This window comes from Enoplosus armatus, chromosome 19, assembly GCF_043641665.1.
Source record: "Enoplosus armatus isolate fEnoArm2 chromosome 19, fEnoArm2.hap1, whole genome shotgun sequence".
Lineage (NCBI taxonomy): Eukaryota > Metazoa > Chordata > Actinopteri > Centrarchiformes > Enoplosidae > Enoplosus > Enoplosus armatus.
The window spans coordinates 3,908,512-3,980,600 of NC_092198.1; positions in this window are offsets into that span (position 1 = coordinate 3,908,512).

A 72,089-nucleotide genomic window follows, 5' to 3' on the forward strand; every position below is an offset into this window, starting at 1 on the left:
TTTGCACTCAACCCCAAGCCTATTCTTCTTTCTCCTTCTGAAGACGTAAATCTTTAAAAAAACACTTCAAAAATATAGTTTGATTTAAATAAAATGCTCAGTAATTTCTTAAAACAGCTGGTCACTGTAGTTTTTAAACAAACAAACAAACAAACGGGAGGAAATAGTACATATGTTGGGAACTATTTTCAGCAGCAGATTAATCCACATTTGGGGCTCTAGTGAGTATTTGAGGCAGCAGGATGATGTATGTGGGGTTGAGTCAAAAAAAAGTACAGTGTGTGTTCATGGCAATATCACAAGCTTCATCATTCAAAACCTTTAAAGGTCCTTTTATTTTGTACGTTATATATCGGGACTATTGAATCTTGGGTAACATTTATTAAGTCTAATACTATTCTTTCCTTCCCTTTGCATCCAATCAAATGAGAAATAATGAGTTGTTAATAAGTAGTAGCTAATAAATCAATAGTTAATATTAATTAGCTTTTAGTTTAATCATATTAAACCCCAGTTTTGATACTACTCGTGGCCAGTGTTGTATCTGCAATCATAATATGTGTTGACATGCAACAATAGTTCCCAGCCAATGTTGAAGCAGAGGAGTTGTGGTCATATGATTCCATTCTGTTAGAATTTGGGTACAGATATGAGGTCAACCCTTGGAAAAGGCATATAATAATCACTGACAACCAGCTCATGCTTACTGAAGATAAAATATAGCAAGCTGGCTTCCACTGGTACCCAAGAGGAGACAAAACTAAACAGACAAAATGAAAAATAACACAGTTCCATTTTGCTGACATTTCTCTTTTCATACTATCACAGGTGTTTGGAATAGGATGGTCACTGCCGGATGTCATACTGCTCCAGATGTGACCTCTCCAGACCTCCTGGCATCCCCAGACTACCAGCCTCCCAGCAGGTGCATGTTTCACTTTGTAGCATCATCGCTGCCTCTGACCACCCTCCACTATAAATTACAGCCCTGGAACCTCAGACCAAAGTGCCATGGTAACCGGAGCGTGTGATCCTTGTTGTTATTTCCCATTCCTGTGAGCTGTTCACCCCCATTCCAGGCTATAAAGCAAGGCAGAGCTGAGGACGCTATGCAAAAGGTCTTTATTAATATGAAAATTAAATCTGGGATGACATTGCTCCTGACTTTAAATTCAACTCACAGTGCCTAGAGGAAGGACAATGTTTTGCAGACTCAGGGAGATGAACATTTTAGAAAAAAGAGGTCATATAAATAATGATACAATCACACAATGAAATAGGTATTATGCAAAACTGTCATGATTCGTAGAACACATTGGAGCTAGAACACGGAAGCCTCCGAGTCACTTTTTTGTTTTCAACTCCCGATAAGACAAAACACCCTCTGAGCCAACTTAAAGCACCCATGCATTTGCTCTTGGGGTGTTTACTTACTTCCCTATTTGAAGCCCATCCCTCATTGTTGGGAGACAAATGTCAACTCCCTCCCTCCCTCCTCGTCCACAACGCTGTCTAGTAGTTGACAGATGTCTCGTATTCATGAATATTCTGTGCACCGCCAGGCCCCGGCGCTGCAGACGCAGCTTTGATCTTCATTTCAAAAGAAAGTTCTGTCTGTGCTACTGCCAGAGACTTTGTGTGACTCACAGTGCATTTGCTGTTGTAACCTGTTTGTTTGAGTGCAATAGTAGAACAGTGACTGGGAGCTCGTCAGGGTTGACAGTCTGAGGCATGAGGGCCACTCTTCAAATCAGGATAAGAAGTGAGGACTTACTTGACGATTATGATTCACTGAATATGGCCGACAGTGTCCCCTGAAAAAACGATGTCTTGTTCGAGCTCTAAAGGGGTCATTGTTAAATTTAGGATTCTCCTCGTGTATAATCACTGTTCCTGTTATATAATAAACCTACAGACCAACAGAGATTCAAGGTTCAAGGTCTTTTTCAACAATTACAGCATTGGTAGTCATTGATGAAATGCTTGGGCTTCAAGCTCCCTCCACAAAAGATATTTCTAGAGTCAAGTTCATGCCAACTCCTGCAAACATTCTGTGCTTCCTGCAGAAATATCATGGCCGGATCAACTTGTTTAGGGGCTTGGGTCAAAAGTTTGTTGCCGGGCCCCTTACACATCAAATGAAATATGCTGATCTAAGAGTTATTTCTGTAGGTTAACTTGTAAAAACCTATACAGCTGTCGATCTGATTTACTGTTGTGGCCATTTTGTGTCTATTCTTATGTTGCTATCTTGTGCTATGTAGGAAGATGACGTCTTAATTTAGTCCTACCTACAAAGCTGTGATTGGTTGATGTTGCTCCATCCATAGAAAACAGCTCTCACTGATCACAACACCAGACCTTTTGAATTGCTGAACAAATCCGAGATGTGGGTTGTGATTCACAACTAGATGACGCTGGTTAGCTCTGGAAGGAGACTGACCATCTGGAGGTTATGGTCATTAGTTCCAGGACATAATCCACCGGCTGCTCCACACTGCTAACCCTACAGTCAAGCAGCCATTGTCATTTGAGTCACATAAGCATAACAGTCAAGAACAGAATGTGCTAATGCAACCATTTTTTTTGCAACAGCCAAAAGGTTAAAGGTCAAAGTCACTAAAAGTAAAAATTGATTCACAAAGGAATGCTTATGCAACACTTTAACTGGCAAAAGTCCCTAAACTTGACATTGAAATAAAAACTCTCTTAAGGATGACATTAGCTAATATGCATTTGAAATATAATCACATATGGCTAGGCAATTAGTCCTTCATGTGCTCTGATTAAATCAAACTCCTTTCATTCCAATTATATCCGTCTACATCATATCTATGTATATGCATTTTTTGCCTGGGCCCAGACCTTTGAATCTGCCCACTCCACTGAGTTGACTGCTTCTGGTCTGGCATCATGACATAAAACAGCGGTTTCGTGGTTGAAAAGCAATCAATCCAATGAGCGCTGGGGGGGGCTACCGATTAGCCAATCGGTGCCACGGACGGGATTAATGCCGCTGTCAAGTGTTGTCAGGATTCAGGCAGATACGTAGGTCTCTAGTGAGTGATTGGTTAAGGAAAATCTAACCCTCCCTCCTGCATGGAAATGTCACGTCATCGAACCCTGATGTAAACTTCCATATTAAGAAAGACACATTTTATTGTTTATAATCCAACATTTATCCACTGTCTCTCTTTGACACATTGTTAACTAGCATCCAGAGTTGTGATACACTTCATGTGGGAATATGAGCACTGTAAGTAGGCGGCTTTCAAACAAGCCTATTCCCAGCCAGGTATTCATGTGGGTGAACAGCTTTGTAGAAAGAACCCTCATTCACACAATGTTATAAGAGTCTGGCTAAAACAAAGAGACGCCACCATCTGCAGTCTGCCAGCGTAGTTACAGCGCTGCCCCCCTTGACCTCAGTGAAAACCCACCGGGCTCCATTCACTGGCTGGCCTTTTCAGCGCACATACTCTTGCATTGCCAGTAATGATATTGGTTTCTCTCAACACGCCTTTAGAGTGGTGGCCGGGTCTCAGGACTCTTTTGTTGCATGGCCTGGATGGAGAAGTATCTTTTTTCCAGTCTCCAGCCACATACACAGAGCACAGAGAGAGAGCAGAGCCCCCTGTAGACTCCAGCATTCTCTTTATAGACCACTGCAGCTCCACTTCCTCAAGAGACAGGCGCAGTGGGCTTGCTCTTTCTAGCAGATGATTAATCTTCTCATTATCTGATATCAGACTTAAAGCTGCACTCTACTTCCAAACAGTTTGCTGCTCCTGCTGCTGCTGGTGTGTTAAAAATCAGGGATATTTGAACGTACGGAGCATCTGGGAATTTGTGAGCATAAAAGTATTTTGCTTAGAGAGCATTGGATTTCAAGCATGACCATATAATGTGAAGAAAATCTATGCAGCATTTCAAGAGTAACCTACATTGAAATAACATCTCTCTGTGTGACAAACTAATCAAGATTCAAGGTTTCAACTGCATCACATGCATCAACTGTGTCTTCTCAGGTGTCATCACATGACCAGTCATGTTTGGGGTGGGGGTGGTGTCAGGGTCAAACTGAAGTTATTTTAAAATGGAATAAAAAAAAATGTGCGCCATTTACCCATTTAAGAACAAATCCCAAATAAAAAAACATTGGTGAATGTCAGAATCTTCGTGAAAACTGCGCGAGTGGGTTTTAAGAAGAATTTTCCTCTTAAGGAGGGTTGGTGAATGAGACCCATACGCGCAATGGTACCAAACTTGGCAACCTCACTGTGATGACAAGTCTCCAGGAAGTCACTGCACCCAGCTGATGTTCACCAAGAAATAGCTGCAGTACGTAGCTCCCCCACAAATTGTCTGTCAAGTTGTATTATTGGGACTGGCTTCTGTGACCCCAAAAACAAACAGATACAGAAAATAAATGGGTCCAATTTATAGCAGACTATGTCAACACAGAGAACTGACCTTCAATGAAATTTCAACTAGACAGATAAAAATCAAGCTGTGCAACTGCCATTTTCATGTTTTCCTATTAATTTCTATGGAGCGTCTGAATGAAGGAAGAACTGGGCCAAACTCCTCCCCCTCGTTACTGGCAAGGAGAGACAATGTCAGCAAATACAGGCCAACTCTCCTGGAGCAACATAACATATCCACATTTTGTAACTCAGAGTACATTTAATAAAATGCATACATGCTGGTGATGTATATGTACAAAGACAATACATTGTATTAATATATAGAGCAGAGAGTGGAGGGGGAAGTGAATGTGAGAGCCTACAGCCATCCTACTGAGTCTGAGCAAGGAAGATGTTCTTGCAACGCCCAAGTGCTCTTACCTTACCGACCTTAGCTCTTTCATTTTAAAAACAGATCAATTCTAAATATTTTTTCACCTTTCATATTGTGCATTTTTTATATGTATGTTTCTTGACTCTTGCAGTATGTGAAAACTTACTTGCAAGAAAACTTGATTCTGATTCTGATACAAGTTCAACATGAAAGTTCAAAAGAGGATATGCTATAATTCTTTGAACCTACTTACTTTAACAACTTTAATGCGGAGCACTTCAAAAGCCATTTTAGGCTCCACAGCAGGAATGTTGATCAAATCCACTTATCCAATCGCTGAGCTTCCTGTTCGGGTACATCACCAGCTGAGCACCTCACCGTCTCTGTTTGCTCACTTTTCTCGGCCTGCCACCTCCCCATTCCCCTCCCAAGTCAAATCAATATCACTCTCTCTGTCTTCTCCTGGAATATCAACTGTGGTGGGAACGCTTCAGCACAACCTTGAAACATGCTGCGCTGTGTCAGCATTACATTTCACAATATCTCACTGTCAGGGGTGGAAGGATCCCAAATATCCCACTTAAACAGGAGAACCTTTACTTTACTGCAATTCTGTGTACAGTTGAAATTATATTAAGGAAAAACTACAACTCATTTTCAATCAAAAAGTTTGCTTTTCGTTACCTTTAATACTAATGGTAAATTCTGAACACAGGCAAGAAGGTGCTCTTTAGATGCTGTGTTGGCACGCTTAGAGCCCCATATGTTCTTGCAGTTCGATTTGCAGTCACCCATGTCAATCATTCATACTTGATGTACTGTGTTGCCAATAGTCACTCTGCTCAAAAGTGATTTCAGGCGCGTCAAGCTGTGAAAAACACATGCAGCATCACTTTGGCAGAGAAGTAAGCAGCTATACCCTGAGCGTGTACCTCCATGGAACATATTGACACTTAAACCAAGCCGCAACCACCACGGCTGACTGCATATGCACACACACACACACACTGCGGCTGAAGGGCATCCCAAACGACAAGTCAAACCACCACCTTGAATGTTAAAAGCAAAATTCTTGTTACAAAGTGTTGCCTTGTGAAGCTCCGCTGCTTTGAGTTGTATTGGCGTCTGAAAATGGAAAAGAGATCCACATCCTATTTTTTTTGTGTGCCGAACAGCATTTTGTACATAAAGTTATGTCAGTGAAACAGTGATACCTTCACTGGCAGTTTGCAGTGTATGTCAGCCACAAATATCAGCACGAATGCTGAGTGCAACACAAAAGTGCCCTACAATATATGGTCACTATACTGGTGCCAAAAACTCCACCTACTTTATATTGTGGGAAAGAGCCTGAACTTCCCCCTAGAAACCCACTGTTTACAGTTATTTTTATAAGAATTCAGGCTCTAAGTTTCACTTCTTCTAATGTGTGTCATGGTTATAATCCACGTCAAGATGACATTTAATTAATAGGTCAACATTTTTGGAAACACGCTTAATCGCATCCTAGTCAAGAGTTAGATGAGAGGATTGATACCAATGTAACTATTCATTTAAGGTTTAAACAGAAGCATCTTTTGGGATATGTTTGCCTTCACTGAAAGGTTTCACAGACTTCAGTGAAAGATAGCATTCAGTTATCGGTAAACCTAGACTCCATGTTTTTTTTGTACTGGACTGATTACTTCCAAAAAGTAAAACTTCACAGAGCAATGTTTCGATATAACAGTGATCTTTGTCAGGAATTGTCGAGCAAAGCATTGCTTGATGTTGAATTCAGGGGATCGCCAACTTGAATATGGTCTATGCCAAATTTCATAGCAATCCAGCAGTTGAGAGATGTCACGCAACACCACAAATGTGTGTCTAAAATGTGTGCTTTGTTACAGACACTTTTAAAATGTAAAGGAAAGCACACATGTAGTCTACTTTTCATTAATGTTCACTGCATGCTCTTGAACTAGATCCTGAACTAGAAGTGTTTGCTGCAGCATAACTTTGCAATGTGTCCCGTTTCGTAAAAGGTCTTCCAGTGTGATAGACAGCTATGTCATTCAGTGATGAAGCCAAAATCATAAGTGTGCTCTTGTATCTGACACATCTTTTAACAGACCTCTTAAACCGTTACATAACTGTGATCCATAAGCTGTCCGTAGGAGGGTGAGCCATTTAAATTTGGAGTCTGTGCATTTAGCCACACAAGCTCTTATTCAGTGTGACCTAGAATGAATGCAGATGCAAATAAAATTGAAATACACCAACATACAAACAACTAACACTACATACTGCCGAATCTGCCATCACCTAGGAAGAAACCAGTGCATTGGTTTGTTCTTGTCCTTTTCATCTTTATATTAGTCTAGCAATAGTTGGATATTCACAGGATGTCCTCCCTGAATGCATGATGAAATTGTTCCCCAAGCAAAGTGCAAAAAATGACAAGCTCTTTGACATAAGCCACAAAAATGAAGCTTATATAATTAGGCTTGGCAGAGCCCCTGCCATCAAAGCGAAGGATGGTGCTGACTAATTGAGCAGACAGATTAGTGGTGGTTTGACACGGCCAAAGAGTACTAAAAGAGGAACGAGGTAACAGTGGTTGGAGGACAGCTGCCTGGCACAGACCTTCAAGGGAAAATCCATTCTCACATATTATTGCATGTTATATATCATCAAGTTATGCTGTGTCATACATTCCAGGAGTTATTTTCCAGGGAAACCTTCCTTGTTACATAAATATTCTTGTACATATCATTTTATTTTTTACTTGTACATTTCTTGTATATTGATTGCATTCCTTACTAATGAGCATACTGCTGTATTAGATATTACAAATGTTGGTGGTATTATGAAGCTCTTGACACCAACTCCTGATTCTTACAGATGATTAGTGAGATCACAAAAAAAGCGCATGCAATTAATTTCCACTGTATTGCTGTTTTACTAGACTAGAAATCTAACATGAATAAGAGAAATGGACAATAATAAAACAATAAAATGGGCCCAGAAATGTGCATCCAAATGGATCTCACTGGTGCAAGAAAACTTTTTGTGTGCACCAGAAACTCCTTCTGGTAGAAACTGGTGAAACAGCATTACGCTTTTCTAAAATGGCAGCAGACCTGGATATACTCCATGTGAGAGTGAAAAACACCTCAGTAAAAAACCTCAACCAACTCAAATTTGATGATACCACTGTTAACTCAGCAGTGCAGGGTAATTGCGGGTTGGGGATTTGATCCCCGGCTCCCCCGTCCACAAGTGTCCTCAAGAAACTGAACCCAATGTTGCTCCCGATGGAGGCCACCACCTCACATGGCAGCCTGGTTGCCATCGGTGTATGAATGTGTGTGTGTGAATGAGTGAATGATACCTGATCGATAAAGCGCTTTGGGAACCGTTAAGGTTGAAAAGAGCTGTCATTTTTCTGACTTTTGGCACCCTGAAGGCCATGTCTAAGTATGGTAAGATTGGCTGGTTGGACAACATTAAGGCTTGAATTATGGCTCCAAAGGGGGTAACTGTACTGCAGGTGACTGAGGCTTGCAGAGGAGCAGATACGCAAATCTGAGGGAGTGACTGGTTGGACATGTGGACATGTAAATGTTGCCCTCCCTCAAAATCCATACAAATATGAAAAAAGAGCCACTTGAATGTCTACGAAAGCACTCTCCCTTTTGTACAGCCTGGACAAGCATTTTCCAGCCTTAACAGGGCAAGATACCTACCACTAACCAAATAACACTGAAATTTGATATGGATATTAATGGTCCCAAGAGGATGAATCATAATGTGTTGTCATCTGGCCTTGGCACCACCATCAGGTCAAAATTTCCCCTTGAACTGTGGTTCATGAAAAGGTATTTCAAAAACCAATAGCTGGATGATATTTGCTGTGGATATTCATGGTCCACAGAAGATGAATCACAACTATTTTGGTGACCCCATGACGTTTTACCGGTCAAGCCAAAAATGGCTGACTTACACACAAGACATATAAACAATTATGATGATAAGCATATTTATGTTCCCCAGAGGATGAACCACATTCATTTGTACACTATGAGTCTTCCTCTTGCACCACCGACAGGATAAAATGTCTCAAGATATTTGGTAATGTAGTAGTCAATTTGCCATCAATAGCTGCCAGGGGCCGCTAGTGTGGTTGTAAACCTTTAGTCTTGTACTTTTAAGATCTTCTCTCACTTCAAAATAGTCTTGCCATCTTCTTTTTTAACCGAGTAATATAACACACAGATTTGTACACACACACACACACACACACACACACACATATACATGCAAGCATGTTTTCACATGTATGCAAACTCATGTATAGGAAGCTGCAGAGTCTACAGTATATTCTATAGGGATCCATTGATTCCTGTATAGGCAGAGTTTCCTTCATCGTCCCATTTGAAGACAGGTACTTTGCATATCACAAGAACAGATTTGGTTCTTATAAGTATATTCCTTGTTTTCAATCCATTTTTCCCATTAAAACCTCTGTACATGAAACAATCCAATGTTTCCCCCAGAACAAGGAAAATATTTTATTCAGCGAGTTCACGTACCTGCACAGGACACATCCCTTCCCTAAAACAATTTAAAAGGGGCAATTTCTGAACCAGGGACTGCATGAATAATAGAGGATATGCTAATATGATGGTAGGGAACGAGGGGTTATCTTGTTTTATCCACACTGTTGAAGTGCCTCCGCTACTGCTGCTGGCTGTTTGTGCTTTGCCAGAGGGGCCCGCCTTTAAACTCTTAATGAAGATCTTCTACTGACAGAGGGGCTGAAAGAGTGACATCTGTTGCACTGCAAACATGGCCGCATTCACAGATGTGTTAAAGGGAATACATTATGCATCATCTGTGTCTAGGTTAGAGTCCTTTTTACGAAATCCACCGTGCCTCCCACTCGCTGTCTAGCAAGCAGCTACAATCAATGGTGTTGTCGTTAGGGATGAGCAGAACAGGCACACTGTGATACATCAACACTGAGACCTGATTGACAGCAGCACAGACATCGATATCACAGCTAATAATGATCATCAGCTCTCAATGAAGATGTACTGAGCAGGTACATTGCACAATGCAGTGCAGCAGGGAATCTTTTCATGCCGGATTACTAATATCAGAACAACCAGAGGATTTATGATCTTTGTTCCTGGATAAATAATTTGTCATGTAGACCTATACTGTATGCGCTGATAAGTCTCAAAATCACATCGGTCACGCTCCGTGCGTTTTCCATTTTCGCCATATATTATTAACCGTTTCTCTGAATTGCTTTTCAGGTCTTGATTTACAGGCAGACAGTGTGAAAATAAATATCTGTGGCGATACATATCTTAAGCATTTTCGTTTTCTTTGCTTTCTTTCACCCAAATGCTGCCATAATGGTTTCAGTACAATACATGAGGTAGTGAACGGTAGATCAACCCACTTAGGGGCCACATCACGTTTTGAATCATTTATAGATGAGCTGTTTGTCTCACTGATTCAGTATGCCAGGAACTGCAGAGAAGAAAAATATCTCCAAAAGAAAAGAGAGGCCCTCACGCTGCTGGAATATCTGAACACTTCTGATATAAAAGGATTGAAAAAGACCTTTTCTCTAACATCACCAAATGGTCCAACTTTCACCAAGACATATCAAAATGTACAAACAGCTATGAAATCGAGAGACCCTTCACATATATAAATGCAGAAGGTTATCCCGCACCTTACATACACTTAGAAAATTATGTGCAGATGAAACCATTTCTTTATCGTATTAGAGTTGTCGACATCATTCAAATTCAACATCCGTCCTGCATTACTTCATCAGGAATGTGAAACCCCTGCTGAACCTGAGTGAGGAAGAAGAACGGCAGCGGTTAGTCTTGAATAGAGCAATTGTGATGATTTTAATGGCTGTCACGGTTTGTGCAACTCGACAGGGGTGAGGGAGAGGTCAGAGCCACTGAGTTGCCCAGGTGATCCCAAAATCTGTGCAGTTCAGTCACACCGTCATGGGGTAATTATGAAGTTAGATGGCAAAAATTTGGAAACTCTTTCTCCAGTATTTTATCTTTGTAGGTTTTATTATTTTTTTTTTAGCGTTTCTTTCTTGTGGCATGTTCCACCACAACAAGCGCACAGATAGTGTGGTTATCCAAAAGCAGCTTGCCGGGCAGTCACTGGGACGGTGGAAAGACAGGAGCGAGCTCTTATCCTACTCCTCTGCAGTCTGAGCTACCAGAGAGCTTAATAATATCCCAGAGGCACAGATGAAACACTTTCTCCACAGTGGCTGTTTACTGAGGAGTGTGTTTGAAGTTGAGCTCAAGATGTCTTCATTTCTGTACCAGAAGAATGTTCCAAGGGGAAAAATTGTAATTCAGATAGGGAGCTAGGGGAGAAAAAATAGGAAAGAGGGGGGTGGGAGCAGACAGGCAGAATCCAAGCAGTGCTTTTTGCTCCTGTGCTACATATAATTCAAGACAGGATATTGCAAGTAGACGCATCTGCCACTTTCATATTTTCATGGTGTGATATCTTTAAAATCTACTGAACTGCATTGAAAAGGGGGCTTAGAAACCCCTTCAAATTAAGAAATGCCTGCTGTTGGCACCAGCAGGACCATTATTTATTCATATCACTCAGCCTGCTTTTGCAGAACTGCACTACAGAAATCCTACAGTTTGAAAGTGGAGCTCTGTCCACTCCTTTTTCTACCAATCTCTCTAGATGTTTGCTTTTGATGCCAAAACAACACAAAGGATTATCGATCCGTCTTTGCACAGAAAGATAACATTTCAGTTTCCTGGTTTGAAAAAAAAATGAACAAAAAGTGACACGTGTCTGCTAATCCCCTGATCATCTCCTGAAAATACACACCAAATGGAAAGTTGCAACAACAACAGCAATGATTTTCTGAAGGTTTTTTATAGAATGCATCACATGCAGTACCAGGTGAAAATATATACATATATATATATTTGAAGCCATATTATGTACTTTGATTTAAAAAATGGACTCAACAACTACCTAAATTAATTTTTCCCAGAGCTTAACTTAAAATGTGACTACTTTTAGGTCAACAAAAATAAAAAATGATGAAGACTAGTGAACACACTCATTAAATTGGTCTGCCATCAAGTTTCTACATTACAGTCTACATTAGTGTACATGAATTATTATGATATGATGACCTTTTGTTTGTGAAACTGTGAAGGCGTCAGTCACCGCTGGCTAAAAATGAGAAGCTGCAACTGGAATGGACACTGCTCTTTACTAATAGGAAAGAAAGAGAAGAGATAACAGATTCGTTAGCATCGGAGTTTAGCAAACTCGTGTATTTTGCAGAGCTGTCTGTCTAAATCATTCACACCCCTGCATCCCAAATAATTTTTCCCATCCACACACTTTAATTTTCACTTGGATATGCATGTTAATATGCAATATGCCTGGATAAGAAGGTAACCCCTCAGCTTTGAAACAGCATTTAGTCTTTCGTGTTGTGAAATAAAATGTACAGAAAATATAACTGAACAGTTCACATGAAATTTGAGATATGAAAAATCTAACGAAATATAAAATTTTGATAGGAAGCGGCATTGGTGGGAACTTGGACTCATGACCTGAGTACATGTAAAATCCTGGCTATGGAGATGATCTAAACCCCTTTGTTTTAAAATAAAACCAAATGTGAGCTCACTTCTAATGCCAGTAATAATTGCACAGAGTTCATTAAGTATGCTTTTAAAGGCTGTCTGATCATCTGCATGTTCATGCTTCTGCTTACAAGTAAACATGGATGTAAACAATATATCATTGTGTCCCAAAGCAATACAATTCTCTACATGTTGGACCAGGTTTCTATTGTAGTGGTGCACGTTTGGAAGTTTTGGAAGCAAGTGGATTGATTTGGAGTAAATCCAGTAACACAGGTCATCAGCAAATTGTGAGATATGTCCTATGGTAGGTCGAGGGTCGTAGAGGTGAGATGTAGAGGAGAAAAAGGAGAGGACTGGGGACTACACCTTGTGGAACACCGGCTTTGGGAGGGAAAGGGGTGTAGAGGGAAGTGGAAACCTTAACCTTGATTTGTCGATTGTGGAGAAAGCTTGAAATTATATTGTAGATGAGTTTTTTGTCTTATAGTCTGTAGAGTAATCTGTTGTGCCACATTTTGTCGAAAGCCTTTTCAACATTGAAACTTTTTGGTGAAACTGCCAGTGAGGGTGTTATCGGTGGTAGATCGTATTTTGCAGAAACCTGCCTGATGAATACCCAGGAGTCCCATGTTTTCTGTGTGTTGTGTGAGGCGTGAAGTGATGGTGCGTTCAGTCAGTTACTGATGTGGCTGATGGGTGTGTAGCTGATGGGATGTTTTGGATATTTGCCCGGTTTATGGATCATTGTAACTATGGCTGTCTTCCAAGGCAAGGGGAAGTGACCGTGGTGAGGCAGGTGGTGAAGAGGAGGGAGAGCAGGTTAAAGTGGGTTTCTGGAGCTTGCTTGATCAGGATGGTGTCAATGTTGTCTTCTCCAGGCGCTTTATTTTTCTTTTTTTTCTGGTGAGATTTAATTTCTTGGGAGATGATTGGTTGTGCCAGTGGGTGGTCCTCTGCTGAGGTGAGTGATGGGGAGGGATTTGTTGTGGCCTTGTCAACAGTTTACTTCCATTCCAAGTGTGTATCTAAGGACAGTAGTGGATGTTGATGTCTAAATAGAGTTGCTTTTTCTTGAATATTTTCAATGGTTTGGCCTTGGTGTACTAGTCAAGTCATGTCAATTTTATTTATATGGCAGACAACAAAATCATAGTGTATATAGTTGGTACATCAGTCGTGGTTTGACAAAATTAATTGATCAATCCGTGGCATTTGGTCTCTTCTGCCCTGAGGCCTGTTTTCAATTAGTTCATCAGCCTCATTTGTTTTGCTCACCTGCATTTCCGCATTAATTTGTTAGGTCAGTTCAGCTGCAGTTAATGCCCAACACAGCCACTATCTGCCTGTTAACGGCTCAGCATATTAAGTAAAGCTAGACTCATGAGATGTAATAAACTTCTGATCCCCCACACACGCATACCTCTGTGAAGCCGGCTGGCCAGCCCACTGCAAACAGCATGGGACTCTGTTTTTATCTCATTGGTGCTGCTGGACTCATAGCTGGCCCACAGGTCGACCGGCCCACAGGGAAAACTCCCACTACTCCAGATGGCCAGTTTGCCACCGGGTCTGACTAATTACAGTATCTACTGTGTGCAGATAGTTAAAAGAGGACATTGATCTGGCATAGTAATTTGCTGGATCAGAATGAGATGTTTAGCATGGCAACACAGGAAGGATTATGCTTATAAAATGACCAGTGGAGAATTTCTAATCAAATCCAAGTCCAGATAATAATTTAAAGGGTTGGTCAACTAAATTAAAAATTTAAAAAATCACATATTTTCTCACTTCCTCTCTAGTGTTTCGGTTTTATGTGCTGAGTTACCTGTCTCTGAAATTACTGCCTTCACCCCAATACAAGGGAAGTGAATGAAATTTTGTTTGTGCTTTACTCTGCATTATAATCCCAAAAAACACACTTTTAATAGTTTTCATAGGGACTATTTCCAGAGGTGGGATAAGGTTTTGCCAGTAACAGGTGAGTCTCAAGTCTTGGTTATGAAGTCCTGAAGTCCCAAGTCAAGCCCTACAAGTCCCAGGTCATGTCAGAGTCAGGCGCAACAAGTCCAAAGTCAAGTCCCAGTCATGTCCAACAAGTCCCAAGTCAAGACCTATAAGTCCCAGGTCAACTCCATTCAAGCCTAATAAGTTTATAGTCAACAAAAAAATAAGTTTAGTAAAAAGTATGGCCTAAAATAGTAAAATTTGTAAGAATATAAATAAATAATAAATAGCAACACAACATAAAATAGATGAAATACACTTTTAGTAAGATTCACCAACATAAACATTATGTTTCTGTAATCTTTTCTCAAAAACAAGCGTCTGATTCAGTTTGTTTCACCTGCTCTGTGGACTGGTTATCAGGACTGCTCCAGCAACAGCCCCAAAAAAGCACTAATTAAGATGACCATCAAAGCGAAAAACATGATGCGCTTGCTATCTCTGGAGGTATTGAATGTGATCAGCATTGTGTTTCAGAGAAGGGTGTTTTGTCATCACGTTGCGCATTGTTAGCCATGTGGTGCTAACAAGCTGTGGGGCTTCCGAGAGCAGAATGAAAGGCTGTGATTTTTAGTGAGTGGACGAGGAGGTCATTGCCAACAGTGGCCTCTGCTCAGAGCGTGAGGCGTCCTGGCAGCCTGTCCAACAGGACCGGGGGCCTGCTGATTAAAACAACAAGAAAGGCTAGATACAGCGGGGGATGAGAGAAGCAGTCAAGCTGTCAGTTGGTCGTAAAATAGGTACTGCAGAGACAAAGGACAACATTCACTCGCTGACAGTGCTTTTCTCCCCTCGAGGTGAGCTGAAGATGGACGGTGGCCTCCGTGCGCTGATGTCATGTCGATGCTGTCATGCCGAATATTCTCAGTTTGCATTTCTTTCAACTCATGGCCAACAAGCTCTTCACTTGCCAATTCACACTCCTGAAACAAAGCGAGTGCCTCCTTTCTCATCCACAGCATTATTCGTGTCTATCTGCAGTCATAAAGGTCAGTGATGGAGCCATAAAACTTCTCTTCATGCTGCTTGTTGTAAAAGCCTTTGATGTATGCTGGTGGAACACAGATGATTAAATGATAAAATCAAAGTTGATAAAATAATAATTAAACTGATAAGTTTGCCCTAAAACTTTTAACTTCTTTTCATATCATCATTATCACTGTTCATCACTAATCTGTTCAAAAATGAACAAACAATGCATTATTTAACGTAGTCTATGTTTTCATTCATAAATTGATAATAAAATAAAAGTTAACATTATTTGAGCATAGAGATTCTTCCGACCTTGGGGACACATATCTGTGGTAAGTATTCTAAATGCAAGGTCCATTTAAGACAGTAAATGGAGCTTGAGTTTAGATTATTTTGTCATTCACACTGATCACAAGGTCAAGAACGAGCTTTCACGCTCATACACACACATATATATACAGTATATACACTATATATGTTCCCTTTTAGATGTAACACTATATTTATTACGATTTATAATATATATATATATATATATATATATATATTATATGCTTCCGTGAAGAAACGACCACCACCACATTGGGAATAAGGTCCTGAATTATTTGTTCATTTTGTGTCTTGTATTTTAGTTCATATCGTGCTCACATGATGTCTATTCCTAATGAAGTTGTGTTGTCAAATTACCACAAAAACAAATGAAGTATTGTTCCAGCATGGAAGTACTGTATACACTGGCCTTAATGGGGACTCAGAGACGACATACATAATGCACAAAGCCTGGTAGTATTAATAAGTAGGCAGGTTTTGTGACTGTTGGTTTGACGGGTAGTTTCCACAGTTACTCCGTTGTTCAACTGTCCGCAATTTCTGTTAGCTACCAGTAGCTACCGGGGAAAACATAGGTGCTTTAATGAAATAATTATACAACAGGTTTACAACACCTTATGTAAAAGCCATGGACGTATATAGAGAACAGTAAAAGAGTTATCCTCTTCGAACCAATCTAAACCCTGATGGTGTCATTATTCTACAGCCATTACATTGTGCATTTACTTCATATTGATAAGTTAAAGCAAATAAAAAAACGTGTCTATTGCCACTTTAAGTCCTGTAGAGCAGAACGGTGTAACATTAGTATTTGTATCTACAGACAAGTATTCCAATTCTGATAAAACTCGAGATGGATGCATTTTTATGTTTGTTTATTGTCATTTGATCTTCCTGCTCCTGAGATGTTGATGCATTCAATTCTTTTTCTATAATCGACTATAATAATAACTAAGTGTAAAAACAGTATAACAGTAGCTACCACAATTTCAATGCAAGCAGCTGTCAGATTCAAATTGTGCTTTTCACCACGTCCAGGTTTTCTTATTGTGTGTCCTGTTCAGCACCCATCTGTGGTGTGTAGACTTTTTAAATGAATCTATGCAATAATATAACTGAAAAGAATAACAGCAGATCTGTTTACTGTAATGTATTGCCACATTTCAAGGCTCTGGGTTTTCGGGGAAACTTGTCTGGAAGGCAGAAAAAAAACACACTAACAATCTAAATCACTGCTGTATTCTTTGGGAGATGTTAGACAGTAATGTAAAAAATAAAATCTGTAGGGACATACATGCAAACAACTGGTTTGTGTACTTCGTGGTCTCAGGTCTGGCGTTTGTTTCTTCTTCTGTGTCCATCTCTGAGCTGCACTGAGGGGGTATCCTCCGTCCTCCCTCCCTTTCCCTCTGTGTCCCTTGTCCTGGAGCTCCCTCTGTAAGTCCTCTGTCATGAAAGCCAAAGACCCCCCTATTTCCCAAAGGGAGCGGGAATCAAAACCTGCTATTCGTATTCCCAGCACAGACCTGCATCCATCAGTCATCTCATCTAACACTGGCTGAGGCTCAAAAGGAGCCATTCTCTTTCTGGAGTCCCTCTACATGTATTGAAGGGACGTGTCTTAGAACAAAAGGCGAGGAGTGCCGATAAATCCCCAAAGATTGAATGACATTAAGCTGTTAAAAGAAAATGGATCCAGCGACAGGGACACTTTGAAAACTTGTGCCTCAACTTGGACAGAATTAGAAATAAAGATATGTGCCTTCCCTAATAAATACTGTAATGGAAGCGGCACACTGTGTTGATGTTACAGTACATGTTAACTGGAGGGAGCTGTATGGAGGAGGGTGTGAGGAGAATGATGAATGTCGTGGAATGCTTTCAAGATCAGCCTGTACTCTAACAATATCACAGCTTCTCATTACTGCAGAGGGATATCACATGTTTGGACCATTCGAGAGATTCAAGTGGAGTCGTGCTGTGCAGCCATGTTTTCACCATCTTTTCACTGTTTCGTTTTGTAGTTTTCTTTCCAGAAATATAGAAACATTATATTACACAAACAGAATGACAGCATCTATATGGGTGGTGTGTGTGCCTGTAAATGTAGCCGTAAAGAATTCAAAGTGCAGAAGAAGTTAAGCCCAGCTAGCAGCAGGGCCGGATTAAGATGTTATGGGGCCCCTACTGACCCCCCACCTACCAGGCTTTGTGCATTATGTATGTTGTCTCTGAGTCCCCATTAAGGCCAGTGTATACAGTACTTCCATGCCGGAACAATACTTCATTCATCTTTGTGGTAATTTGACAGCACAACTTCATTCGGAATATACATCATGTGAGCACGATATGAACTAAAATACAAGACACAAAATGAACAAATAATTCAGGACCTTATTCCCAATGTGGTGGTGGTCGTTTCTTCACGGAACTTCGGGAACAAATGCAGCGTGTTCTGTGTTGTTGGTAGTTGCTAATCTCTGAGGAAAACGGCGATCCGAGCGATACTTCTGATGATGTATTGAGTGGGTGTCTGTGTACTTGAATGAAAGTACATGGTACTTGGTGAAAGAATAAAGACTCTTAAACGATGTGTGGTCTCCCTTGTGATGTAAGTAAAAAGAAACCACATTAAACATTGTAAAACCTCAAGATGTATTAAACGAAAATTAGGCCCAAATAGTGATAAGATAAAATACTATAACTGCCCAAATTTATAGGCAAATCCCACATAAACATGCGAATAAATACACCACTTAAGGGTTTCACTCTTTTCCCTTCTGTGGGGAAGTATTCCACTCAGTGTCACTTAAACACCAGTAGAGATACAGCAAGGGTGCATTAAAGACACGTTAAACACTTCAATTAATCTACCCAAAGAGATTCAACAATATAGGAATGCACATAGAGCACTGGTGGGCCCACACTCCAAGCAAAACAAACAAAATTGCCAGCAAATTTCTGAGGACGGCTCCTCACACCAGCTCCTTGACAACTGATGAGGAAATTAAGTCTCTCCTCCCTTGTCGCCAGAGGGGCAGCAGGGCTTTGCCTTGTCACCCAGTAGGGTGCTAGCTGAAGGTTTGATGGCAGAATTCCATTTAGCTATTGTTCATGCTGGCTCACTGTCACACTGTCATGTCTTACTGGGCCACTTGAATAGAAGAAAGCCATCGGTAATTTTATTAGTAACACCTGTGTTTTTTCCTACCATGACAAGTCAAAATGTCAAACGGCTTAGTGGACCAAAACCATGACAGCCCAGAGTTGAGACCGGGAGGCCGTCCTACACGCTTCTCTGCGCTTTCCATTAGAACAGTTACCCACCCAAAATCCCATAGCGAGGGTGTCTAAAGATATAGTTACTATATATGGCACTGCCCTGGCCAGCACCACTGTTAGGAATCTGAGAGTTATCTTTGATCAGGACATGTCCTTTAAGTCCCACATAAAACAAACTTCAAGAACTGCCTTTTTGCACCTTCATAACATTGCAAACATGAGACGCGTCCTATATACAAGCCTTCAAATAATAGCCAGCATGAACAAATAAAGGCTGGTTCCTAATAAAGGCTGTGTAAAAAAAAAATAACCTACAGTAATTACCTGTACTACAATATATTTTCACAGAATTCAGAATCAGATGAGAATCAGAAATACTTTGATTGCTGTGGGGAAATTACACTAGAAATTACACTATTCATTCCACCAGTACAGTTTCTAATACTGATAATAATACTAATTTCATTTCAGTAATAATTACAATAGAATAATCGAAATGAAAACTGCTACGGTTAATTAAACTCAATAATTCCTGCAGATTTCAACAATTCCAGAAAAAAAGCACCTTCAGCTGCTGTATGACTTTTAATGTGAAACCTCTGTGCAGGAAATGTTGAGTTTCAGTAAGGGTAGCTAAAAAAAGCAAAATGCTGAATAAAAACAATATTTCTGATAAAATCAGAAACTCATATAGAGAGCGTGGAGTGTAACACGACGGTTGTTCTGATGGAAATAGTGCGAGGGAATTTACATCATACTGAATTTATCAATACAGTATATAAATGTGGAGTTTTCATAAACTGTTGGGAAATATTGAGTAAACACCTGTTTACAATATAAGCCTGGTTCTCTCTCCACTTGAGGTAAACAAAGGCCACTCTTTGAGAATGTGCGATAAGTTTTTCCCAAAAACAATAGAGTATTGCCTAAATGCCTTGTAAGTTTTTCGTCCCTGCGGCTATGGATCCACCTGCCAGCAGCGTTGTGCGCTCTTGAAAGAAATATTGAAGAGCGGGCAGACATTGTCACGCCAGTTTAATGCCTTGATAATTGACTCACAGACACACAAGGTGACTGCGGTGTGTGCAAACGTGTGCACTTCACCCGCTGTAAGGTCATCGCCGGTGTCACACCATGAGACAGAGCCCCATTTTATTTTCATCACAGCCTCCCCCAGCTTTTGTAATCATCCATCCATTCACCTGCTGTGTCCACGCTGCAGCCTGGGAAGCAAAGGAGAAAAAATATGATAGGCTGCTTCCCACTCTGCCCAATGGAGAGACTTGTGGGGCCAGTCAATACTGTGTAAAGGCTCCATTTAGCAGTGACGAGCCTCTGAGACAGCACCTCCGGAGTGAGTGGAAGGGGGAGGAGGAGAGAGGGGGTTCCTGAGATGCTTGCCTCTGACAGAGATGGATGGTCTGAGGCTCCACAGCCAGCAAGGACAAAGGGACAGCCAGCCTAGTTGGCCTGCTCCGTCCGCCCGCCCAGAACCAGCACTTTCACTCGCGGGATCCTGAGTGGAGGTGAAAATGAAATTACTGCAGAGGGGAGGGCTGGTTGAGAAGGCAGAGAAGAAGGAGGAGGAGGGGCGTGGAAGGAGCCCGAGCATTTTGCTGATGAAGTCGTGTCTGATTTTCTGACACCGTGCGTTTTGTCACCACATCGGAGCAGCTGAATAATTCATCACGGGGGATCCAGCAGAGCAAGTCTGGAGCTGTCCGTTACACACGTCTCTCCCAATGGCTGATGGGAGAGAAGCTGCTGAGCGACGGTACCCATTTTCTTTGATCTTTAACCTGGCAGTACGAGAGGGAGGCGCCGCCATCAGGAAGGAGCTACATCGACAATTATACAACTCATCGCGTTTTCATGTAACACTGCTTATTCAGTTTCTGAATTCAGGGGAAGAAAACATGACTCAAATTCAGATCATCCCATTTATCATTTGATGAAACAATGAATTACCCATAATTCCTCACACAGTTTGTTCTTTGAAGTGTCCTCATTTAGCAGAATCTACTTTTCTCAGACACAAAGTGGCACTGCATTTAACTTTTCTTTTACAGACCCAGATTTGTATGTAGGTTGGCTGTGGCCAATAATCACCATCACCTCCCACTAAAGTTGTGGCGCATTTCAAAGTCCCTGTAAAAAACACACACACAAACAGGAATCTTTTGAAAGGACGCAAACAACGGTTTGGCACATTTTATCACAACATCCTACCAGTGTTAGAAGGAATAAATGTCATCAGAAATCTAAAAGAAATACTGCCAAGGCACTCCTCCTCTCCTCTTCCAGTGTGTTAAATGCCGTCTTTATTGTCTGCATGTAACAATAACAGTTCTGACACGTATTATGTGTGCTGCTTGGTGGTTAACAGTCTTTTAAAGGCTTTTCAGCCAGAAACACATACAGCAAGTGTGCTTCGGTTTGAAATATCCACTTTGAATTCCACCTTAATAAAGACATTATAATATGTGATGAATTATGAATAGAACTTTGCTTTCGTGTCATCATTATTTAAATTTTGACTCCTAATGAGTGCATTTCAATTGCTTTTACTTGTCTGGTCTCAATTAGCAACACAGCCAATTTTCCTAAATGACTCTAGTTTTCATACCACAATATTTCTTCAAAGCAATGTTTTATAGACTGTAAAATATATAGTATTTCAGAGAATATAAAGCAGAAGGCAGTCATTACACAAAGAGGGAATTTTAGAAAAATGAAGCTTAAGTTTTAAGGCTGTGTACCATATGAATAGGTTGTGGTGTCTTAATTTTAGTTGTGTTAGGCAGATTATTTTACCCTAAAAATTGTCATAGACCATATATAGTTTCTAAAAATGCCAATACTTCTATGTACAAACTTCAGGGAGTGCGCAGGGAAAGTGCTAAAGAAAGTAATTCAAGAAAATAAAGTCTGTCCACCGACTGCTAATTTGTAGATTGAAAATAAAATGAAAATTCCTTGGTAAGATAGCAGGAGGCTACAGGGCTAAGGTAGGCTAGCTGCCTTTTAGCAGTTGACAAGTTACTAAAAAAAGTCTCTGGAGTCTTTGGTGTCACTATGATTGGGCAAGATGTCAATTTATCAGTATCTATATTTTTCAATCACAGATAGGGAAAAAAGTACAAAAAAGAAAAACAACCTGACATTTAGGCTAGTTACCTTTTAGCAGGACTAGTTTTTTTCCCCCCCATCATGGTTGGTTTAGCTACTACCACAGTTAAAGTGAATTACCAAGGTGTCAGTTGATCAAAATTGAGACTTTCCAATTACGGATGTGGAAGAAAATAAAGTAATAAAGTAAGAAGCTAAGATGTAATTTACTCCAACATGCTTTCACGCAGCCAATGCCTCATTTATGTGGGGTAATGAATGAATCAGTCCATGACAATGTTATTTTTTTGGCTCCCAAAAAAACAGCTTTTTCTTCAGCTAGTTAAAGGAACCAGTGGGGTCCACAGCTTACAGGGCTACGCCTATACTCATATGAATGTAGGTTTCGCCTTCTAAAGCTAGAAAAGGAAAGACAAAAAGAGAGAAATGGGAGAAAGAGAGAGAGAGAGAGAGTAGGTGGCTTTCAATCATAGATCCAGACTTTACAGCTCGGGAGGCAGAAGGCTAGTGGGATAAGGGCAAAGTCCTCCGTGGTCCATGCCCCACTTGGTTTGTCTGCTATCCACAAGCACAAACACCCACTTCATGAGAAATCAATAACCAGTCCATGCCTCGCCAGTGCCTTACAGTACAATTCACCATAAGAGAATGAAACTGGAAAACAACATAAAACCTACTGTGTGGGAAGCAGAGACGATGGTTACGCACTGGACCAGTCCAGCAGAGAGCAGAGTAGGAGAGTAAACAGCTCTCCATGTGCCGAGAGGGAGAGAGGACAGTTAAAACACCACAAATAACAATCTCTCTGACAAAATACACCAAACAGAGTGAGTCACAGAAAAACAAATGAAAGAGCAGGTGAAGTTAATAGATAAATTAGAAGAGTTACAATTATAATTAGAATAAGTTCTCTTTCAAATTAAACATCTTAAGATATGAGTGATTTGGAAGTTTCGTTCCTGCAACTGCATTTATAACATTTTTTGACTCAAACGTAGCTTAACCATGTCATGTGATATTCTACTTCAGTACACTTTAACAACATATATTACTGTGACCACAACAGAAAATTGCAAATGAACATTTAATATCCAGGAATTCACATTATAGACACTACCACTGACTGTCCGTGTCACAATTTGGCAGCAATATAGCACATTGACCATACACTAGGTTTTAACCTAGTCTTGTTCTATTACAGGATAGACAGATAAAAGTATGTAAATGTGCCTTAAGCTAAGGGTAGCTGTGCTCACCAACTAGCTTTAACATGAAGCTCTCTTGCTTTGAATGTCCAGGTAGCTTTTCACTATGTTTGGAAGTTACAGCAAAAATTATACATTTCTGTGGCATAATACTTTTTTATAAGATAAAATAAATGTCAAAAAGTCAGATTTTGGTCTTAATGCAATTTTGACTAAACATGTGGGCTAATGGCAGCAATTTGTCTTTGTAGGGAAAGTAAGGTGGAGCTGAATTCATTAAGATAAAAAAAAAATGCATAAGAAACACCATAAGACCACACTGTCCCAACCATATTCCTCCCATGTTCTGGGGCTGCTTATCTCCCTTTGAACATTGTCTTATATTCATAAAACCTGCTTCACTGTCAGTGTTGGACCGAGAGAGAATGAAGGTAATGTCACCCTGAGACCCAGTCTTATTAAAAAATAATGGTAATCATCCAGAGACATAAAGAAACAAGCTGGTAACCCCTCTGGATCCTGACTCATCGTTTGAGAAATGCTGCTCTGTGGATATCTTAATTAGCCACTTGCCTTTAGAAAATATTAAGACGGGTCTCCACATGGGTGTTGCTGTTGCCTCCACATCCATCCTTAATTTAGTAAAAGATTGCAAGTTGAGTAAGAAGAGTAGTAGTAGAGTAAAGTAATTCTAACGGCCGCTCTTGATTTAGCTTGTTCACCTTTGAGGAAGTGCGATTGAAGCAAGTTTACATATCTGCCACCTCAATTACGTTGAAATAGAGCTCATACTTTCCAATGAGCGCCACATAATAAATCTGACCATGTCAGGCACCTAATGGTTTTGAAAAAGAAAGTGAAGACTTGGACTGGAAAGTGGAGCAAGCATGGACTTTTATATCGCCCTCCCATAATTTGGGAACGAGCACACCCATAAAATTGTGAATAATGTCAGATGTGATTTTCCTCACTATTAGACATTTCACATTGCATGGCCTGTTAAAGCCAATGAATTGTGGAGGAGTAAATGTACAGTACTCCACCATGTCATCCATCTCCTCCAGGCTTTGCAAGTTTGTATGCCAGCTGTCCACAAATCTCCTCACATCACAGTCCATCATTTTTCATGTCTCCCCAGCAAAAGGAAGTTGAATGGCACCACGCAGCCCGCAGTGTCAGTCGAGAGCACGCTATATGAAGTGTTGCTGCTCACAACAGGTCACCCACTGGAGGCATCTCATTTCCCAGCGGTGAGTTTCTGAGTTATGCGCGTGGTTCCCTGCCAATGTGGGCCATTTAATAGAGGCCAGACATTGTAACCTCACGGTGGACGACCGGGCGTTTTGATAAAGCCTGCAGGGGGATAAGATCTTGCCCCTCCACGTCTCCGCTGTGGATACGGGGGTTGCCGCGTGCTTTCCTCTCCCAAAGGCGAGTGCATGTTTGCTGCAGGTCACACGAGTGATCAAAGACACAGTGGGGCGGCCCAGAGCCACCGGTGTCTCCTGACTGCCGGCTGGGTGATGGAAAGCAGAGTCAACAGGTGGGCACCAGAGAAAGCTTGGATAAAAGGAGCTTTGTCTGAAAAACAAGATGGAGGCACGGGAAAAAAAGGGGCTTGAGGGAAAACAGAGGAAGAAATAGACTTTTCTTTTTACAGAGGAAAGCACTCACAATGACAAGCCTGCGTCTTAGTAAATTATACAGTAAACAGCTGTGCAAGAGGCATATGGCTAGAGTAAGCCCGTCCAAACAAAGCCAGTCCAAAACGGACAACTGTTAGTTCTCTCCAGAGCTTCTACACATAAGCAGAAACATAAGCCAGGTATTTCCTATAGAGAAACTCCATTGTAGGGTGAATTGGATAAGTAGGATAACAAGTTTAAATCACCATATGTCTGTGGGATATCAGCAGGGGGAGGAGGGGAGGCGTCGTATCGGCTAAACGGAAGAAGCCCATCAAAGAGTATGTGAGCAATACAAGGGTGAAATGATTTGATCTAATTGATCACATGGAAGTGATTAGCGTTTGCCTTTCATATGGCCACAGCACGCTGAATCTCTGGTGTGAAATTATTTCTTCATTCTGGAGGCCTATACCCACGTGTATAATTAACAACTACATGGTAAAAACTAACCATTAATGGAAAATAGCAGACATTTTACACTGCCTCAATCAAAACATATATTGTAGTGAACATGCTTACATAAAGGGTGGAAAAATGTAGGTGTAAAGGTGTTAAAACAGGGAGTTTGCTGTCATATCATAAACTGTATTTATTTATTTGACACAGATAATTTACCATACAATAACATAAATTATATTACAAATACATGATGGAATTATGGATATTATGCAGTCGAAAACTACGTATAACTTGACATGACAGATGGTTAGAAATACTACACACATGTTCGGATTTGGGTCAACAATGATTTCTTCTGTCTGTTTATCCGTCTCTCTGTGTGAATTTACATGAGCCAAGATGGAGGAAAACAACACACTGTGAGAGCGTTAAACAGCATATCATTAGACAAGTGGACATCAGCCTTGAATATACATCAATCAGACATCAATTGGCAAACAATATGCAACAATACATCTCCGTGTCGTACAACTCAAAAAGTCAACAAATTCTATACAAGGTACAACACAGAGTACACGTCGCCATTACTTCCTTGCATCATGGCTCTGCACATCAGTTGGGCGGATTTGGTCGGAGGATTCTCTACCTCAGCATCCCCCTCTCCCCCCTCTACTTCTCTTGTAGGAGATCTCTCCTCACTTTCAATCCCGCAACGTCGTTATAACTCAACTGGAAAGACAGAACAAAATTATTATCAATTAACCATCGTCTCAATCTGAAATAGAAAAGCTCACATCAACTCTAAAGGACAGTCTGATCTCATTTCATAACACCTGGTCTCCTTTCCTGCAGTTCCAAAGCTGATTCCTCTCTACACCGCCTCCGTCACCCATATCTTCCCAGCCCCTATATGACAACTCAAAATAACAAAGTAACCCACAATATGCTTGCTCAGCACTGCCCATCATGACGCTATTTTTTGTTTATGTCTTAATGTCTTTGTGTTTCTGTTGCTGTTTTGTTAATACTTTTGTCTTGTAAATCCTTCTGTTATCCACCTTTCTAAGATCAGGCCTAAGTGTTGTACGGTAAAGGTCAGCCTTCTATGTGATTAATGGCTTATATCAAAGTAATCAATGAATGTAAATCAAATGTGTAAATCCGCAGGGTGTCAGATTGTTCACCGCCATAGGATTCAACCTGGACACACTGCCACTCACAATATGTCAATCTTTATTTAGAGTAAAGCTAAAGCTACTGGCGGGGGGGGGGGTCACTTGTATGCTCCACTCACTGTGTTAAAAAGCAAAGCATGGGCTCACTGTTGTTGGGCCACAATTGAAAGAAATATTTTCAGAACTGTTTTTTAAATAAATAATAGCTTTTCAGGACAGATTGGTGTGCACTGTTTTGTTCCAAATCATTATCTTGCTGGAATCTTTAAAATCTGCAAATTGGTTTGCTTTTGCGCCAGCTGAATGAATACAGCTCCAGCTGACTGATGCAATTGGTGGAACTGAGAGGGACAATGGCCTCAAATAGACTAATGAACATCTCTGCTTCCTGAAATTGGCCTGAAATCCAGCTGCAGAAAGGGCAAACCTGCTGAAATGGCTCTGGGTAAATTTGTTGCGTTTACACTAAAGGTGTTCCTTTAGCAGGGCCAGGCAAAGCCTTTCTGGGGCCCTGAGCAACATGCCCCCATGCATAAACTAAGTAATTGCAATTCTGAGAGTCGACGCTAGTGTCATTGGAAGTGATTAGTAGTTTTTGAACCCAATTTAAGCCCAATTGTATTTAATTAAATGCACCATATCATTACAAATACTGAAACAATAAAGCCCACGTTATATTTTAAATTGGAGTCCTCTAATAATTTGCATATAAATAATATTTTGCATCGATAATGCAACAAATGGGAGTAGCTATTACTATGGCAGTATAACTATGATTGAAATAATTGTATGTAAATGCAGGAAATAGCACTCACACTTTTTTGGGGGGATGAAAAAACCTCTCATGTAACCCAACTTTATGCAAGTGCAATATTAAATACTAAATTGCTGGAGTGCCACTTTAAAGCCTTGATAACTCCTATAGTATATAAATTCATCTGCAATAATTTTAAAGATGCTAGAATTATTTAAAATCCTGTTTTATGTTAAGATAAATGAAGCCCCTGTCTCTTTAAAGCCACATTGTTTTTTTATGGCCAGGGTGTGCTATTAAGGAGGGCATGGTGCTAACACAACCAGGGAGAAGGGTTCGTTCACTTTGCGGCTCAGACACTGCTGGGGTTAAGGGGTGGATTCTCCTGATAGCTGCTGATTCTTGAAAAATAGATGCATTCACGGTACTGTAACCCAATGTATACTACCATGAATTATGTTTTATGTTTTTAAAGAAACTACCAGCAGCCTCTCAGGAGGAGACTTTCAGACATGTTATCTGCAGGCGACAAATGGATCACACGGTTGTTGTGAGGGCACGTGCTGTCAAAGCGGCAGCGGCTGATGGATGGAGAGTCAGGTCTGCGTGACACCAGCCCTGCTGAGGACCCTGAGTTCAGGGCATCTGCTGTGGCAAAAAGGAAGGCTGGCATGCAGCCCCCCTCTGGCTCTCTGGAGGAGAGTGCCAGACACTGGTGCATGATGAATGTGAGCCATGACTGAGAGGCGAAGTCAAACTGCATCTGCCCCAGAGCCGCGCTCTTCTTTCATCATCACAACAATACACCTACCTCCTCTCACTGCAGTCCTACAGGGACTACAGTGAAGAGTACAGTGCTGAGTTCTACTTTCCAAATGTGTGGACAGCCAACGGAAACACCAAAGGGCTTTACCCTTCCTTCAACTTCTCCTTTGCAAGCAAATATCCTTAACCCTTTGAACCCTAGGATGTTCTCGCTTTCACTTGCTTTATTTACTGCCATAGTGCCATATAGTTTTTTTTTCAGGATAACTAAGATTACTCAGAAATACATCTTATAGGACACATTTTATTAAAACGATGGTCAGTCCACTACTTTACACAGAAATATCTCTGGTGATCCATTGGCCTGACTTTTCTTCTAGTGTAACAAGCAGGTTGACATGTTTGAGTGGAATGTATCAAGAACTAGAAGATGGATTTCCATAAGATTTGGTACACATATTCATGTCCCCCTCAGGATGAATTGCACTCACTTTAGTGGTTTCCTGTCAGGTCAAATACTTTGGTTTATGACTAAATACCTGCAAAACGAATATATTAATAATGGCATTCCAATCACCATTAGCTGTACTTTGTCTATAATGCTAATTAGCCAATGTCTGCATGCTAACACGCTAAACTAAGATGGTGAACATAGTAAACATCAGCATGTTTATTTATGTATTCATTTAAAAGGATCACCAATGGCACCAGCTAGTCTTCCTGGGGTCTCGAACTCGAGTACATTACATCCATCATAGAGATAAAACAACATCACGTTTGTGTTACTTTATGTTCATCACATGTGCGCCTCTAATTTTGTTACATTAAGAAAGTTGATGTTTGCCTCAGAGTTTGGCAGGTTTTGAAGCAAAATCCACCAAAAAAGTGTAAAGGAATAAAGTGGATTCGTCGAACTACCACCATCATTCCTGCAGTGCCATGGTGTTTTTTCAACTCGAAAAACGTCAGTTGGAATGCGCATTTTCATTAATGCAAGATTAGATCCAACCTCTTCATATATAATTTCACTTTATAGAATTAGAGTCATCAGATATACACAACCATATTCTACACCCATATACCCATATCTGCAGTACAGCAGATACTCAGACAAGCTGAAACTACTAACTTGAACCTCTTGAGCTATAATGTCAGAATGATCTATAACTGTTCCACAGCAAGAAAAGTGTTCAGTTGAAATAAATCCACACTTCTGCTGAAAACTTGATGGAAAAGATGCCTTGCTGTCTACTCCCATTTACATTTTCTAAGAAAGAAGTAGCGCGAGGCACGAAGCCTTGTACAAGATCCACAAGGAACACGTAAGGTCAGCTGATTTGTTCCCTGCTTCTTCAAAAGCTGCTGCTATAGATTCACCTTGCATGTACCATGTTTTCCCTGAGCAACAGCTGTGTGTGGGAGTTTATGCTGTCCTATCTGCATTGTTTAGCTGCTCCTCTGAAACTCCAGGCTCTACAGAGTTGTCTCCTTAGCAACAATGCAAAGCACACAACAAAAATCTATTGAATTTTTTCCAATGTAAGACGGGGGAGGGGGGGGGGGGGGTGGGTTGGAGTTGTTGGTGATGTCCAAAGTGCACAGAACATGAAATCAATATTCCACTTGGCAGAGAACTTTAGACAATGTGTTGTTTGCCCGTTGGCTCATCGGTCACGGGGTCGACTCTTTGAGCATCCATCATGGGCGTCTGCATGCAGCCGTGAGCCAAGCCGTGCCCAAGACAAGCTCCAGCCGATAGGGTCAGCCCTGGGAGACGGACGGCAGGGGAGGGAGGCGAATGAGCTCACCGGAGAGATGTTAAATAATCACTCTGCTTCCGCTCAGTCGGTGTGTGGAAGTACTGTTTGAATGCTGCGTTCTAAGGCTTGATTTCCATTGCAGTTGAAAAGGCGTGCCTGATTTCTTTATCCTCCCTTTTCAGGCCTCCTGAGCTCTAATTGCCTGTTCCAAAACATACACCTTTTGTTGTTCAGTGATGAAACTACCACTCTCCATACAAATTGGTTGTCGGGAGCAGTAACACAAACGCACTCCAAACCATCTTAATAATTGCCTCATTCTTTAATGGACATAATTGTTGTCTCTACACAACAAACACTTAGACATACATTAGATAATAAATTGTGTTATAATTCATTAATGGAAGGGAGATAAGCATGTGAGAAGTGTAATTTCATTAACACTGTACTAAACAGTGCGCTAAATAATTTGCCAAATCGGTTTCATTATGTATAGCTAATTGTATCTTTCTCATAAACACAGGAACAATAAGAAAGGCAACAGAGGCGTAGCAGCATAAGTGGCAGCATCTTCTTAACTGCTTGCAAATGCGACTAATTATGATGTCATGTGTGTCTCGCCATGCGTCCTTCTTTTCAAGCACGCAGGGTATTTTCTTCAAAATGATATGGCGTTGTGCGGCAATGTCAGAAGTGAGTGGGCTGAGAGTTAATCATTTAGAGATTGTGTGGAGATTGCTCTGAGGCTAATTTCTTTCTTTGCAGTTGGTGATTAATGCTTGGTCTGCGAGGTCATTGGAGATAAGGCCCCGGCCGCTCCATTAGCTCCCAGTGAAGATAATCCAGAGCGGACTTTATCAAGGGCACGGAGGCAAGGGGAGCACAGAATACTGGGGGGACTCTCCATGCATATGGCCATAACGAGATATTATCGCCCATCAAGCAGCACAATCAATTACCCCATCCCTGCAGGACTTCTCATGGTTGGAGAAGGAAGACAGAGGGCATGATATGTCATAGGAAATCTTTAAGAATTTTCTCATGCCGGTGACCTGCTTTTCCAAAGAGGTGTTTTGACAGAAAGTCCGAAAAACGTAAAACAAACAATAACCGAAACATTCGCCTTGGTAGGCTTAAAATTAAGTGCATATCAGGCTGTCTGACAGCATCCAACACCTGTGTTCCTTTTAGTTTAGACACAAAACCAACATGGTTACGGGACTATCATGGTCAACAATGTGGATTATTGGTAGAAAATGCGAGGTGAACAGAAGTCATCCATGCCCAAAGCAAAAAAAAAACAAAAAACAGTAACAGAAACATTCCCTCTCCCTAAGTAAAGGCCTCGGTAGGCTTAAAATTAAGTGCACATCAGATCATCTTACAGTGTATTTTAGAAAAGCCACCCTCACCAACACCTGATTTGTCTTGCTGTTAAAAAACAGAACCTCAGAGCAGCACAGTGGTTGTGAGTAAAGTACCTTCTACCCCTACACACACACACACACACACACACACACACACACACACACACACACACACACAGGCCTTTTTCTCTCTGTGCAGCTCGCCAGCTAGTCACTGACATCTGATGGTTAAATAAGGTAAATTAATTTACCAAGGGCTCTCTCAAATGTTGTGAACTAAGGCAGGGCCTCTCATTGAGTCGCGCAGAGAGCGATCAGTGCCTGCGCTTGGTTCGGGTTAGGGTGAGCAATTGCATGAGTGTGTACCTTCCCCCGACCGATAAAACGCTTTTTCACTGAGGCAGAGGCTGCTTCAAGCCAAAGCACAGTTTGAGACTGCTGAAAATAGTCCCTAACAATTGTACTATTCACTTCCGTTTGAATAACATTTGCTGAAAGCTGCAGTGTCCAGCTGTTTTAGGAAATTACTGAGCCTTAAAAAAAAGAAATTAAAGTATTGACCTTTTGCTCCATTTCTGCTTTTGTCTCATAACTTTCAGTGGCTTTCACCAGTTATAGTAAACACAAGCCAGCCGTCTGGTTCCCGATCAGTTCAAAAGCCTGATATAGATTTCAGGAAACTGGGAACACATATATGAACCTTAGCGTAAGTTCAGTCAGGAAGACTGCCTAGCTTCATGGTTACTCTTATTATTTACCATCTGACTGAGGGCGTTCACTCTTTCAGTTAAAGTGACCGGAGTACAGGAGGACCTAGAATTTGCTACTGAGCTGAACCTATTTTTCAATAGGTTTGACATAACCCCCACCCCCATTCACCCCTCTGCTGGAGACTCTGCTTTCCTCCCCATCAAGAACATAGCTCCCCCCCCCCCCAGTAAACCCCAAACTTCAGAGAACAGCCCCAACATTCCTATGATGCTGGATCACGGCACCCTCCACTACATACCAACCACTGCTGGAAATCCACAACTCACTGGCTCCACATCTCATCCAATCCAGATTTGCAGCCATTCCTCTTCACCTCCTCACCACCATCAGTGTCTAGACTCCATCGGGGAGATATTCCTGCACAGCACACGGCATCGCTACCCCCTTAAAATATGATGTCACAATGGGGTCTTATGGCCAAACACTCCTCACTTTCTTCTCTTCTGTTTTCTTTATTAAGCGAAACCAGTCGTCCTTTTGGAAAACATGAGATATAATGAAGACACACTGGGAAAGTAGAATTGTCTCCTCCTCAAAAACTCCTGAGTGTTACTCGTCTTAACAGTGTGTGCGTGATTTCAAACATATTTCTCTGAAGTGACAGAGATGCTCTAGCACATCATGCAAATTAGTTTTGATTGCGGCTGTAAAACTGCCATAGGGACGTCTCTCACAAGTGGATATGATTGGAATCAAACTAGTGTTTGATATTTGTTAGAAACCGACAGGAATTAAAGTCGCACCATATGAAGCAATTTTAATTACTTTACCCAAACATGGGGGCAATGGGACTCCCGCATCCTCTCTGAATGGCGGTGCGGGACGGAGATTATTTCAAGCCCACAGCACATCAAATTAATGACAATTATGAAGGATCTTGTGGTCAGCGCTTACACATCACGTCAGCGTCTCCAGGCACTGGCCAGTGTGTGTGTGTGTGTGTGAGTGGTGTGTGTTTGCTTATGTGTATATGGCCAGAATGCGCAGCGAATCCCTTCAAGTATCTCCTAATTAGACCCAGCACGCCCTTCCCGCTCTCAAGCAGTGTACTGTTTCACTCCACACCCAATTATTTTAATCCTCTGATTGCTCCGAGAGCGACCTGCCTGAGAGTCTACAGAGACAGATACTGCTGGGGAGATGAGTGTGTCTGGAAATGTGGACACATCAGCCACCACCGGGGCCTCATCACCGGGTCCTCTGCCCCCAGGGCTCTGCAGCTTTGGCCTGCTGTGGGCTCCACTGGGGCTACTCCGCCTAAAATAAGATGTCAAGGGATTTTCTATGCTCTTGTCAGCATTCCTACTCGCCCACCACACTCCTTACTCGGACTCCTTGGTGGATTAGAAGAAGGTATGTTCAATTTACCGGGACAGTCCACCTAAAATGTGGCAAACTTAAACATAAGAAATAAACCCCAATGTCACCACACAAGCAGATAGAAGACTCATTTTCAGATATACAGCAATTGCATCATACATTCATCAGGATATTTACGTTTCAATGAAAATGAAGTGATAATTCCCCCTTGGTTAATTACGATGACCGTGCGGTATAAGGTTGCAGGGAAAGTCTCTTTAAAGGCTGAGGGTTTGCAATCTGATCTCAGCTTGAAGCTGCATATAGAGACACAAAGAAAGACGCCTCACTTCTTCACTGTCACTCAAACACTGCTGGGGCCGAGCACGGTTAAAGCGTCCGTCCACATTCCTTTGTTATTGTTTCTGCTGTGGACCCCAGCACAATGGAAACCATTTTATGCCGGCACATTGCAGAGGATACTGTGTCATTTTCCAGCGCTTCAAATCAAAGGATGAGTAATGTGATGAAGCTTCTTTTTTTTAAAAATGTGAACACAGAGTGTGGGGGGGGGGGGGGGGGGGCATTGCGTTCACCTAAAATTCCCACAGAGACTCATCTAATTGTTGTAATTACACCCTGAGATTAATCATTCATCTAGTAGTGGTCATAGTGTCATTTTCATTCCAGTGTACCCCAACCACATTCATGCAGACTTACTGGGCCACAGCAGTTTAAAAAAATGAAGAAAAAAGAATTATTTAATTATACCATATTGAGAATTGTGGGATACCCACCCAGCTCTGATGTTGTGTAATTGTCTCTATTTTAAATTAATACTCATATGCATTCAATGATTGGACTGATAGTTGTTCTGTTCAAAATGAAACAACATGGATTCTAACATAAATGTTATTTATTTGGTGAATAAAGATTTATTTTCTAGCTTCTCTAGCTAGTTGTGGGTGAGTTCCATTACATTTTAAACATATTCTAACTCTGTAGAACCAATCTTATGTTCAATTTAAAGCTGCCCTTATCAATATTTCTGTGTTAACAATGGATTAAATACCTGTGTGCAATGTGAAAGGTGTCCCTCAGAAAGACAAACCCACAGATAAACATCACCAGTCTCTGCAGTTCCCCTCAGCTCGACTGCGCATTGTAGCCTGTTTCAGCTCATTGTCAGTCATATGTTGTGTTTGCAGCTACTTCTTCTGCTGCCAAGTGGCCGAAAAATACGATTTGTGCCATCTAGCCATATAAATAGTTTGGGTTTGGGATATAAGAGGTTTGGGGATATCCATACATATATATAACATGACTGATTTCTATCACTCTGGTGTGCTATTGGCAGCATGTAATCTTCTCTTTTCTGACACTGTTCATATAATCCTCAGCACGGCAAGCCTCATGGAACACAGACAAGGACCTAAATGGTAGCGTCAGGTATTGTCAATAAGAAAGCTGTGAAAAATTGATCACTGGGTTCACTTCAGCAGTTTGAGGAGAAAAGGTGGGATAAATGAAAGAACCTCCCAGACAGGGTGAATAATAAGAGGCGAGGATTAAGGACTTGAGAGTGTGACATGGGGCCACTGCTCTCTGTCAGCGCTCACAGGGAATGAAAGCTCTGCTCTTCCTCAAATATTATTACCCTACTCTGCAGCTAAAGCCATCAGCAACAAATACAATGAAAATTATGCGACCATAAACAGCATCTTGACAGCAGCGGAGAGCGTTACCACGGTGTTCTGTCTCTCGCAGGGATAGCCACATTAATCTTAAAGTTTCCACACCGTGTGAATTCATGTGAGCTTCAATTTTGCCATGGGAGATTGACTAAGGAAAAAAAGCTCATTTGAATGGCCTCCTTTGTCTTACCTTATGTCAGATGAAGGTAAAAACATTATCATGCCGTGCTGATTAGATCTGAATTGCTTCGCCCCATCTGATAACATGCTACTATGACTATCAGAGACATCTCGTCATCTTGACTGAAAAATAAGGGTGACCTTGAACATCATTTGTCCCGTGGAAGCATTCAGTGGTTGCAAGTCCCCCAAACTACAAAGTGACAGAGGTAGCTTCACCTGGTAAAGTGGCCATGCTTGTCACATTCTCGGTTTCAATTATGACCCCCAACCCAATAACTTCCTCTTCCATGTCCTTCAAAAACACGCCAGTAATCAGATAACCAACATATTTATAAAGACCAGAAGAATGAGGAAGCCCCAAAAGGCTTTGTGGCGTTATGACAATATCCAGCTACTTCTGCTTTTGCTTTGTAGAGAAGACAACAGTCATTCATTCTAATGACCACAAGAGATCCTTGTCAGTTCATTTTTCTATCGAGGTCAGTCGAGCAATAAATATTTTATTATTTAGGCTAACGAGTTCTGTTTATCACCTTGGAACTTGTGAATAAAGAGTTTTCTCTCCAGTCCACTTAAAGTGAACCCCATATAACCTTCTGTAAAGCCATTTCTATTCGCAAATTGAGGCAGTTGTGGATTGAGAAGGCAAGTCATGCAGCTTCTGTATCTGGTTCCAGTCATTTGTTTTACAATTTAAAACAATCTAATCCCTTAAGCTGTTTGCCACTTCTTACGGACTGAATTTGTTTAGAATAATATTAATTTTAAAGGATTTAAACCACTCAGCAAATTCATCCCGCTGGCCTTGAGTGGAGGGGTTAGAAAGTTGTCAACATAGCATGTCTCTGTCCCCTCTCTCTTTTTCTGCTCAAGGTAAAGCTGACCCCCTCCAAATAAACACATCAAAGCAGTACAATACACGTGTGCCTTTGTAGAAAGTGTAAGGTTTTTTAGCTTTTTTTCTCCAAGACAGTGAAGTGTGCCTATGGGCCCTTGCTGGTAGAGTGGTGATTGTGGAGCAGGTAGCCACAGCCAGCCCCACTCAATAATTCAGTGTCAGTGCAGAGGACCGGGGGCCCACTCACAGTTCTCTCCCCCAGTGATGCGACCTCACTTTAACTCAGGGGCCCGGCCACTGTCAGCTGATAAGCACCCAAGGAGGTGTCTGATCTCGTGGCACTGAGGATGTGGGGAGTCACGTAGCTGGGAACTGTCAGGAATAAGGTCTCAGAGTGCACAACCGACAAATAGAAGGAAAAAATATAACACACACCTATAGCAGTCTAGTCTTTACTAGACTAAAAAGGCAGGCGTGTCCACAGGAGCTAGGCATGCCTGTGCTGCATTTCACCTCAGTGTCATGAACATTGCCATCACTGCATGGATTGTCTGAACCTGAAATTATATAGGTGTATTAGAGAAAGAAAGCTGTTTACATGAATACATAAAATATGTGAAAGCCATCAGACTGCATAAAAGATATGCTGTATACTGAACACAAATCTGTACAAATCGAGATTAAGAATGACTGACATCCGAAAATGCAGAAAAGTGTGGCGATAGGATTTCCTTTCAATGAAATCCATTAGCTCACTTAATAAAATAATCAGCTTATGCATGGAGAGCAATGAAATCTTGGGTTCAAAATAATGATAATATTTTATAACATATAATATAACACACACACATACTTTGAGTGTGTGTGTTCGAATACTGTATATACCCATTCATGCATGTGCATATTTATTAGCATGTACAATCACATATGCATACACAAAGTCTATGGACACCCAAACATTACACCCATATGGGATTTTTGAACATGTCACTTCAAAATCACAGGCATCAATGTGCTGCTACAACACAGTCAGCTTTTCAGTCACCAAACTGGGAAAACCATTTCTTTATGGAGCTGACTTTGTTCACGGGGCATTGCCATGTTGAAACACCAAAAGGCACAAACATGACACAAAGTTGATGACTGTATGATGTATCATTAAGTCTTCCCTTAATCGGAACAAAGGGACCAAGCCCAAACCATTAAGAACCAGCTCCAGACCAAATGTACACAAAAGTATGTTGTCATTATCTGTCCATATAATGTACTAACAACTGCTCAAATGACTGTTTAATGTAAAAGAGGTTGCTTGCAGTGACAAACCCACAGATAATAATTACCAAATCTGCAATAGCCCCAAGCTTGTTGGAACTTGTCTCTTTTAACGCATTGTTTAGGTTTTCCAGGTCCCTCGAAGCTCTTTTCAAACTGTGAACATACAGTAAAGTGTGGATTTAGGACAGAATATTTGCATAACTGCAGTCAGTCAGTTATAGGAGCCCTGCCTTATACCTAGTGTGATTACCTCAGAAGATAGGAGTGTGTAAAATCATGATAGGCAACTTGGGAGAAATGAACTCGCTGACCTGAGGATTTAAGGTGACCCACGTCTGGGCAGATGATCCCCCAAGCCCCTCAGGCCCGGCTCTGTCCCCTTAAGGTCATAAACTATGCATTAGCTGGCAACCATAAGTTCAAACCTCAACAGGGACATAAAAGCACAAATGGTATAGTTTTCACTCCACAAACACGGTGTATGTGTGCATTGATGCTTTAGATGCAGAGATGCTATGTGTTGGAGGAATATTGCTTCTGAGCTGGATGCATTGTTTTGTTCCATTTTATTTTCATTTGGGTTGGTTTTGATCCAAGCAGGGAAAGCACTCCTGTGGGAAAACACTGTTTGTTTCTCTGGCCAAAGGGAGACAATACGGCAGCATGTGAAGAATCAGCCGTCGGGCACCAGATGGGGTCTGGACGTACAGTGTGCTCAGTAAGAGGGAGTGGGGGGGGGGGGGGGGGGGGTTCTGGGGAGTGTTCGGCACACAGACAACCTGCTAGCGAAAGTGAAAGTTGATGGCTTATTTCTTCTCCATCCAGCTCGCCCAGCAGGCTTCTGAATGCGATGGTCTGTGCTCCAACTTGCACCTATCAACATCTGTCTTTAGGGCTCAGAGGAGAAATCATCTCCTGACGCAGCTGGCATCGGGCTGCTTGCAAACTTTACATGTTGGGGATTTTTCCTCAACTAGTTGTGTCAAAACCACTGAAATGATGGGGGGGGGGGAGGTTAGTCCATGGTGAAATGAATTGTGTAGTGAACCATAGCAATGTATCAGTGAGTGCACCTGGCAGACACATGTAGCCCTCAGCTCTCCTTCTATTAAATGTAAATGCCACGTTCCAGTTGAGTTTATTTTATCAATTTCCCTCCGTATAAACTCTGCAGTCTTGATCTCTAGGGACCATGTTAACCGGTTTGTTTGTAGTCCTGTGAACCTCATAAGACATTCCGGTATCAAGACAATTAGGCAAATTTTCATAATCATTATTCACTGGTCTCCAGGGTAACATGAGGTAGGTGGAAGGACCCAGATGCAGACTCAGAGACACAGGAGAAGGTTAGTGGAAACTCTTTACTGAAGACTTAACAAACTAATTACAAAAGAAACTGATCACTCTCAGCGTAAAACAGAAGTTGCAGAAAACTAAAACAACTGAGAGGCTGAAAATACTCAAACTAGGAATTATATATTCATTAGATGGCACCCACTCCCACATCCGAAGTGTCAGCCTCAACCACAGACTGCTGAGAGGAATCTGGAGAGATCCGGCTAGACTAGAGCCAGGGAAGAACTAATAACATGCAAACGCAAAATCTCAGCAAGACGACGACCATCTAGGGCACTGGCCTCAATAGCCTCAGTCAGTGGCTCAATGGGTGTACCTAATTGGTTAACAGTGCTTTATCTATGAAGTTCTCATCTGCTCCTGAGTCTATGAGGGCTGTGACTTCAATACTCTGGGATCGCCACAGCAGCCTGGCCACTAATTGGGTCTTTCAACAGTATGCCCCTCACTACTGACGAGCCTCATATTTTGGCAGTACGGGGCACACGGCAGTAAAGTGACCCACCACAATAAAGGCAGCTATGACTTACGTCTACGCCTTTCTTCTGGGGCTTCAGTTCAGCTGCGAACTGGAACCTTGCTCATAGAGGGTGTTGTATAAGCTAAGCGGGACTGCTATCTCACGGCAGGCATTGGGATCACCGGAATACTTTGATGGAGATGGGATGGGGTGGGGTCTATGACTCTTTACAGCGTCTGCTCATGGTGACCCAAACACTGCCCCGTCCTGAGGATTGCCTGCCTCAGGACGTCGGGGTCTGATGGGTCCATTGCAAGGCCAGAACATGCTGACAAGAGGTACAGCATGTATATATATAGAGAAAACCAAAACACACCTGGTACACTGCATTCATACGAAAAGCAAACTTAAAAAATAAATAGAACACACGCTCACACAGGGGCTCATGGGGGTGGGACTGTGACACAGGGAAAGCTTAGGTATAGTAAGCGTATGGCTGCAGTAGTGATTTGTCCGCTAGGTAATTATTTTATTTATAGAAGGTCATTAAACTGCGAAAATCTCTATTCACTTCATGTCATTTCTTACAGTAAAATGAAAGCCGAGGTCCAGTTCAGTCTTAATGTCCAGAACACTTAAAAGTCCATTATATTCTCTGAGTGTCATTACTTTTAGTGAGCCATCTCTGAAATAGTAGTTTAAAAAGAGATAGGACTTCATAAACGCTGTGGATATTTCCCTTGGTGCCTTATTCAAACAAATCTCTTATTATGCATTAACATATTGTAGATGATATAGATTTCTTGTATCCCATATCTGATTCAACATCCGTATTCTTCAACCTAACTGGATCTCTAATAGAAGTCTTTCACTTTCAGGAACACATTTCCATAAGAGGGCATGACTAGAAAACGTAGCCAATATTGGCAGTGTTAGATATTATAATTCCCCACTGTCCTTCAGGTAGTCGTCTGTCTTCTATTGATAACTGCACACAGGCCAGTTTAATTTAAAATAAAATTAAGACTGTATATTTCTCATTGTTGTAAAAAGTTAAAAGTTGGAGATACATGGTTTTAACTTGACAACAGTGGCATGTTATATTTACACATCACCACACCAGTGGGCAAAGCTGACTTTGAATTAGCATGCAGTTGTTACCCAGAGGTTATTTGCTGTTTAAGTAATCAAATTTCTTTTCCTTCATTTCTATACTCAGCTGACTTTTTGATATGAGAAATCTTAGTGTACTTCACTAACTTCAAACTAGCTAATTTGGTACAGTACAGAGTGTTTGTCTCATTACCCATCCACCTGTGGGCTAAATGTTGCTAATAAAGAATCATGGCTCACGGTTGGTATTGGGATCATGAGAACTCAAACAAGACTGAAGGTGAAGGTGCTTTCAGGTTGCCGGCAGCGCAGCCTCCATTGTAAACACAGCAGCAGAGGCAAGGAGAGGGAGGGCAGCTGTCACTCTTGTGAACGCACACGGCTCTTTGCTGCTGTATTCAGAGTTTATGATGGTTCAACTTGCTGCCGCTGCTCTTTGTGTGACCATGGCAACCACAGCAATACAGGAGCAGATTTCACTGGTATCTGAGTTGCCTGAATGATATTTCTTCACCAGCAGAGAAGAGACAGATTAATGAAGAGAAACGGTCTGCAAGCAACATCAACGTCAAAGTCTGATTAACGGCTCTGGGACAACAGTTAACAAAATGTATATTATATTAATTATCATATTAATAATGTCATATGCTAACCTTTCCTCTATTTAAGCTACAAAACACTCTGTTTGCGTCTGCTGTGTGATGAGACTATACTAGCTGGATAGCAGTAGCCTGTGATATACAGGCTGGTAGGATGGAGCAACATTGTACACATATTATGCTCATTTCAGCTCTATGTTTTTATTCTTGGACTCCACTAGATTAGCTTTGCATGATTTACATTTCAAAACTATCCTTATTTATCGTCAACTGGCCCTTTATGCAGCCCCTCAGTTCCCCCGTCTGTCTGAAACAAGCTGTTTTAGACAAACTGAACAACCTCCAGAAACCTGAAGAGTAGTCCTGAGCAGAGCGCTCCAATAACTCAGACAGACTGAGCGGGTGGATGAGGGTGTCCCTGTACTTGGTGGACGTGCTGTGGATGGATCAGATGACCTGCTGGGGGCGTGGCTGAGTGCGATGACTGTATGGTTGTGACATCACAACCTTACGGAAGTCCTGACGGCTCGTTTAAAGACACAGTTTCTGAATACGGCCTGTGTGCATTTCTCTGTGGACTCTCTGTGAGTGTTTTGATACTTTCACAGTATTTATTTAGCACCTAGACCTGCTTTATAATCCAAAAAGACATGGAAATCTCACTAATGATTGCACCAGATAAAAATTACCAAAAGGATTACCAAAGTATTACGATTAATGTATGTATGTGCTGTGGGAAATATCTGTTCCAAATTCCCCAGCTGTCCATCCAATAGCTGCCCAAATATTTCACTCAAAACCAAAAATGTCCACCTGCTAAACAACACACCACATAAATTTGAGTCCCTTTGTGCAGAATATGGAAATGACTTTGGTGCTTCCTTGTGGCAGTATCAATGATAATGACTGATGAGAACACAAACACTACACCAGTTTTCACGTTTTCACGTCAGTTGTAAGGTTTTTAACATAAATATCCTGAACCAAACTTAGAATTTCTTTAGTAACTTTAAAGTGCTGCTTGATTTCATTTTGTCACTGCTTGCATTTAGCCATGCCTCCCCCACAGCACACCATACTTTGCATTGAATTAGGGATGCAGAATACAAATCAACACAAACGCTGTAAAAGTCAATGAACTGTAAACAATAGCACCACATAATCTGTGTGACAAATGTTCATGCCTCTGTCAAGGTATGGTGGCTTAGCTCTCTGGTGCACACAGCCAGGGGTTCACTTGTACTGTCTTCTGAGATGTGACGTCCAGGCATCTGCACTTTCCCTGGAAAATCTCTCAGGCCTGTGATATCATTTCTTTTGAATACACTTTACATATGCACGATGGCATGTTCCCCGGTTAGCCAAAGTTATTCAAAAGACAGAACATAGGTGAACATTAAAAATTACAACCCAAACATCTATCACAGCTCACAGCCCAGCGTCCTGGTTCAACTTTGACTTACCATACTTGCCCTGGTTGTACAGACTCGTGTTTTTCTTGCACAATGAAGTTACCTCATCCCAAGATCTCAGCAAATACTTTGGTGAGTACAATGCTGTCATAACCTGTAGAACCAATGCTTGCCATGAAAATAAAAGCCAAGTTGTAATAAACTGTAGTTTTCAGTAAAAGAAATGACAGAACAATGCAGGAATGTTTTCAAGAGAAACTAAAAGAGATTTAACAGCTTCTGCTTCTGCCAACATTGTTATTTTTTCTTTTACCATCTCTAACATGTGCACTTTCTAAATGAACTGTGCCCAAAATATGTTTTAGTTTGTTTAGTATGTATGCTGTTTTAATTCGTTTTTTTGAGTTCAGTCAATTAATGTTGAGGATCAGATGTGCATCAAAGACATCTTCCCTGTCAAAAGCTGTTATATTTGGCAACAGATGTGATCTGATCAGACCTTTAGGATTCTGTTCAGCAGTGTAACTCTGTACTCCATCGAGACTGAGGCAACCACAGCTTTTGTACAATTCAAAGCCATCAACATTTACTTTGGTAATTGCTCCATATTGGATTTCAGAGGGACATTGATGGGGCCTGCATGTTAACATGTAAACTTACACAAAAAGTGTTAGAAGTGACTGGGAGTCGCTTAACAGTGTGAGTGCATTATCTCAAGTTCTCTGCTCCATCAACTCTGTGGAAGAGTATTGATGTGATGCCCTTACACTAAAAGTGTGCATGTGTGTGTTCTACACACTGGTAGTTGACAGAGGACATGTGCAAGACTGGTAGCCAACAGTTCAAGTAACTAAAGATACCACTTCCTAATAGGCACCATTTATTAAGGGTTTATAAGTTGTAACTAATGGCTTTATTAATGATAATTATGATAATAATTATAATAATTAACTAATAGTTTATAGATCAGCTGTAAGCATTAATAGTAATAACTTTTGGGTTGCCAGGTTATGCAAAATCCTCCTCCAGCATGACACTTGATTTGACCTCTAATCTTGATTTACAATTTACAACTGCAGACTTGTTTTTTATAATAACCATTTCTGGGGGGTGTTTATTAAGAGTACAAGACAAGTGATTAACAGGAAGACATAGATAAGCGAAAGTAATTAACTTACGGAGGTACCTGAGTACCAAGTTTCACATTTACAAAACTAAAAGTTTTAACAATTACGGGGAGAAAGAGAGAAGAGGGAAAAGGGAAAAAGTAATGCTAACATGGGCTCCTAATACTACTAATAATAACAATAATAATAAAGTAACACATTTTAAACAAAAGTAATAATAATACTCATTGCATAATCACGAACACCCTTATTATTATTTTATTTTTTGGGGGCATTCTTTAGCAGTTATTAGATAGTGACAGGAAGCGTGGAAGAGAGAGAATGTGAAGGTAACTGAAAGTTTTGAGGGTGGTGATGATGGAGGTGATGAAGACAATAGCTATTGTAGTTGTTATGCCAGGTAATGAAATAATAATATTGGGGGAAAGCAGAGAGGAGGAGGAGAGAAAGAGAGAGAGAGAGATAGTGGGCGAGGGAGCATACTTATAACAAACAGGAAGAGATGTGATGATTTTTAGCCTTTATCAGTGACTTAACATTTATAACTGTACACTTGAAGTTTATTACCCTTTACTAATGACTTATTCACACTTATGACTCAATGTTTACTGCCCTCCATTAATGATTGATTTGATGGTTGGTTGCCCTTTCACAAACAAAAAGTTGTTCTTATTAATGGATTATAACTGATCTAAAGTGATTACATTTCAGTGTAAATTGTTAATAATGTTCTCTAACCATTTATAAAGCCATTAGTTGCAACTAATAGACCTAATGTGGTACTGATATTGGTTCTACAACTGAACGTTTCGAATTCAGAGGAATGAAGTAATCTGTGATGAATCCACACAGCAAATATCATAGCTCATCATTGCTAAAGAATATGGTAATGAGCCGACCAGAGGGGAGAAAATTCATACAATGCATACACATGAGATTCACACCTAACCTAATACTGTAAACACACTCTGCTCTTTAGTCCTTCCACACAGGTAGATGGATTAAATCATGTATCACTGGATGTGTTTCACAATGGACTACAAGCAGTTGTTGTGGGAAATGAAGGCTTGCTTTACACAAAATACCCACATTGTGCATGGAGATGCAAATTCCCACCCACATACTGCACACTCATGTACTCTCATATCGGCGCATTTTCATGCCCATACAACACAATGCCGCGTTTAAATCTGCGCAAGCATTTGCAAGGGCAGGTGTGCCCTGACGAGGCGCCAGTGTTGTCTTGAGAAATAAGTTATAGATGCCAAGCTAGGATTTATTGTTGCATACGTTAACTTAAACGGATGGAGCTCTCTGCGCTTTCACCAGCGAGAAGTGAAATGAGAAGAGAAAAGCTGAGAGACCCGCAGAGAGGCTGAATAAATTAGCCTCTGCTTCTAAATGAACAGGAGAGGAGAGGAGGAAGGAAACATGATTTAGTGTATTTTACCCTCACCTCTTCAGGGCGGAGAAGCTGGTCGGAGCTATTACCCTCTCTATCATGCCGTGTCCCTTTGGACAATGCAGGATGAGCAGCACAGAGCTCCACGGCTCCCCTAACTGATCATCAAGGTGTCGCATTAGAGCTGCTCATGTATCACAACTGGAAACCAACGATACAATCAGTTATCATTATTGTACTACAAGCTTCAATGATCCTCCAAATTATATTCAGCCAGGTAGGAAGCAGGAGCTACACATACAGCCATGGTTGAGGCATTTGTTTACACGCCACTGTAAATTAAACCTAACTCTTATATAATCACACAATCATGTCACGGAGTCTGGATCATTTGTAAAAGGGATTTTGCAGTGGTAGAATATGTTCCTCTATTGTTTCCAGCTGTCAAAATACAGGGTCTTGCTGTTGCCTCATGTGGTTTTCTTGTTGTCAAGCTCTGTATTTACTATGCTGTGCAAATTACATGCCAAAACATGCACACAGTCAAAAAAAGTATATGCAGTATTCATCTAATTTTTTGCCTGTTTGCTCTTGAATTCATGATCTAAACATTCATATCTAACAAAAGAATGTGAAGCATTCTGAATGTGATCCAACATAATGATTAGGCTATAATTCAGTTTTTCCATATACTTAAGTTTGCAGCAAAACCACCGGGATGGTGAGTTAATACTGAAGAAAGAAAAATAGAAGCCGAGTTTGTTTTTAGCAGACTTGGTGTGAAGTGTAAAAAAAAAGAGGACAATAGCATGCATCAGCTTTGATGGTGGCGAAACCCCTCCTGGCAGCCATGACGCAGAATTTGAAATTCTTCAATTGCTTATGACTACTGTGACATGGTTATGTGAGAGAGGAGGGGATTTTTCTAAGGGGTATGAGCTGTGGGTGGATGCAGTCCACTCTCTTCCCATACAGCCAGAACAATGCTTTTGTACATCAAAGACTGAAAGTATGTGGTAGAGTGTTACTGATGACAGTGATGACTTTGACGTCATTAGTGGCCGAGAATAAAGAGACAGCTGCTGTATACATTCCTTTCAAGGATAAGGCCGGTGTTATTATATATTTTCCTACTGTCAACAAATCTCATACAACGACCAAAAGTCCGTCCCTCAATACTTTCTGACTTCCTTACCCTTTCTGTGATACTCAATGTGTGATGTCAATCTTTAGAAAAACAATCCTTGAGCAAGACACTGATCCCTAAGTTGCTCCCGATGGAGACCAGCACCTTGCATGGCAGCTCGGTCGCCATTGGTGTGTGAATGTGTGAGTGAATGGGTGAATGAGACTTAGCTGTAAAGCGCTTTGGGAACCGTGAAGGTTGAAAGGCGCTATATAAGTGAGATCATTTAACAGGGAAAAAATGTAAGACCTCAGGAAGAGCAACAGAGGGGGGGGGATCCCTCTCCCAGGGTCGACAGACAGGAAATAGATGTGTGTACAGAATCAGAAAATCATACAATTATGATAACAAACTGTAGATACATAAGAGAGGAACATGGATCCAGGAGGACAATTGAGCAGCTTCAGGTGTCGCCCACTAAGTAGGATCTGAGCCACACCACCTCCTCTCCGCCATAGAGATCTGGAAAAAGGACAGGCCACACAAACAGCATTCACATAGAGAGGAGAAACAAACACACAGAGGGAGGTAGAGCCACGATTACATGCAAACTAGGGAGAGAGGGAGATAAGGGAAGAGGCTGAATCTCCTGGGAGACAAAGATCCAGATCAACGACTTTCACACCCTTACTTTTCACTTACGATGGCACTGGACATAAATCGCGCACTGCAGAATCATCCGACTTGTCTGTGTTACATAAAATAATTGAAAGCTGCAGACTTTGCGTGACATCCTAAAGCTAAGGATTAATGCACCGATCCAACATTTTCTCTGATACCTCAACTCAGGGTGTCTGCCAATACAGAGTACCGATCCAATACCAGTGCTATTGTTTTTCCCAAAATGTAAAATCTGTTTACCTCACTGCTTAGAACTTAGACTTGGAATCCAGTCAATCCTTTTTTTTGACAGAATGAATTTAACTCAAAGTGGAGACACTGAATTCTATAATGACTCTCTGACTGTAACTGAATTTAATGTGGACCGATCCTGTCTAGTAGAGACCTGATCTCCTTAATAGTTAGCATCTGACAAGCAGACAAACCTCCTCCAAACAATAATAATAATAATATAGCAATAGTATATTAGAGATAAGACCCCTCACAGACATTACTCAGCTTCATGGGTCTTCATTGCAATGACTCACCTGTCAATAGTTCTCTACTTTACGCAGATGCTCCCCTTAAAATGTGAGGGTTAAGTATAAATCTAATCCATAATTTACAAATTAAATTTCCTCTCTGCAGATAATTCTTTCATTTATCTACAAGTACAACAATATTGGCAGACATTGGTTGTGGTGGCTGAATTTTCATTAGAAATAGAAGATTTATCCTCCAAAGAGTTACAAAATCTATTCAGCATCACACACATCACCCTTAGTGAATTTACTGTATTTGATTTGATAAATCAATTCTGACTGACCCAGTTCACCTCAAAGCTATAGTGAATGTCCCTTACCTGCCACCCAGAAGGTTATAACATCTCCTAAATTATTCATCCCAATCATTAAATATCTACGCACATCACATATTGGCTTCATGAAAACTTTACATGTAGAACCGTGGTCCTGTTAATCAAGCCCCTGCCATTGAAACCAGTGCTTCAGTATTCATTGTTGATGTCCATATATAGGTTCTGTGTGGTTTCCCTGCTTTCTTTGCAGCTGCTTACTAAAACATGAAAAGGCCTGTATTCCACCCACATTACACTTCTAATCAATAAATGTGCTGGTGGTGTTACTTGCTGGTACTAATCATAGCTCGGCGGAGCGTGGAGGTCTGAGCAGGAGCCGGGTTCACACACTGCCAGAGACATGAGAGCTGCACCACTAATATCTCATTATCATGGATCTGCTGATTACTTTGCCAGAGTCCCACCCTGCATCAGCCTTTTCCTCCTCATTTGAATACATTTAAATACGCCGAGTGCAGGATGAGAAAGGCAAAGTGCTAATTTGATAGCCAAGGAGACAGGTTAAAGATGTTCCTGTGAAGCGATTTTTTCCCTTTTTTTACGTCATTGGGCTCTCACTTATTTCCTGGTTCAGTAAAAAGGGATGAGGTGTGACCTATCACATATAGCCCAAGCTCCATCAGCCAGTATTGTTTTAATCAGCAATGTCACGTCTCCAATCAGCTCCCATGCAGACTCTTCCCCCCCTTACTGATGTTTGCAAATTATTCAGCAAATATTTCCCCCATGGCATAGCTTTGGTTCTGCAGAGGGAGAATTGATTACTGATTACAGCTGACCCGTTTTGCAGATGTAAGCTTTTTTTGAGCGTGTTATTTTGCCTGTGATCTAGTGTTCCTCTGTTTACATCGGCAGTGAAAGGACAGGCAACGTGGCACAGATGGTGCTTTATGCAGGATGATTCCTCGGCAGACGTTATTTGAATGGTTATTCAATGTTAAATGCGATGGGTGCTTAGGGGGGAGCGCGATGGAGGCGGAGAAAAGCAGGAGTTTGTTTCTGCTACATGTGCTTTGCATATTAATCAAGAAAAGAACGCCGTGGAGCCACACATTCACATAGGCGCAGTGGGATGTATATGCCCACACCCCCACACATGGACTCACACAGAAGCTACATGCATACGGAAAATGCAACAGTCAAGGGTGCTCTGATTGAGTTAGTGTCTGTTTTATTCTTGTAACTAGGCGAGGGATCTGAGTGTTCTTTTTTGGCTGACTAAGCAACAACATTTAGCTTTATTAAATCTGTCCATTTCCCCCCCGAGAATACCTAAATTAAATTGTATATACTAATACAGCACATGATGCAGTAGGCCACCATAAGGGAGCTGTGTTATACTGTTGGTCAGTGTGATCCAGGCCGCCAGTGTCTGATACAGGATGTAGCAGTGAAGCACTTTGCTTCTTGCTTTGACCTTGGAGACAGTGCATTTTCTTTTCATATGGAATAATGCTGGAGAGAAAGTTCACTGCTTTAAATATGGCTCCATGTTTGATGCAATATGTATCAGTAGGCGTCAAGTAGTCCCTATTGCGGCTGAACATTTGGCATAACACATATTCTTAAAATGTTTACATCCCTGGAACCAGTGAAACCAAATTTCCACATAGTCCACAGTATGTCATGCAGTTTGTTCAATTTGTCTAGACTGGGATGCTAATTTATTTCTTAAATGTAATGTCACTGTTTATCCTGTAAAATTTCAGTTTTTAGCTGCCTTTAATGAGCACCATTTCCCATAAGCCCTTGACCATTGCGGGCAACTCAGCGTTCAGATGTGTTCTGAAGTGTCTGTAATAACAGCAGGACAGAACAGTGTAGATGTTTGCCGAGGGCAGAGACTACAGCTAAAAAGTTGGAAAAAATCGAGGAGGGCTTTAGTGCGCAGTAATTCTTTGGATCCTAACAAATTCATTGTTGCTTTACTGTTAACGTCACAAAGGTTTCAACATTTAATAGTAAGGCTTCATGTCCTGTTCTCACAAACCAGTGGGGGATGTCGATGCTGCATCCACTTGATGGAACTAGAGGAAAGATATGTAAAAGTAAGATAAATAAAAGTGACATTTGATATTCAGTTTTAAATATAGAAACTCATTTGTAATGGTACAGTACAGTGGTCTTCTGTCACATTAAACCAGTCCATTGCAGGAGCTCACCTCACTCTCCTAGCTTACACAATTTGCATTCGAGTATTTACATGCCTATCAGTATCCATTAACCCCACTCTAAACAGAAGCAAACAGCACAGCTTATGAAATGCTTATAACATCTTCACTTGTGTCTCTTCTAATTTCAAGCTTGCACAGAATATGACATGAGAATGATGTCCCTGCTAAGTCCTTTGGGACTTGCCTTTGATAAAGGGCTCCATATAAATAAATTAACTTGAACTTACTGCTGAATTATTATGGAAATGAATACCATAACCAGTAAAAACAAAACAAAAGCTGCCCGGCTGTGGACAGTTCCAGTTACAGGAATTAGTATAAATGATCACAGTAGTACCTGACTGAGCTGCAATGGGTAAACAGTTTTTCTTCTTTATTCTTATAAAAGAGCTGACTTATAAAAAGCTCTTTATTCTGTGAATGATACGATCCTCTGAAATGACATAAATGTTCCCGAATTCAAGAGACGAGACAATGACTCTCAGTTTCCATCCATCCACCAGTGTCTGTGGTTGGACATAGAAAAATTAAAATAAGAACTACTTGCATTACTGTTACATAAATTATGGCTGAAGAATAACTGTGCGGATTTTTCATTTTTGCCCCTTTTTAATGAAACTCATGGTGGGCAACTCAAAGATGCTGCATCCCATCACAGATGCTAAAACACCAGAAAGCATGCGGAATCGCAACAGGAGTCGCTAGCATGATCATAGTTGTCACTCATACTTGTGCGTCCCAAAAGATTCCATGTTGTGTAGGCAGGATGTTTCACCGGATGCCTCTTAGATGTTTGGAAATGTGACATTTGCTTGTGATTTAGATCAAGAGGCGCCACAGGGACTGATGAAATTACTTTCCTCTGAAAACTGTGCTACTATTCCCATCTCTGTTCAGTATGTATGATTATTTTAAAGGGGATGGCAAATAAGCTAATAAATGGCCGCATTCTAAATGGATTGCATGGCTGTGGGCAAAATAGGTCCAATAAAGAGTTTAGTATTATCTGAACTCTCAGAAGACGAGAAGCTCTCAGCTGAGATGTACAGCACTTTTGGTGAAGTAAGTGACCGCTGTTTCAAATTCTGAAACACTGTTTACTACAGGACTGAACTGATTGGTCAAGCTGAAAACACAACATCTAAAATGATATCAATTTATATAGATGTTGGATCAGTATAGTTGGAGTGGTGTCTAATGTTCCAATATTCGCTCTCCTTTTAGCTCTTTAGTTTCCATGAACGTCTGAGAAAAATATTGGACTTGTTGTAGCAGATGATGATGAATAATCTACATCTTTCATAAAACTCAAATTTTGATTTTGAGAAAGGAAAGAACCTTACCCTGAAGTGTTGTCCAGAAGACCTCCACGTCTTGAAAACAGGCTCTGTTATAACACAAGGATGAACTACCCCCAAACACCCTGTCTTCAGATGACATCTGGGTCATAAAACAGACCTCAGAGTGAATGCTAATGGAGATAAAGTGGCAACTGGTCAATTTACAACAGGACCAATCTGCTACTGCTCCCACCTTCCAGGACTTGGTCAGATTCAGATTTAGCATTGTGAACTCAGGAAACAAAGGAACTGACTTTGTCATGTCTCCCTCTTCCCTTCTAGAGCGACTTCTTCCTGGCCATCTGAACCACCAGGTGAAACTTTACTTTTCCAGTGATAGTGGGGTTGATGCTACAGATTACTTAAAGTAAAGTAGTGTTAGGTCAGGAGGAGAATCTCCTTTCAACAGTTTCAATAACCTCCCAGCTGCCGAACGGTGCATTAAGATGATTTCAGTGGTCAACATGTAAGTTTACACACCACTTAGTAGTTTCCTGTTAACACAAGTTCATATAGCTCTTTTATACCAATTTTATCTGGTATAAAATGGTCCCCATTTCATGCATTAATTGTCTGTGGCTGTATACTGAGGTAGAAAACCATATTTATGTTTATCTTTCATTTTTCATATTTGAACCACAACATAATAATGGACCCACAAGCACTTGCACAGAAAATGTTAAAATACCACTAGCATGGCTAAAGATGTGTAAACTTTTACATGTTAGCAGAAGCAGTCTTTGTTTCAGGCGCAGTGGCCCACCTCCACTGTAAATCATTGCAAGAAACCCTGTTCATATCATCTTCAGGGTGTAGCTGAAGGTTATGCAATAATTAGGCTGCCACTAAAAACTGTACTGTTTTTGCCTTTTCAGCTAACAAAAGGCAATTACAGATCTCGACTTATAGGTATTTATAACTTTAGTAAGTTTAAACTCTTTTTCAGATCTGATAAGTGGATTTGATACTTCAGTAAAATGTTGGAACCCAACCCTAGCTGCAAACCAGGCTGATGAAGGCAGAGTTTGTGGGCCAGATGGGCGAACTGGGATAGAAAATCAGGCCGGGAATCTAACGTCAGCCCAGGCCAATCAATTTGTTTTATTACTACAGAAAAACTGCTTCAAAATACATCCAAAGTAGTTTAAAAAAGTATCCTCGGTTTCAAGAGCTAGTCAATTGCTCTTCCATAATTAAGTGTTTGTTTTGCAGCTGGCATCTCCTCAGAGCTTTGAATGGACTTTTGTCGATCATTAAGAAGCTCTGGTAGCTCTGAGTAACTGGATCACTTCCACATGACAGAGCAGAGAATACAGGTCTGTATTTTCCTGCTTTCCTGCAGCACATGATGAAGTGTTGATACCATTTATGAGTGCTCGACGCACTGACTGAACTTTGTGTTGTTGTTCGCAGGCCTACAAGTGTGTGAGCAATCACATGTCATACCCTGTGTTATTTTCACCTCAATTTACCCATTTCATTTTGTATTTTTAACACTGGTCTGACACTCCAGGCCAATCAGCTGGCCAGGCCACCGGAAATTCTCCCGGTGCTCCTGATGGCCAGTCAGCGCCTGGAGCCAGAAACGAAAGTCATGAGCTAAAATAACCTATAAAGCTGCATACGGTTAAAAGGAACTGCAGAGTTGGGCGATAATTCACTTTGGGTTTATCACTTTAAGCTGCATTGTTATTTGATCCATCGTTGATATGAAAAAATATTGCTTTGTGCAGCTTTAAGAATAAATCAAATGTTCACAAGTTATGTTTACAGTGTAATCAAGTCTTCTCCAGAGAGGAAGGAGCTACCTTCGTCAAAATAGGGATAGGTATCTGCCGAATACTAATTTGTCCAGGCGTTCTGTAGATACTCTACTGTATATAATGACATATTGCTTCCTCCATTTAGTGTAGATTTTACAGATAACTTTGTTTAGTACACTTGGAAAATTTCTGCCTTCAGGCATTCACATTAATAATGCATTGATAGCTGGAACTGTGAATTTGAGTACTGAAACAAATGTTTTCCGGAGTGATGAGAGCAGCTTCTGGTGTTAAAGTAAATGATCTCTCCTGATGGCGCTGCTCTCTCCCTTCGTCTCTAATTATCCCTTTTCTGAGCCAATCATTTTAATGTAATAATTCTACTCACGCATAGAAATGAGCCATGTCCTCTTCTCTAGTGAATATTTATAGCGTAATGCAAAGCGGTTGACTGCCTTCTCCCTCCAGGCCAGATAATTTGGACTTCATCAATATGTATTTCCAAGGACTTCTGGAAAAGGTACTTCAAAGGAACTTTATCAAGGATTCCTTTTGTATTTTCAGTCGGTCTTATGACTGTGCCCACATACCCTCTTCCATCTCTAGGTTTGACGTATATCAATAAATTATTCCTCTCAGGGTTAGCATGATGTCTCACTCAAAGAATTTCCTCGCTCTGCATTGGGGGAGAGAATGGCACCATGACATCCATCCAGACAATGTCAGTATAAATGCATGAAGATGTAATGATGTCTGAAAAAAATGTGCTGGAAACTGAGCCGGAATATTTGAGCACATGTCAAATAAAGATACGATTTATCTGCTTTTAGGGTGTCTTGGTAAAACTACTGTGTCACACTTACTAAGGGCGCCAAAGACGAGTTATTGTAACAGCAACTTTTCGTATACCCAGGAGGCAGTGCAGCGGGGGATGGAAGGGGATGGGACTCCCTTGTTTACACAAATAATTCAATGTTTCCCTGTGTTTACAAAAGATTTTAGAAAATATCTGTTAAAGCCACATCTTTTCTCCCTGCTGTCCAAAACAAATAATCTGCTACTTGTGGTCCTGAAAGCAATGTAAAGCTGCCTTGTTCACCCTTGCCTGCAAATACATTTCAAACTTTCTTCCATGTTTTGTGATTAGCTAGTTCTCTTCCTGTTGGGGGTTGTTTAAAGTATCACTGCCTCCACGTCAGTGAAGTATGGTTACAAAGCTGGGCTAGGACACCTTCAAGTGATACTACGTCACTTTTGAAAGAACAAATGAAAAGAATCTTTCCTTTTGCTGCTACAGCCGTACTTTGTTAAGAATGACCAGTAGCTTATAGTGGCTAATGTTAGCAAACTTTTATACTTTATTGTTGTGTAACTAACATCACTAAATAAATGCTCTGACTTTATGACTATTCTCTACTTATAAACATTTTAATGGTTTTATCACACAAATGTTTGGGTTGAAAAACCCCCACTTGCAGTATTTGTGAGTAGTCAAGTACTTGTGTGACGTATCCAAATACTTAGTCAATGAGGGCATCCTGTGGCTCTCACAAATACAGTACAAATACATGGCTTGATCGAGCTCAGATGTTTTGTTGGTTTTATTTAATTTTCGCATCATCAACAAATATATAGGATCAGTCAGTATTACAGTTACAATCAGATGACAAAACACACATTCAGGGGCTGAAAGGAGTGCCTATAATAACTAATGCTATTAAATCGAGTTATCTATAGAAGCATGTGGGTCCGCTGTATATAAAAGAGACAAGATATTATTTTGAATGGTTTCTGTCATTCATGCGGAATCCACAGACTTCAGCTTCTTAATGTCTGCTGAATAATGGCAGTCCTAAAACCATTTTACAGGCTTATTACCACCACCAAATGGACTGATGTGGTGCAGCAGACCGAATTGAATTGTGGGATATGCTTAGCTCTGAATACCGCTTTGGAGCAATATTAGGAGAGGCGTGCTTCCAATGTGACCAGACTTCAGTAAAGTTTGCACTTCTTACCTCTTAATTTCTTCTTCTATGCAGGGCTTATTCATTTGTACTTTGTGGTCAATTTTATTGTGAATTTACAGTCTGACACGCACTCATGTTGCGTGGTGTATCTCTGGGGAAAGTTAAAGGATGATTCTTGTCATGTCTGTCTCTTTCCATAATGTTGTCAGACACTTAGGATAACAATGTGAGCCTGTCAGTGGCAAATATTTTAGTGGACGTACATTTGACGGGCACTATTGTCCCCAAGGATTACGTTGCGCTCATTGCAGCCAGTTTTGCGGCTGCTGGCTGAGGCCATCTACAGGACCAAAACCGTTTGTACCTATTAGTCATTTAGACCCCAAAATATGTAAACATCTCTGCATTTTTATCATTACTTTAATTTAAGTGTGTTACCCTTTGGATTGGTGAATAATGAAAAACTATAGATCATGATGAAAACAAAAAAACTTTTCTTTGAGTGTAAAGAATAACAGTTGTATTTTTTTTTGTTTGTGTTATTGTGTTATACTGTAGCTAAAATATCCCTGTGGACTTGAAAAGCGAGGGATTGCAGGATACACAGAAGGTCATCTAAGTTTATAGTACCCTGGAAACATAATACTGCATCAGCCAGCATAATGTCTGATTGATCGTGTAGCAGACTGGCAAGCTCTCCCACCGTGCCTCTCCCTGGGCCGAAGCCGGAGGAATGCTTCCTAACAGCACCTGCAACTCTGCCCTGGGCTGAGCAGGAGAAGCATAACACAGACATCATTTCTTTTTCTTTGGCATCAAACAGGAAGTTCTACCGCCAAAGGCTATAGAGGATGTGGGGGTTTGCTGCCTTCTCTCATATGTGGACTACTCCCCTAACCACAGCTCTCTCTTTGCTGTGTGGTAGCATACTGTTAAGAATTTTATACTGTACATAATGTTTTTTAGAACAAAGACATTTGCTCAGACCAGCTATGCTGCTGATCATAAGCCAAGCAGATTGGTGGCACACTCAAAAAATCACATTTTTTGTTCTATACTGTAACAGAAAGGTGTCAAGTGGAAACAGTCGTTCCTTAGGTCAATTCAGCCAACCGTGTAACAAACACTTTGGTCCTGAGTAACATGTGTCTGCAACTAGAAAAGTGGCCAATTTGCCATGAAATGTGAGTCTTATTGATTTTGTTGACCTCCTTGACCTTTCATCTTGTGCCAGCATCGGGTCAAAACTTGCCTTGAGGTTCGCCTCTTGTGTGTTTGTGTAGTCTGTCCTCTTGTCAGGTCCTTCCCCATGGTGGAGAGGAGGTCCTGTGGCTCAGGTCCTATCTGTTTGGCGACACCTGAAGTTGCTCGTCACCCAACCAGTTCCATATTATTCAGTCTATCTATAATATTGTCATTCTGATTTGTCATATTGTAATTTCACTATTGTTATTTATAACTCATCCTGGAAGAGAGATCCCTCCTGTGTTGCTCTTCCTGGGGTTTCTTAATATATTAAATTGACTTGACTTTGATCATCTTAAAAACTAATAGCTGAATGTACACCAGAAAATAATGAAATGTAATAAGGAGATTAGCATAAAATGTCCTGTACACATTCAAGCTTTCCTGATGATGAATCCCTTCTATTATAGATCACAGGTAGTGCCATCATAAAGTATTCTACCAGACATGAACTAAGCTGTAAATATTCACGGCCCCTCTGGCTGTCATGGCGAATTGACCTTTCCTCTACCATTGTCCTTATGAAGCCACAAATGACCACTAGTAGTCTACTTAGCATATCCATGTCAACTTTCATGCTCCCCTATGGATCTCTGTTCATTTCGGTTATTACATGACCACTCCTGTGGCATCCTACTAAGGCTATTTTGCGTACATTTGTAGATAAATGTTAATAGGTGCATTCAGTTTGGCAAAGGCTCTAGTGGATACAAAATTTAGCAAAAGTTTTGCACTTGTCTCGAGGCTTATGACTCCAATTCATGAGCAAACAGAGACAAGAGAAAAAGGAGATAGACAAAGTGTTGGTGCGTATATTGCTAGCTAGCTACGGCTACTGCCTGTACAGTTGGCACATCACTGGCTGTTTATGATGAAGAAAACTAGAGCAGCTACATTTATGAGGCAAATGTTTGCTTCACATTAGGCTAATTGTGTCACCAAAATTACCATTTCATAATATTGTATTCATGCTCCCCTGGGGATGAATCCTGCAGACAAGCTTTATATTTTATGTTCCCCATCAGCATGGTTCTAAGAACTGTAAAAGTGTCACTTCTTTTTGTGTGGTGATTGATCTTTCCAACAACGCATTTGACTGTTACATTACTGGAGGAAAAGGTGGGCAGGTTCAACATGAGAGCAACAGAGACCATTTGACTGATGACAGTTGATGACTGCAGCCCCTGACAGCTAACAGATAAGGAGCTAAGCAAAGCTATTTGACATCTGTCTGAAAAGATGAAAGACGATATTTAGCATGCAGGCGGCAACTTTTTCTCTCCAGCACTTTGTATGAAACATGACATTGTTTTACTTTCATTACAACAATACAAACAAACAGATGTTTATTGGCAGCATAATTCACAGCGCAGTGAACAATGTTCAATTGAATTGGATTACATCTGGCTCAATTCTATTTAGTGTGTTGAAACATTACATCTAATATCCGATTAATTTGTTATGGTTTTGGTTTTGTTTATGTTGGTGAGCTGAATTCTTGAAATGTTTAATATTGTACTTGTATGGAGGATTTACCTGTAAGAAAATGCTATGATACGTAAAGAGAATGAATGGCTTGAAAGAAAAGCACCAAGCCTTTGAACATACAGTATTTTTTTCCTTTATCATTCATCCATTCAAGGTGATGAAAAGCATACAGTCGCCCATTGTATTTTTGAACTGACTTGAAGACGGATTACACTGCCGCTCTTATCAGTCCTGAAAGCCAAGGCATTCTTGATGTCAGAGCAAGTTTGACAAATGAGTGCGAGGCACTCTCTTACAGCCTGTTTGTCATCACGACTGTGACAAGCGCGGCACCAATCTGAATAGAGGCAATCTGCTTCCCCTTTGCCTTTCTCCCTGTAATAGGAAGCGCTCGCCTGCATGGTATGTTCGCACTTTTTTAAATTTGCCAATGAAATATAGAGCCTGGGAAAAGTGCAAGGAAGCTTTTTACATCCCTAAACTTTTCATTTGTTGCCTGTTACGGCATGCCACATCTGTAAATCTCCTCCGATACCATCGTTTTCACTCCACCGCCACAGTCGTAAACACTTGCATGAAAAAAAAAATCTATATACAAAGTACAACACCAGAAACATTCCTTCTGCACAGTCACATGTATCAGAGCCAATGAGTGCAAAGAGAGGCTTTCCTTGACAGAGCTGCGATTCTCCCTGCGAGAGCCATTGTGTGGAACCCAACTGCTGGTACAACCAAAGAGAGCTTCTGATGCCTTGGTCTTCCTGTAATGGTACTATGTCCCTGGGATGGGTCATTGAAAATGACATGCACAGATGTTCGTGTAGCTCTGTTGCATGAAACCAATAAAATAGGCTGCCATCTGTGAACCTGTCACACCGCGCATTCCACACCAATTTCCCCCAGCCAGATGATGCCAGACCTCATCCCCCCCGGTGAACGGAGGTGGCTCCCAGAAGCTCTATTACTCTTTAAGCTTCTCTCAAGAATACATGAGGACTGAGTGAGAAACGTGTTTGCCATCTTGCTGGCAGAGGGTCTCTTTATGGATGTCCCATCAGCTCAGGTAATAAAAGTCCGAGCCATTACAGGGCCAAGGGGGAAGGGGAGACTCGCACTGAGCACAGGATGGAGGATGTGTTCAAAAGAACAGCAGAAGGTTTCAAATGGTAAGCAGCATTAATGAAAATCGCTATCTGGTTCCCATTTGATGGAAGGCTTTGTCTGAGAGATCAGTGGAATTCGCAGGAGCCTTTAGCACAACAATCTCTCATACTGCCATCTACAATAACTGCATCCAGCTCTTCAGACACTGTTTCAGCTTGTATCACTGCAAATCAATACTTCACTTGCTCTGTCTCCAAAAAATGCCGCTCATATGCAACTACTTTAATTTGCATTAGCAAGTACATTTCCAAGAAATGTAATACTGAAGGGATTACATTCTCTCTCTACATAATGTGGAAACATTTCCATTTAACCTATCTGCAAACTGTTCACTGCCAAAGACAAATATTTATATTTTCTTACTATACTTTGCTTTCAACTGTAAGTCACAGTCCAGACTCCATCTGCTGATAAAGACCGTGAGATGTGTTGACCCAAACCTCCTCCTCATGACTTCTGTGCAAGGCTGTAGTCAAAAACCGCTCAAGTCAAGTCTGAGATAAGTCCATGTCTGAGCAGCTTCAAGATAAAGTGAAGACAGAGGCCAAATGGGTCACGACCAAGACCAAAAAAACATATAAACACCTATAATCGGGCTTGAAACTATTCGACTAAAAGAGGATGCTTGGTTGTTACATGGTAAATGACATGTGCATGTATTATAAGAGACCAGACTCTGGTCTCTGGTCTCTGATATAGCCCTGCTTCTGTGTGGGTGAAAGTGGGTGAAATCTGACATTGAACTTTAAATCAAAACCTACAGTATACAGTAGGTATCCACTCCAAGGCCGCCGTTAACCCCTTGCATCAACAGAAAATCTGGTTTAAAACCTCCCCAGCATACTTGATCCAGGCATCCATTCAGTGTTTTTTCTAAAGAGAATTAGAAGAAGATGAGCATACCTTGTAGGAGATAGGGTATCAAATTTATAAAATAAGTATTCTGCATTAAATGCAATGATTTGCTTATTAGAAGACACTTTACACACTTTGAATGTAGCAAAGTTGTCATGATTAAATGTTGACGTACATGGTATTATACCTGCTGAAAACAGTCTACGGTATGAACTTCAAAGCTCAGATAGTAATGTGAGCATAAATTAGAGCGATGGTGTCTACACTTGACACTAATGGGATGTAATTGCTGTTTCATAACAAAGACAGGTTCCGGGCTACAGTTTATTTAGAAGATAACTTTGAGATGATTGCAGAGCAGCTAAGTTTCCACCTTTGTTAGGTTTTTTTTATTCTTTTAGAAGAGGCATCCTTTTTTCTTACATTACACAATGGCTTCTGTCTGGAATTAAGTGATTCCCTGAACAAGTCCAGACCCTCACAGGCGCCACAAGTACTTAAAGGCAATTGAAAAGGCGTAAGAGATAGGTTGAATCAATAGCCTGCTTTTTCACTTTCCTGTCAACTCCCATTGTTGATATCTCCAGAATGCACACAAAGGGCTGGCAAGCTGCAGAATAAAAAATAGCTGGCACCCTGTATGGCAAGTGGAGCATCCTGGGAATAATTGAGAGAAGTGGCAGTGGAAGTGACGTGAAGATTAAGCGATTAACGTCCTGTAGTAGGAAGCCCAGAGCTCTGGCTTAAATAGGATAGATGCCTGCTGGATACAGTGAATTATACACTCAGTGGTGTATTGTTTAGGTTTCCAGCTCGCCTGTTCAAACTCAAGTAAGACTTTCTTTTCTTAAAACAGCAGTGTGGGCATCTGGGATGAGGGTGATGGTGAGGCATAGAAAGACTGAGCAGCTGATGCAATCCCTTCCCTGTTTCTGCCCTGAATGCTGCATACACACTTTGACCTGAATCAATGGAATTTTAAAACCAGGCTGTGTCTCGACTGGGGTTCCCAAGTGTGTTTGTGTGTGTGTGTGTGTGTGTGTGTGTGCGTGACTGTGTGTGACTGTGTGTATGCATGTGTGTGATTATGTGGAAAATGGTGGTCATTGCTGCAGGGGCACAGAATGAATCTATTATCCAGGGGAGAGTTTTGGTTCAAAAGTGCATTTTTTAATAGAATCTTTAAAATGTCTACACTGCACTTGACTCTCAAACAAAAGACCACACTCCTTCAGTATAATGCCATTTTATCATCAAGATGCCTTTCTTCTTTGCTGATGTGAACCACCTAAAATATTACATTCAACATATACACATCACATGTACTTGAAGCTGCACTAAACAATATTTTTTGTGAATGAGACCAGATCTGTAAAGCGCTTTGGGAACCATTATGGTTGAAGAGTGCTATATAAGTGAAGTCCATTTCCATTCTGTGTAACCAGCTGGTTTTAATTTTGCTCTCACAGGAGACAGGAAACTTCACACTGTTGTCAGTTGGTGATGTATGCATGCTCTGTGTGACCAATGACAAGTTTGAATTCAGTTTCATGACCAGGTCCAGCGAAACACACCTTGCTATGCTGCTGAGTTGAAAAAGCATTTGGCCCCAAACACCTCCGAAACACATTATCTAAAGATAACATATGAATATTTGCTCTGTATTTTCTGGTAAATAAAACCAAGTACATCGTTATGGTTTATTGAAGGACATTTTTTTACTTCTTCAGTTGACACCTTCAATAATAATAATAATGCTTCGGTGAGGCCCCTTGTATTCTACCGTTGTAGTGCTGCTCTTTGTTCCTCAAGAGAGGGACTAGCAGTAAAGGTGTTTGGACAGGAGTTTTAAGTCGTCTTTGTCCTTTAATTCTCCACCCTTAGGAGGAGAGAGACCTCTAACACATACTTATAAACCCCCCCAGACGACTACCCAGTGGTTAGAGATACTGGGGTTAGATATTCACTCTCGCTCACCCTGGTGCGGTACTACGTTGCATAAATCCTTGAACAAACCTGACAACCTAGCAGATGCAGCGTAATAGTCATAGTAATTTGAGCTGCATGGCAATGCATGCAAACACAAATAGGAACGGGACTTCTGGGCTCCTAAGCAGTGCCCAGATTGACACTTAAAATTAAATTTAAATTGTTGCATTTTGGAGTCCATCAGAACTTGTTAACAGCATCAAAGCCTGATATATCTCATTCCTCTGTGCCATAGAGTTCCATTGTTGTTGTACATTGTTGTCCAACTACACAAAAAACACATCAGTGAGCCACCTGGTTTACGGGCTGACATGCTCCTTCATAACCATGAACACACACTATACTCACTAGAGCACAAAATGTGTAGTAATCCAGCAGTGTAAATAGTCCCCAACAAATGCAACTCCTTTTTGAGTAATGTTTGATAACACTCAAGACGCGGAGTGTTGTCCTGGTATATATTTAATAAATTATCTAAGCAGGAGATGATGATGGAACATTTTATAGTAACAGTACTTTTACTTTTACATGACAAACAGTAGGAACATGCAAACTAAGTAATGAATTCAAATGAGCAATGAGGGTGCAACATTCTGATGCATGCTTCTTAGCGAGCGCTGTCTCAGAGGAGTGTTGCTTTCACCAGTCCACGGTAGGACGCTTGAGGCCAGTATGAATTATGAGTGCAGAGCTCAGCAGCTCTAGCAGAGCCACCAGGAGAGGTGTTCCGTGACAGCACATCTACAGTACTTCCCTGCACACACCGCTCTCGTTAAACATTTAACACGAAGGCCGCTTAATTATATATCAAAGTAATTGCTCATCAGCGAAGAGCAGCACATACACCATCATGTTGTCTGTCTCATCAGAAGAGAGACGAGGACCGAGCACCTGTTAGAACCTGAGTTTCCACAGTAACCTCTTCGGGTGGGTTTTATTCCCCAGATCTACAACATGCAAATTTGAGCTGGAACACATGTTTCTGTTTTTTGGCTGGATCGCAGCCGTAAAGACGCAAAATTCTGTCCGTCACTGAGTGAGTTACTGATTGATGAAGTTTCACCAGCCTTTTAGCCTAGTCTCTTACCATATGGGCCCCACGTTGGTCGGTAAGTTTTGCTGAGACAGACAAACCAAAAATGCTTCCTCTTCAGCTAGTTAAAGGAATCAATGGGGCCCACAGCTTAGAGGGATGCGCCTTTACTCATAGAATCTGGAGTTATGGTAAGTAATGGGATGAGGGCGACGTCCTCCATGTCCCATGCCCCACTGGGTCCGTCCGGTACCCACAAGCACAAACACACACCCACTTCACTTGCACAGAGCTTGTTTTCCAGTGAACCTTCTCGATGGCACCAGCAGTGGTTGCTAGGAGATTTGCGGGCACATTTGCAAAGCCTCTATCGGATGTGTAGAGTCTCCCACCCCTTTGTGTGGAGAGGGGCAGGCATGGCGGGGGTGGGCAGCGCTCTGGAGAGGAGCAGTTCTGCAGATGGTCAGAGAAGTGGGGCTCCTGGCAGCTGCCCTGTTTAAAAGAAGTACCCACAGCAGCTGCCTCTTGTACCATTCAGGCAGTAAAAGGGCAGCCTTCTGGAGGATTACCACTGTAAACTCTCTTCTAATCAAACAGTCAGATGCTGTGATGAATGTGCTATGACTATTAACAATTACTCTGGAAAAGCATTTACTAACCAACAGGTCTACTGACTCTCTTATTTCAATAACCATCTATTTCCATGATGGCTGGTGCTCTGCTATTACACAGTGCTCATATGTAGACTCATATGAAACATTACCTTTTACTGAGATGCCAACTAACAGGGCAGCAATTTATGGAAGCCATTTTTAGTTAAATTGGTTAAATGACTTTTCCACTACAATTTCCATTATAGTTTGTTAATGAACATTAGGTAAATGTGGATAAATGTTTGATGTATGGTTGCTTCTTGGTGCTTTTTCTGTTGAATCTTCTTAAAGAAAAAACACTAAAAAGAAATACAATGGGTTTTAACCAGTGGCATAGCCAGGAATCACATTGTGGGGGTGGACATAGAGAAAATTGGGTGGGCCTACCTCCAAGGTACAGTATTTTTTAAGCAAAAATATGATAACGATTACCGTAATGTTACTTTTGAGATCACCAGTATTGCAGTTACATTATAGGCACCAGCTCAAACAAATTGAAAAAACATCTGAGGGAGAGTATGGCAACAAAGCCTGGTACTCCCTGCTAACCATGCACACATGGGTGACCACATGCAGTTGGCAGGCAACCACAGAAGCATCATTGTTAAACCATACGTACAGACACACAGGCAGCAAAACACAGGCAGAAAACCAGAATTACTGCCCCGTGGTACTAACCACGATGCAGTTTATATCCATGTCTGTCCAGACTCAGACTCCAGATACTTGGAAGGAATTTTATGATTCCAGTGAATATACATTGTTGAACTGAAGGATTATCGTAGATGAACTGGCTAAACAGGTACACATGTACTTGATGTCTGTGTAAAGATGGGTTCTTATATAGTATAGGTACACAAAATGTGGTGCTTTTGTTTTGGATGTGAAGCCTCTCACTCACTCGCTCACTCACAGGATCACACGGATCATTGTGTTTTTAACAGAGCCAAAGGTGCAATCTGGTGATTGAGTAAGACAATACAGTATGTGACCTATTTATTTTGAACTGATCATTTCCTGTTATGAGAGTTATCAAACAACATAATGTTCTGCATTTTAATATAAATTGTCACTTAGAAGCAGTTTCAAATAATTAAATTTGCACCTCCAGGAAATGCACACTGATCCAGCTGAGAAATGTTTCCTCCCACCATGTTTTATTTAGTCAATTTTCATTCACAGTTTGTCTGGATGTAATAAATGTAGAGGAAAATGTGTATTTGTAAATGATCAGTCATTACAATACACCAGGAGAGAGAGGCAACATATTGAAAGGAGCACATGCCAGTGCACATTATGCCTTTTACGCTATTTCATCATAAACATGAGTGCCTGAAGACAAGGTGAAAACAAGTGTGGAGTCGCAGCTGGAAAATCAAACCGCAGTATTATGACTGATCAGAGCTTCCCTCGGCGTAGGTGAGACAAAACGCCTGAGCTTTAAGATGCATTCCTCGCTCTCAGTCCGGCGGTTATGAGTGGAAGGAGCCGCTGAGTGTTTGAAGGTGTTTCACAGGGAGCCATTCTCCAGCCCTCAGAGACGAGCAGAAAGTGTTTCTGATCTCTTGTTACACTTCATTTGAGCCTTTCAATGCATTCACTGGATGTAATTGTTCTGAGGCTGAGGAATAATGGGATCACTTAGAAATAGAATACAATGGTAATTTAATATACCTGCGTGTGTGTGTGTCTGTGTTCGGGGGCTGCCTTGTATTCGGTTATGTTTTTCAAAGATCTTCCGGTTTCTCCAGGCTCTGTACTGATTTGTAGCTCCATCCTCTGGTCTCCAGTCCTCAGTCTTTACACACTGATGTACAGGCTGTTTGTTAGTCAGCTCATTTCTTATTTTTCTTACTGACATTTTTGTCCAAAAGATGTGTCTGGAGGTCCATTACTACAAAAGGACTAAAAAACATTAGAAACACATTTTAGTATAAAGCAGTCCAATACAACACCATCACTAACTACAACCTAAGTCATAAACATATAGTAACATAACATTATAAGCTTTGTAAAGACAGGGCTGTTGTACTGGACTGCATTAGTTTGTATAGGTGTACCAGGGAGAGTATGTTTTATGTAAATTTGTTATCTATGTCTCTATCTGTTATCACTGTCTAATCACCATTTAATATACTGTAATCTCTGCTCTACCAAAAAAAAAGCCTATTTCCCAAAAATCCAAACTATTCCTTTATCAAGTTAATTTACTTTCATTTAGATGATCATCAGTCAATGTCATCATTTTATCATCAGTGTATGCCTGTTGATTAGGTACTCTCAATGTAACACAGAGAAACATTAAAATATATGGCTGTTCATAATCAAACAGAAGAGTTTGGAGAAGATATTTGAGGAAAAGCGCTTGAAGAAAAGCACAAGAAGTTGAGTGGTTGATCCTAGTCGTTTCCTCTGAGAGGCATTTTTATGCTGCTGGATGCAAAGAGTCACATTTACTTTTATTCTCCATACTGTTCTCCTAAATAGAAACATGTGGTAATCATGTTAAGGGTTTGAATAGTTATATGGTATTGTAATGTGATGACAATGTAAGGTGGGAGAAGTTATCCCCATCCCACTACTGGTCGATTGTGTATGCACATGATGTACAACAACATTCAGATAGATTAAAAATAAATACATATAAAATTAACAGTAATTTTCTAGTTTGAAAATGACTGAAAAATCATTCTGAAAACATCAAGATTCCCTCAGGCCTCTTTTGTGGAATCCATCAAGACCACTTTGCTCAAATGCAACCATGAATGAGACAACCTCGGATACAAAAGCATGTAACAGAACCATGTGGCTGCAAAAAGAAAAACATTAGCGATAACAATGACAAAGCCAGAGAGCCTATAGTAACAATCAAAGATGCTCTTTGGCAGATATAAGCCATCACTGAAAAACTCAGCGACAGTCTGACCGTCAACACTTATTGTCAAAGTAATCTCTTCGGCTTGAGAAAAGGAATTGAAGCCTCAACTGCCCAATCCGACTATCAGCAGTCCGTGGATGACACATAATACCTATCCACCGCAGAATTGGCAGGGCTACAAATGAGGGAGGAAAACTCCAGAGTCAGATAGGTATTAGTGAGGAGTCGGTGAAATGGAACCCACCATGACTACAATGTTTACCGCCAGATGTTTTCAGCCTGGACTGACAGGGAGGACCTCCTCTGGAGACTGGGCGCCCACACACACACTGGAGAATTACAGGAACTACCATCTTTATAACATACTAAGTGACTGGGCACCCAGTGAAAACACTCGGTTGAAGCTTTAAGGGTAAACGTATGGAAACCTAATGCTGCTTCTCTCAAGGTTATATGATGAATTTCAAACAAAATGCTCCAAGCGTGAGCTGCAAGTTTTTCAACAGGCCTGATTTCCTGAATTGTCATGAACTGAGCAAATTATTAAGCAATAGTTCAACGTTTTGGCAAATACACTTTTTTTTAACCTTTTTTCTCTCTTTCCAAGAGCGAAATTAGCAGATCAATGTCAATGTTATGTCTGTGTGTTCAGTATGGAGCTGAAGTTAGGTTGTGGTTAGCTTAGCTTAGCATAAACACTGGAAGCAGCTGTTTCCAAAGTTACAAACTACACTTACCAACACCTCTAAAGCTCACTAAAGTCCCATTTGTTTATGCAGTGCACAAACAGAAATATAAAAATCAAAATTTGTGGTTTTAGGGGGAGTGTGTTGCTGGAACTTCTTGACAGTTTGTCAGTCCGCCCAGCACTGTGTAGTGTCCATATGGGGCGGGATACCAGATAGAGTTGGTCAAGCGCAGGTTTTACTGTAAGCAGTGGAGGGAGATGCATTCAGATCCAGAACTTCATTATTCGGTTGAAATAAAATACATGTAAAACTAAATACTGCTACACACAGAGACTAGCTGGTGAACATAGTGGAAAATCTTGCAGCAAAAGAGCCAGATATTATTCTCAGGAATGGTGTAGGCCAAAAACAGAGCTAAAACAGAATGAATATTGGACTTACATACACCAGGTGAACACAAACATGACTCCAAATGAATGCTAATTCCTCCATAACTGCTGGATGTGTAAATAAGCAACTGTTTCAAGTTTGAGGTACTTAACTTAAGTATAGTACTTGGGTTAGGGCTGATTGATTAGCACACAACATTAGCATTCATTTGGAGTCATGTTTGAGGCCACCTGAACAATGTAAATCCACCTAAATGCTCTACTATGTTCACCAGCGGGTCTCTAACTTCGTCTGCTGTTTGGTGGTGGGCAGGTAGTGTACAGTGCGTTTACGCCTACTGCCGCTGGATGAGTTAAAAGCTAAAAGAGGCTAAAAGAGGCTACAACACCCTGGAGGGCTGAGGGAAAGTGCAGCAGTGTTGGATGACACCTTTAACATTACACAGTCATCTGATTCATTGTTGATGAAAAAAATACATAATACATATTCTGTACATTCTACACATTCTGCATTTCTGAAAAAGATGTGTGCACACGGATGTGTTTCCTCACTTGTTTATTCAACAGATGCCTATTTCCAGAGCAAATTATCTTTGATATCATTACACAGTATGGCACTCATTACACATGAAATGTTTTCAAAGAGTCCTCTCGTGCTGAGCAACTCACGTCTGTGTGGAGAGAATCTCAGCTTGTTGTGCATCCTACGCATATATCCTACAGCAAAGCTGATTGTATCACAGCTAAGCTGACTTTTTCAACTTTCTGGCAACTTGGCTTCAGATAGGGGAAATTTGCATTAATTAGATAGGCTCTTTGAGTAGCAAGAATATGCTGCAGGATGAATATATTAAAAGGAATTTTGAGACATGCTATAAATACTAAACAACATTGTTTTTCTCAACTTGAAATATTTATAAAGAAGGGTAGACATGGTGCTTGAGCTGTGGAGAGTCTTGCCCATTGTTCGATTGTTAGTAAAAATGGTTAGTTCAAATACAACGACATCGAACAAATACTGCTTTTTAAAATGTACCTGTTAGAGCTTCATCACTCTCAGTGGAGTTCGCTCCCTGGTGCTTTAAAGGATTTTAATTATGTATGTGCCTCCTGGCTCAAAGAGAACAGACTGCACAGTACCTCCCAGCTACAAGTGGTCTGACGAATCAGCCAGCTGAAGCACATAATTATACTTTTAGCATCATCCAGTACTAGTTATGCTACTGCTTTAGGTAAATACTCCGGTTGTTCAAATGGTACAAGCATTGATACGTGAAATGTTGTATAATCTCTGAAAACTACTTTTTAGGTATTATATGTGTTTTGTGTCCCTGTGACACAGGCAGATTTCTCCCAATGCAGAAAGGTCCCAGGTGAGGGATTAATGATGGGCAATTTAGGAAACCTAAAGGAGTTAACTCACCTTAACCTTAACCAAAGCATAATTATAGAGGTAGCACATCACAAAATGCTCATATCAATTGTTTTTTTGAAGACACTGGCAAGCAATCTATTTTATCGTTTAGGTGTGGGGATTTGTTGGAAACAGAGGCCCTCTTCTGTAGTCAGGCCTAAATGGAAGCTTGCAGGCAAGCACCTGGTAGATGGGCCTGCACCCATGTAGCCTGTTCAGACTCAGCCTTATTAAAAACAACACTGGGTCATCGCTGTGCGGGCCCACCACCTTCAAAGATAGACTCGCCTCGGCTACTGCTGGCTGTCCCAGCGGTCAGGACCACAAGTGAGAGTTGGAACATAGTCCACTAAATCCAGGACATTGCCATTAGGTCTGCTACAGCATCCATATTGCTGCTGATGTTGTACCCATCTGCTTGTTGATCTTGGGTTTTAACTTACCTTCAGTCATGACTCCAAGGTACTTGAACTCAGCAAATCACTGGAGTGAGTAATCCACAGTTTTCCACCGGACTACCATGTCCTCGGGCCTTTATATGGATTCCCTCTTTCTTTCTATTTCTACTCTTGTTATCTATCTATCTAGAGAGAAAGAATGTGAATATACAGTGTAAGAAGATAAAACACAAGATTAAAAAAGGACAGAGAGTCCATGTGTTTTCCAAAGCTGGCGGCTAGACAGAGATTTGTGGAGTCAATGATATGATGGTTATGGGATAATAATGATATAAGTGAGATGATAATGACAGCTTTTATCATCATACAGCACCACTTCACCAACATAGCTTAACTGTACCTGTGCTACATCTCCTCTGTAGGTCAGGATATAGGAGTCATGATGGCGTGTCATTAGAAAAATGACAGGATTGTTACCATTTGTCAATTTGGATCGTCAGCGAGCTCTTGCATTGTGGTGCACTATTTGATATATTGCTGTTGAAGCAGTGTGTACTGTCCATTCCCAGATTTTATGACCAAGCATTTTTCCCAATGCCAGCATCAGCAAAAATAAAAGCATCTGCAACGTATTTCAACATGCTTTCCTTGCAAACGTCAATTTCTCAACTTCAGTTTCTTCAGGCGTGTCATGCAGTGTTATTACTGGGAATTAAATCTAGGCAGCTTTATGGTTATTCTATTGCCACATGTCATAAAAAAGAAAATTTGCTTCCCACTGGTGATATAAACCTTTTAATTAAATATGGTATTTGCAATGGAGCAATGCATCATAATACAAATTATTGCCGTAGAGGTTTTGAGATACAGGCAGCCCAGCCATACTTTCAAAGCAGACTTTTCAAACATCTTTACACAGAATCTGTCAAAGGCACATTAACATCACAGTGCTACTGTGAATAGGAGCAGCTATTCTGAGCTTTTGATGAGTCAGTGAGGTCACCCCACAAAAACAATCCACCTGAGACAGACAGCTGTGTCGGTGCTGGCAGGCTTCCTTCTGCACTGCGGAACAAACAGCAGCATATGAAAAGAAAAGCCTCACTTCAATTATGCATGTGTTCAAATGAGGGGCTTGCAGTGTTGGCTCCTTCGCTTGCATATGCATAGACAGCAAACTGGATCTCAACACTATGTCTCCGAAGACCTTTCTGGTCAGATTTTTCTTTCATGTCACGTCAAGCTAGATGGAAAGATGGAAACACAAGAAGCTGGTGGGATGTGAAAACAGCATAAAGAATAGAGATTCTAGTGAAACAATGAGTCCACCAGTTTGAATCCTGGACTGGCCTTGAAAATTAAAGACAAGAAAAATGACTGAGTTTTAACTTCAACACCTGCTCTGTTGAGCAGCCAGTGATAAACAAATACGATTTATCTATCTCTTCAACCTAAAGTTGTGAAGGTTTTTGCCTGCGAAGAGCCCTAAGGATACTAAGAGACAATACCCACCCCAGCCACAGCCTGTTCACCCTGCTGCCGTCTGGCAAGCGATACAGAAGTTCGCTGTTGTACCACCAGACTACAGAGCAGCTTCTTTCTCCAGGCTGTGAGACTTTTAAATTCATCCCCCTCACTCCATCAACATTTTTTAAGTTTAAAACGAGCTACTCATTGAACTCTTCCTGCTTCATGTTGGTGTATATGTCAACCAGCAACAGTGAACCCAACAGCTGAGAGCAGCTCAGGAGAGCATGCCAGGTTTTTGGTCTGTTCTGTATCCTTGTGCATATATTAAATATGAACCAGTGTGTTACTTCTCTTGATTGACACATCTGAACCGGTGTTTGTCAGTGTAACAGGCTGGAAATAGTTATATACTTGGATATATGGAATTAAACATTTTCATTTGCAATTATAAAAAAATATATATTTAAAAAAAACTATTACTGTTGGCTGAAGAAACAGCTTACAGACTTTACTTTATCTAAAACAATACTAGAGCCTCTCAGCTCCCCACCCAGCAGCTGTGAGTAGCTCAGGAGTGCATGTGAAGTTTTTGGTCTGTTCTCATGCACATATTAAATATAAACCGGTGCGTTACTGCTCTTGATTGACACATCTGGACGGGTGTTTGTCAGTGTAACAGGCTGAGCCCACTGTTGCTGCATATATCTGGGGTCCTGATCTTTGTGCAAGGCCACTGGCCATTTTATCATCACCGTCATCTCTCTCTGTGCTCTGACCATTCTTTTATCTGACTGTTTCTCCCATCCCAGAAGAATGTACTTAATTTTATTATCAAACATACAATAAATAAATGAATGTTAACATGGCTGTTTAAATTGTTGGATTTTGTTTCTTAAAATGTGAATTGTTTTAACCAATTATAAAAATTTTGGGGGGAAAAGTGACAAGTGCTACTGATGTAATTCATATACTGACTTTATTGAAGAGGGTTTAACAAATTGTCTTGGCTTTTTAGACTGTACTAAATCTTTAGTCTTACAGTTTATATTTTTGTGTTGGCCTTAGAATACCTAAAAAAAGATTAAATATTTGAGGTGCATACTGTTTGTAAAGATATAAGGTTCAACATAGTCATTCCACTGTGCAGATTGGTGTAAATGTGTGTAATGTGTTAGAAATGTGCTTAAGTTGGGAAATTCCTTCCAGGAAAGTCCTGAGAAAATCATCCACTTCAGGTCATGTCTTGTGTAAACACTCCCACAGTGTCCCTCACTTCTTTATTTGGCGATTGCCAGACATTTGATGTTAAAGTCACTCATGCTTGCAGACATAGTCTGGGACTATGAAGTGAGTGTTTTGACAGGCTCATAATATATCTCTCTGTAGTGCTTGGCAGCGCCGATCAACAATAAACATGCCTGGATGCCTGCTGTAAGCCATTTTACAGCTCTTGATTTTGCTAATATATTTTGAGAGGAAAGACACTGCCTGCATGATGTTCAACACTTTGCTGTCTGGCAAGTGAAAACTGAACTTTGTTAATGGACCTTGGTTTGTCCTGTGCTGTGACATTGCAGTGAAAGAGAGGTCTGTGTGTGTGAGAAGGATGCTGAGAGCCACAGTACCGCTCAGTCCAGACAACAGTTACCATGCCCTCAAACTGGGGTGTAGCTGTATAATGTAAT